General features: G+C 35.1%; 3 protein-coding genes across 5 annotated transcripts; 2 read left to right on the top strand and 1 right to left on the bottom strand.

The window, feature by feature from the left end:
• Positions 1-313: 313 nt before the first annotated feature.
• nfkbie (nuclear factor of kappa light polypeptide gene enhancer in B-cells inhibitor, epsilon) lies at positions 314-38,173 on the top strand. Of its 3 annotated transcripts, XR_009267570.1 has the most exons (7): positions 314-656; positions 882-1,060; positions 2,276-2,844; positions 3,493-3,942; positions 8,853-8,940; positions 30,799-30,901; positions 34,361-34,497. XR_009267570.1 is itself a non-coding variant. In XM_058755719.1 (6 exons), the coding sequence occupies exons 1-6, from the start codon at positions 26,507-26,509 to the stop codon at positions 37,285-37,287; spliced, it is 1,029 nt and encodes a 342-aa protein (XP_058611702.1). In that variant the 5' UTR covers positions 26,217-26,506; the 3' UTR covers positions 37,288-38,173. The 3 variants fall into 3 exon arrangements, 1 of the variants encoding a protein (XP_058611702.1); XR_009267571.1 differs by lacking the exon at positions 314-656 and having other exon boundaries at positions 663-1,060; XM_058755719.1 differs by lacking the exons at positions 314-656; positions 882-1,060; positions 2,276-2,844; positions 3,493-3,942; positions 8,853-8,940 and adding exons at positions 26,217-26,817; positions 35,823-35,911; positions 35,992-36,240; positions 37,222-38,173 and having other exon boundaries at positions 34,361-34,571.
• Positions 8,947-22,557, bottom strand: tmem151ba (transmembrane protein 151Ba). The gene is made up of 2 exons (XM_058755718.1): positions 22,191-22,557; positions 8,947-16,652 (listed from the first exon to the last, which is right to left on the bottom strand). Exons 1-2 carry the CDS (start codon positions 22,266-22,268, stop codon positions 15,180-15,182), a joined length of 1,551 nt encoding a protein of 516 aa, XP_058611701.1. The 5' UTR covers positions 22,269-22,557; the 3' UTR covers positions 8,947-15,179.
• Positions 38,174-39,399: 1,226 nt separating the features above from the next.
• On the top strand, positions 39,400-52,146 carry slc35b2 (solute carrier family 35 member B2). Its single transcript, XM_058756183.1, has 5 exons — positions 39,400-39,801; positions 40,980-41,170; positions 42,128-42,288; positions 43,276-43,554; positions 47,110-52,146. The coding sequence occupies exons 1-5, from the start codon at positions 39,782-39,784 to the stop codon at positions 47,764-47,766; spliced, it is 1,308 nt and encodes a 435-aa protein (XP_058612166.1). The 5' UTR covers positions 39,400-39,781; the 3' UTR covers positions 47,767-52,146.
• The last annotated feature ends 317 nt before the right edge of the window (positions 52,147-52,463 follow it).

Here is a 52,463-nt window from a genome sequence, read left to right as displayed (position 1 = left end):
TTGTCTTTCTTATATATGCAATGGTGCCCTTCTGCTATTCACACAGTCACTCAAATCATATTAATGAAATAAATATATATATATATTTTTGACAAATATTTTGGTTTGCATGACCTGCCCCAGATATGCATTACACAAGGGAAATCCTCAGCTGGTTCTGAGGTGATGCCCTCATTCACAGTGATTTGCATGTGATTGAAGTGAATTCATGGGTTTGTGTGCAATGCAAAACACGTGTGAAATATTATTTAGTGTGAGACGTGATGCAGAAATGAATTAACGCACGTGCATCGTCACATTATTAATGTCGTTTGTCACATTAATGACATTTTAAACAAAATATTTATTACTTATTTTTTTTTATTTCATGTCAAAACACGAAACCTGAATCATATTTTATGAAATATAAGTAAATCCCAAACTTTCACCGAAGTTTTGCCTTTATTTTATATCTGTTTTCAGCCTGACGTTCTTCATTCTTTTCATTTTCTTCTGTGCATTTGCATAGTGTGATGGTGTTAATTATGGTTTATTTTAATCATGGGTGAGGCTGTTTCACACATTCAGCGTACAGTACAGGCGCGTGATCAGCAGCGAGTGACGCACTGCACGTCTCTGTTACCATGACAACAACAAACTTTACGGAGAAACGGAAAGTGAGTAGCTAGCTAACGTCTGTTTTAATCTGTTTAACTAGCTAATGAATGAGCTTAATGTGTTTTAACTCAAATTCGTTATTTAAAGGTTATAATATGCTGAAAACGAGTCTTTTTAACGGAAATTCAAGATTACGTCCGTCAAGAAAAGAAAGTTCTTGACCTCCTCTAGCAGTAATGACTGAGTTATAGCTATCTCTTGTTGCTGATTCGTGTTTTTGCCAGTTTTAGCTGCATGTCTCGGAGTCGGTCTTCACGGAGAACCGGGAGCATGAGGCCGGTAAACGCCGCCGCTGACGGGCGGAAAATGCGCAGCATCATCGCGGAGGATCCCGAGTGGTCGCTGGAGCTGGTTCCTCTGCTAACAACACTCTGTCTACAACATATTATAAAACATTTTAGAGGTAAACAATGTAATTTAAGTATATCTCACAGTTTTTTCATTCACAACCACCACAGGCGGCTTCATATCGAAATTATGAAGATGATATTTAGGCAAGACAGCACAGATTAATAGGGTAAAATATTAATAGGTATCAGCAAACTTCCCTATAGTTGACAGATTAATTTACACTAATAAGAATCGCAAAAAGTTTTTGTATTACAGGTTTTCAAAATGTATATGCAACTGAGGCATTATCTAATTAATATTATATATTTTCTTTCAGGTTCAAAATTTTGTTTCATTTTGTTGACATTAGAGTAAAAGGTTTAGAGGGGATTTTAGATTGATTTCTGATTTTATCACTCCATAAATAATAAAAAGAAAAATACATTTGACCATGTTTTAGGAATAAGATGTTATATCAGGCAAACTTGATATGAACAATATTCCTCTATAAAAACCTTCAGAATGTAGATGGCAATAAATCTGTAAAAATCTGAGGTATGTAAGTGGAGAAAAAAATAATTTTGAGAAAACTGTCTTTATTGAAATCTACACAAATGAATAAAGTGCAAAATCAGGCGAATGACATATGTGACCCTGGACCACAAAACCAGTCATAAGTGTCATAAGTGCTGAATAAATGATCTTTCCATTGATGTATGGTTTGTTAGGATCTGACAATATTTGGCTGAGATACAACTATTTGAAAATCTGGAATCTGAGGGTGCAAAAAAATCAAAATATTGAGAAAATCACCTTTAAAGTTGTCCAAATGAAGTTCTTAGCTATTCATATTACTGATCAGAAATTAAGTTTTGATATTTTTACAGTAGGAAATTCACTAAATATCTTTACTTAATATCCTAATTATTTTTGGCATAAAATAAAAATGGATAATTTTGACCCATACAATGTATTTTTGGCTATTGCTACAAATATACCCCAGCGACTTAAGACTGGTTTTGTGCTCCAGGCTCACATATGAACAAATCCCTTCAGAATATAGGTATAATTGTAAAATTTGGTTCATGTAAGTGTTGCTGCAGTTCAGGCTTTAACAGATAAAGTGCAATAAAATAAAGACTTGTTGATGTATTTTGGATGTTTTCTTTCCACCGGTCTGAAACCTGTTATGAAAAAATTTTGCCCCAATGTTTTTGCCTGTAGTGTCTTGCTTTAATGAAAAGATGTTCTCAGTTTGCATGAAAGCCTGTATTAAACTATTTTGCAGAGAAATCCATTCTGGATGAACTTAAGCCCAACTACAAAACGTATGTCCTCCAGCGACTACCAACGTCTCTTCCCTTGACGGTCACTGCAAACCTCATCAGTGATGAGAGCTACTGGAAACGCTGCTGTGAAGGTCGCTGGGCTGTCGGTGACGTCTCCACATACGACAACAGCTGGAAACGCATGTTCTTCGAGCGTCACCTAGAGAACATCCTTCAATTCTTCATCCCGGATGCAACCGACACAAAGACAGTCCTGGATGCGGTGCCACTGTGTCGAAACTACGTAAAGCGACTCAAAGTCTCTCAGCTGCTGCCGCCCATCAAAGAGTCACCCAGGTGTGACGAGGACGACCGTTCGGATTGTGCCAGCGATACGGGCAGCGAAGGAGCCTCCATGGATCACCTCGATTTCCGCATTCTTCTCGACAAACTGCCGCACCTGGAAGAGCTCAGCGTGGCGTATGGAGTGAAAGGATGCGGCATGAACTTTGAGTGGAATTTGTTTGAGTTCACCTTCAGAGACTGCGAATCCCTGGCAAAAGCCCTACATTCCTGCAAGACTTTACAGGTTCAGTTATTGCTATTATTAGTAGTATTCAGTATTTTCAGTGAACATTTTATAAATGTACGATTACGTTTTTCTCTGAAACACAAAAGGAGATATTTAGCAGAATGTTCACACTGTTTTCTTCGTACAAAGAAAGCATGCAGTGTGTGCATAATTATTACTTTTTTTTTTTTTTTAAAGCACATTTTACCAATTCCAAACCACATCAATCTTAATAACTGCTATTAATTTTGTATTGTATAAGTGATTTGTAATTGTCCATGAAGGCTGGAAGCGATGCATAATTGGCATTTTATTGAATGCACTTTATTGAAAGTGTGCTTAATTATTAGGTATCAGATAATGCTTTAAAAAATGATTTAATTAGTTCATTTCCTATCCTGAAAAGTCTGTCTTGCAAAGATGGACTAAAAACGAACTCCCAAAACTTTCGGTCTCATGACTTTCTTCAGGTATATTCTCCTATAATATACCTGAATATACCTGATGATGGTCATGAGAACGAAGCGTTGTTAATAAAAATTTTTTATACTTTTTGCAAAGCTCAGGAGTGTGCGGTATTTGCTTTATCTTTTAATTTAATTATTTTAAATGATTTTGTTTTTAATTTATTTCATTTAGTTGTTAAATTCCCACTTTTTGCACCAGGTCTTCAGGATTCATCGCAGTAAGGTGGATGATGAGAAGTGTTGTCTGCTCGTGAGCCAACTGCTGGATCACCCGTCCCTGCAGGAGCTCGACTTTTCACATAATCACATCGGCGACCGCGGAGCCCGAGCCATCGGAAAACTCCTGAACCGCAGTCAGCTGAAGAGGCTGGTCGTCTGCAACAACCAGATCAGAGGTCCAGGAGCTCAGGCACTGGCTCATGCTGTGTCCAAAAACACCACCCTGGTGTCCCTCAACCTGAGGCTCAACCGCATCGGGGATGAAGGGGGTCAAGCTCTGGCTCAGGCTCTGGCGAAGAACAAGACCTTGGTGAACCTTCATCTGGGGGGAAATAACATGAGCGAACCCATGGCCGTGGCGCTGTCTCAGGCCCTGGTGGAGAACTGTACCCTCAAGAACCTAAACCTGTCCAACAACAGACTGGGAGTTGTGAGTAAACCTCAGAATATTATGTTTCAAATGCATTTTCTTCTCCTTTTTTTTTCTCAATGTGGTTTTGGTACATGTGCATAAAAGTTTCAACAACATTTCGACTGTTACAATATAAATATAAAATAAATATTTAATAAAAAAATTGATCAATATTAAACAAGAACAAGCAAAAATTAAACTATCTATTTTTTTTATTTTTTTTGGCAGATAAGTTTCTCATTTTCAGCATAAACTTCACTTAATTTTGATAATTTTACTGAAAACAGGATTTAACATCTTTCACCTGAGATGCAGAATCACATAAGAATGTGAGTCTTGTTTTCTGTAAAAAAAAATCAAAATTAAGTAGTTGTTTACTCTTTGTAGTAATTTAATTTTTCTTAGCCCATTGGCAAATATATATTTAAATTTTTTTAGTGCAAACTTCAATTCATTTTGATATTTCTTTTGGAAAATAATATCTTTTACTTGAGATGCAAAATAACAAAATATTCTGAAAATATTGAGAAAAATATCTGCACATGAGGTAGGAAAAATAAGCTTGTTTTCGCTTTGCATTAATTTAATTTTTCTTATTTTTAGTGTAAACTTGGGATTTTAGCATCTCTCTCTCTCTCTCTCTCTATATATATATATATATACTGTATATATATACAGTGGGGCAAAAAAGTATTTATTCAGCCACCAATTGTGCAAGTTCTCCCACTTAAAAAGATGAGAGAGGCCTGTAATTTTCATCATAGGTATACCTCAACTATGAGAGACAAAATGAGAAAAAAAATCCAGAAAATCACATTGTAGGATTTTTAAAGAATTTATTGGTAAATTCCTTGGTAAAATAAGTATTTGGTCACCTACAAACAAGCAAGATTTCTGGCTCTCACAGACCTGTAACTTCTTCTTTAAGAGGCTCCTCTGTCCTCCACTGAATGACCTGCAGAGAGCTGGGACCAAAGTAACAAAGGCTACCATCAGTAACACACTGCGCCGCCAGGGACTCAAATCCTGCAGTGCCAGACGTGTCCCCCTGCTTAAGCCAGTACATGTCCGGCCCGTCTGAAGTTTGCTAGAGAGCATTTGGATGATCCAGAAGAGGATTGGGAGAATGTCATATGGTCAGATGAAACCAAAATAGAACTCTTTGGTAAAAACTCAACTTGTCGTGTTTGGAGGAGAAAGAATGCTGAGTTGCATCCAAAGAACACCATACCTACTGTGAAGCACGGGGTGGAAACATCATGCTTTGGGGCTGTTTTTCTGCAAAGGGACCAGGACGACTGATCCGTAAACGAAAGAATGAATGGGGCCATGTATCGTGAGATTCTGAGTGAAAACCTCCTTCCATCAGCAAGGGCATTGAAGATGAAACGTGGCTGGGTCTTTCAGCATGACAATGATCCCAAACACACCGCCCGGGCAACGAAGGAGTGGCTTTGTAAGAAGCATTTCAAGGTCCTGGAGTGGCCTAGCCAGTCTCCAGATCTCAACCCCATCGAAAATCTTTGGAGTCCGTGTTGCCCAGCGACAGCCCCAAAACATTACTGCTCTAGAGGAGATCTGCATGGAGGAATGGGCCAAAATACCAGCAACAGTGTGTGAAGACTTACAGAAAACGTTTGACCTCTGTCATTGCCAACAAAGGGTATATAACCAAGTATTGAGATGAAATTTTGTTATTGACCAAATACTTATTTTCCACCATAATTTGCAAATAAATTCTTTAAACATCCTACAATGTGATTTTCTGGATTTTTTTTCCCTCATTTTGTCTCTCATAGTTGAGGTATACCTATGATGAAAATTACAGGCCTCTCTCATCTTTTTAAGTGGGAGAACTTGCACAATTGGTGGCTGACTAAATACTTTTTTGTATGTATATACAGTGGGTACGGAAAGTATTCAGACCCCCTTAAATTTTTCACTCTTTGTTATATTGCAGCCATTTGCTAAAATCATTTTTTTCCTCATTAATGTACACACTGCACCCCATATTGACAGAAAAACACAGAATTGTTGACATTTTTGCAGATTTATTAAAAAAGAAAAACTGAAATATCACATGGTCCTAAGTATTCAGACCCTTTGCTCAGTATTTAGTAGAAGCACCCTTTTGATCTAATACAGCCATGAGTCTTTTTGGGAAAGATGCAACAAGTTTTTCACACCTGGATTTGGGGATCCTCTGCCATTCCTCCTTGCAGATCCTCTCCAGTTCTGTCAGATTGGATGGTAAACGTTGGTGGACAGCCATTTTTAGGTCTCTCCAGAGATGCTCAATTGGGTTTAAGTCAGGGCTCTGGCTGGGCCATTCAAGAACAGTCACGGAGTTGTTGTGAAGCCACTCCTTCGTTATTTTAGCTGTGTGCTTAGGGCCATTGTCTTGTTGGAAGGTAAACCTTCGGCCCAGTCTGAGGTCCTGAGCACTCTGGAGAAGGTTTTCGTCCAGGATATCCCTGTACTTGGCCGCATTCATCTTTCCCTCGGTTGCAACCAGTCGTCCTGTCCCTGCAGCTGAAAAACACCCCCACAGCATGATGCTGCCACCACCATGCTTCACTGTTGGGACTGTATTGGACAGGTGATGAGCAGTGCCTGGTTTTCTCCACACATACCGCTTAGAATTAAGCCCAAAAAGTTCTTTCTTGGTCTCATCAGACCAGAGAATCTTATTCAGGTGTTTTTTAGCAAACTCCATGCGGGCTTTCATGTGTCTTGCACTAAGGAGAGGCTTCCGTCGGGCCACTCTGCCATAAAGCCCCGACTGGTGGAGGGCTGCAGTGATGGTTGACTTTCTACAACTTTCTCCCATCTCCCGACTGCATCTCTGGAGCTCAGCTACAGTGATCTTTGGGTTCTTCTTTACCTCTCTCACCAAGGCTCTTCTCCCCCGATAGCTCAGTTTGGCCGGACGGCCAGCTCTAGGAAGGGTTCTGGTCGTCCCAAACGTCTTCCATTTAAGGATTATGGAGGCCACTGTGCTCTTAGCAAATGTTTTTGTAACCTTGGCCAGATCTGTGCCTTGCCACAATTCTGTCTCTGAGCTCTTCAAGCAGTTCCTTTGACCTCATGATTCTCATTTGCTCTGACCTGCACTGTGAGCTGTAAGGTCTTATATACACAGGTGTGTGGCTTTCCTAATCAAGTCCAATCAGTATAATCAGTATAATCAAACACAGCTGGACTCAAATGAAGGTGTAGAACCATCTCAAGGATGATCAGAAGAAATGGACAGCACCTGAGTTAAATATATGAGTGTCACAGCAAAGGGTCTGAATACTTAGGACCATGTGATATTTCAGTTTTTCTTTTTTATTAATCTGCAAAAATGTCAACAATTGTGTTTTTCTGTCAATATGGGGTGCTGTGTGTACATTGAGGGGAAAAAATGAACTTAAATGATTTTAGCAAATGGCTGCAATATAATAAAGAGTGAAAAATTTAAGGGGGTCTGAATACTTTCCGTACTCACTGTGTGTGTGTGTGTGTGTGTATATATATATATATGTATATATGTATGTATGTGTGTGTGTGTGTGTATATGTATGTATGTGTTTTTTGTTTGTTTGTTTGTTTGCTTTTTTTACATAAAACGACTTACTTTCGTATGTTAATTTGCATCTCAAGTAAATGTAGCTTGATTTAAGAATGTCTAGATTTTTGTACTGGGATATGACACAAACATGCCAAGTAAAAAAAAACTTTTTGCATTGAATTATGAAATTTTTTTAAGACCTGTAATTTTCACCTTTTGGATGTTAAAATAAGTGGAAATAAATCACATATAGTGACAAAACACTTTAGCAACAACACCCTAACATCATATTGCAATTTTGCTTTATTTTTACTATTACTGTTTAACATGTTTTCAATGAGAAACAAAGGACTTTGTAAAGCGTTTAATTGTGTGTAAAGAGATGAATATGAAATGATGCAGCCCTGTGGTTCATGTTGAATTATTCATGGCGGCCGGATAGATGCGCGCTAACAGACATGTGGGATGTGGATTACCTCTCTCCTGAGACGGATGGTCCAAATGGTTCCTGCATTTACCCGCTCCTCCCATTTCCGTTTCAAGGCAAATCATATTTCAAACAATCACCTCTCATTCAGGAAAGAGCTCTGACGCTTCTCACCAGAAACATTAGTCTGCACACTCAGAATGAAAGCGTCTCAGTGCAGCAGAGCTCCAAAATGTGATATGCTTTGTCATCAGAGTACTTCGGTCTTGAGATGCATAAAGTGCAATGCCTTTTACAGTAGTGAGATTTGGCTCTACCCATAAAATCTGATACTAGGTCACATACAGAATTATTTTATTCTATTTAAAGATGGTATGAATTCATCAAAAACATTGCACTTTCAGTGTCAACAGGAAACAAATTTGACTCTTTCTGTGTTTCTGCTCTTACTGTGAATTATTCATCAGCGCATCTTTCATAATTTTTTAAGCACGTAAATGTGGGCTATTAGTTAATGTTAAAATATCTAGTCATTGTTTTAGGCTACTGTAGGTAATGAATAATTTAATGCAACAAAGTTTAGCAATAATACCAAATAGTGTCAAAATGTAATTTGGATACTTCTTTCAGTGTCATTATATGGGATTTATTTTATATTTACACACATACACAATGTAAAAATTATATAATACTGCCGTTTACAGTCAGTAAGATTTTTTTTTGAAAGACATTAATATTTCCATTCAGCAAGGATGCATTAAAAAAAATCCTGCTTTGATCAAAGCAATAAATTACATTTTAAAATCTATAGAAATAGAAAACAGTTATTTTAAATGTAAAAAATATTTCACAATTTTAATGTATTTGTGATCAAATAAATACAGCCTTGGTGAACAGAAGAGACTTTGATTCAAATGAGACGTCACATCCCCTGTGTGTCTCCTGCAGGACGGCGGTAAGGTTCTGGAGGAAGGGATGTCCCACAACAGCAGTCTGGTGGAGTGTGACATTCGGCTGACCGATGTGGCTCAGGACAGTGAGTACTGCATCACTCAGGCTCTACGCACCAATCAGAGCCAAGCTGCACGCAAAAATCAAGCACACGTATGATCCCAGTGCCAAAGACTGAGCCGGACATGCTGTGCTTGTCAGAGAATAATTACTGGCTAATGAGAAACATGGTAAACAAATAAAAAATGACCAAAATCCCTCTTACTATATCTGTTATTCTTGAAGCAAAGACATTACAGGTGAAAATAAAACATTTTAACTAAAAGATATCAATATGCTTTGCATAGTTCATATTTCACCCTAAAATTAAAATAATTATTTAAATTTACTTTGCATAAAATGAATCCTAGCAATTTTTGTGTTTTATTATTTTCAGTAGAATATTTTAATTATTATTATAAATCATCTGTCATATATAATGTCAGTGCAAAAAAACCCTGATGGCTTTATTTTATATATGCAGAATATAATTTCCTATTTTTTTCCTTTTGATTTTGTGTGAAATATGACCCAGATGTGATAGAATATCATAACTGAAAATCTAAAAGGTGTGCCAAATTAAATCCTAAATACGAGGAAATTATTAAAAATGAATTTAAAAAGGTTTACATGGTAAATATTTTTATTACTTCATATTTTAGTAAGTTGATTAATCACAGTACATTAAGACAATTGTATTACAAATTAGAAATGTTTTATTTGAATATGCAAATGACGCATTATCTAATTAAATATGCACTAATTTGCATACATTTATGTAAAACTTGGTGCACGTAAGTGCTGCTGAAGTGGAGAAACAAACTCATTTTGCTAAATTTACTTTTAAAAGAAATGTATTTGAAATATACAAACTCAAATAGTTAAAGTTTAATAAACACTTAAATGTGTATTTTTTCTTTTCTTTTTTTGTTGTTGCACTTTTTAGTTTCTAGTTTTATGGAAATCTTGTTATGGAAGCAAAATAACACATAAAATGCATAAAAACAATGGTTTTACCTGTAGTGTCTTGCCTTAAACAATGAAATTAAATACAGACAATTTTCACAACATGTCAACAGAAATATACCATCATTCACAACCACACAGATGAACTAAACGGATGTTAAGAGCAGCATGTTTGGCTCAAATGTTGACGTGTATGTGTGGCTGTGTGTGACAGACTGACGGTGATTGTGGGTTTGTTGGTGCTGATAGAGTGTTTGACTCCCACAGGGTGAATTAGCTCGTAATTAGTGAGCGTTTATTAAGTGGCAAAGGTCACTGACGGTGAACGTGTTGAAGCTGGAGAATCAGAGCCAGCAGACCAGCTATAGTCACACTCAATCAATCACTGTTAGTTGTATTTTGAAGACACTGTTCATTTCATTGAGCACGTACGCACTAAAGTATCTCATTTTAAACTTATTTTACTTATGCAACAAGAAAAAAAGAGGTTTTATCCCAGAATTAATTATTTTATCCTTTTGAAATTGTTTGGATGGTGAAAAGTGGACGTTACATATGCTATTGTTCAAACGTTTGGAGTCAGTCATTTTTTATTTATTTTTTTTAATTAGAATTTTTGTTCAGCAAGGATGCATAAAATTGATGAAAAGTGGCAGCAAAGACACGTATATTGTTACAAAACATTTCTATACATTTTAAATAAATGCTGTTCTTTTGATCTTTCTACTCATTAAAGAATCCTGAAAATAATGTATCGTGGTTTCCAAAAAATAAATTCATCAGCACAACTGTTAATAACATTGATAATAATCAGAAATGATTCTTGCGCAGCAAATCAGCATATTAGAATGATTTCTGAAGGATCATGTGACACTGAAGACTGGAGTAATGATGCTGAAAATTCAACTTTGACCACAGGAATAAATGACATTTGAACAGATATTCACATAGAAAACAGCTGTTTTAAATTGTAAAAATATTTCACAATTTTTACTGTATTTTTGATCAAATAAATGCAGCCTTGGTGAGCAGAAGAGATTTCTTTCAAAAACATTACCCAAACAATTGAATGCTACTGTAACTGGAACAAGACCTGAATGAGAATTAAAACAATGCCTACATAACTTATTGCCAATTGTTAACATTTCTAATAGTCTACACAGCCTCAGACGTTATCTGAGAAGAACTGATTAGAGTGAAGTAAGAACAACTTGCATATTATTCACTATAAGACCAGCAGTGTGTGTAAAGAAAGTAAACAGGGTGATTTTTTTTTATTTCATGCTGACTTTAATGTCATCCTGATTCAAATTAAAACACATATTCAACTTGAACACACATATTTGGCCTCCAACCTGAGATATGCCACAAACTGTATAGGCAACATAGTGTTACAGACTCTGTGTGATGTGACATTGATTATTGTGTAAGCACTGTTTGCACTGAAATGGCCTTTAGCAGCGTAAAAACATCGTGCATGGCATCAAAAGGGCAGGGAACTACAATTATCATCCATGCTTATAAAGTGATAATTTGGTCAGTGGTATATTGTATGAATGACAGACTGTCCACCCAATGCTATGAAACATTCATTTTTTGTCATTTAGAATTTGTTTCTGCATTATGATACTGTACATCACATGGGACGTGATTATTGACACTCACACAATGTTATTCAATACAAAACCGTTATATCAGTAGCCATACTGACGTTTACTGTATGCACACATGTAATGGTCAAATAAACAATCATGACAGCTTCTGTGCACATAAACATTTCTTTTTTTATATACAAAATGTTTTGTATTACATTTTGTCAAGACATGAAACATTTTCTTTCCAAAATTACAACATGTGGCCACCTGCAAAAAAAATAAAATAAATAATAATTGTCTTTTGCATAATAGGATGAACCTCTTGAAATATGTCCTGGTCATATTTTACCCTAAAATTAAAATAATATATTATTTAAATTCATTTAGCATAAAATGAATCCTAGCATTTCATTTTTTGTATTATATTATTTTTATATTTTTATAATAATACTAATAATAATTGTTACTACTATAATTTCACATTATAGTAATCATCATTTGAAAAGGGGAATGTCCTTATTGGTCATGAAATAATGTCAATGCAAAAAACCTTAATGCAAAATATAATTTCCTATTTTGTCCTTTTGATTGTGTGTGTGTGTGATATGACCCAGATGTGATAGAATATCATAACTGAAAATCTAAAAGGTTTAACAAATTAAATTCTTAATGAGAGGAAATTATTAAAAACTAATTTTTGCAAAGTTTAAATGAGAAACAAATGGTAAAAATTATTATTACTTCATATTTTCGTAATCAATATTTGAATGGGAAATGTGCTGACTAGTCAGGACAATATCACAATAAAAATATGTCACAAACATAATTTCATTTTCTACATTCTACAGTTTTTTTACTTGATTTAGGGTGAAATGTGACCCGGACATATTTGAATATCATAACTGAAAACCTGAAAGGTTTACCAAATTAAATATCTAATAAGGGGACATTTTTATTATTAAATTAAGTTTAAGGAAATGAGAAACAAATGGTGAACCTTATGATTTTATGAAATGATTTTAAACTTACTCTGGAATGTTTTAAACTACAGGATGAAGTGATTCGGAAACGAGTTTGACTGTGTTTGAGTCTGTTCTGTGCTTCAGTCGCTGGCCTTTAAATCACTCTGATATTTACAGTATGTTCATATGTCAGAGCTCATGCAGAGGTTCACTGTACTGTCATATATTCATATATACTGTCAGTTTGGGCTTTTATGGATTATTTTGCCAATGCTTTATACAGATGAGTTCAGATTCTCTTAAAACAAAGTATCAAAGTTTTGGTGCTGATGTAAGTGAAGACCGTTCCCAACAAAGATATCAATACACTGCAGAAAATATTTTCCCTTCTCTTGGTAGATTATAATGGTAAATTGTGTATTTGAAGGAACAGGAACATCTATATTTATATTTATATTTTTAAGATTCATTTTGAGCATCATTTGAGTGTCAACTGTTATTTTTAGTCCTGCTTTTCTCTGTTTTTGGCAAGGACGGATCTTAATGCACAAAATGTTTATGACTTTTCTTTTCACAGCAACATATAAATGCGATGTCAACACCAAAGCTTTTAAATAATTAAACACAAACACTAAAATAACAGTCTGAGGCACTTACATTCCTGTAAAAAGAAGAGGTAGTTGCAGAAAATTAAAAAAACAAATGCTTTAGTCGATCCTACCTTAATGTTTATTAAATATCCAGCAGGATTTTCAAAGAAGATGTATTTTTTTGAGGTTCTCATGTCCTTTAGGCGCATGTATTAAATTATTCACTGACACCGTTGCCATAAATAGATCAGAAGAAAAAGGTGTTTATGAATAGTTTTTTAACTCAATAATTTCTGTTCTGTATCATGCCTTATTTTAATAAGTGATTTTATGCTCATAATAGTTTTATTATTTATTTTAAAATGTATTAATATTTTTATGTCTTTGACAGGACAGCTCTATAAATGATAATTATTTCATGTCTGAGCTGTTGATTTGTGTTTGTGGTAAACGGTCAGTATCCTGGGATCCAACAGTGTTATTTTTCGTGTTGTTTAACATTAAGGAAGTATGTTGCTTTGTTTTTGTTGAAGCTTATATATGTGTGTGTGTGTGTGTGTGTGTGTGTGTTTATATATACATTGCAAGTAGAACTGAAAGTGTTTTGTAACATTCCGATTGAATCATCAAAGAGGAAATGATAGAAATGTCCATTTCACATTTGGTGTTTCCATTTGAAGTCAACATGAACTCAAATAAACCCTGTTTACTTTGTTAATATGTTTTCATGTGAACGATTTTTCAATGCATGTTATTGCAAAGTAATAATGGCACGACTTGCTCCATCTCTGAAATGACTTTTCTTTTTGGATGATGTTTTGGGTTATTTTTCAACCCTTATCCTCCAATCACCTTACATGAAGTTTTACATTTGTCTTTTTACTTATTAATATGGTGTTATAATGAAAAAATATGACACATTATGAAAGTAAACTGGGTTGTAAATGCCATTTCTTGTTGACTTCACATGCAAAGTGAGAAGTAGTTTGCCAGATTTTGCCATCATTGAAGAAGCTGAAAAAGTGTTGATATATTAATAAACGCCAGCCTGCATTTGTTATGAACAAATGTAATTATGAGCCATTCAGCTTTGTCTAAAGTTGTTTTTGTACATTGTTTTCTATTGCACATTTAAGTGGAAAAAGTAAACAATCTTACATTTGGCATACTGAAACAAACATTTCTGAAACACCAAAGAGAAAAAGAAATTAATAAATGGGATCTGTTTTCAATTTAATAAAAAAAAAGGAAAAATGCTATTTGAAATGTGCAATTTGAATTTGAAGTCAACATGAACTCAAATTAACCCTGTTTACTTTTTGTGTTAATGTGTTTTAATATGAACGATTTGTAAATGCATGTTATTGCAAAGGAGAAAACTATATAAAATGTTAATGTCGTGCTGACGTTTTGGATTTTACCTTATTTTTCAACCTTTAAGGCCCGTTCACACCAAGAACGATAACTGTAGCATCCACACCAGTGGACAATATCATCTGTTTATTGTAAGCGCACGTTCATCTGCCACTTTAAATTCTCGAGCTCATTATAGCAGGATTGATTCTGATTGGCTGTCAATGTTTTTATCGTTCACCAGCTGGAAAAAATCGTTATGAAAGTTATTACAACGATATCTTTATCGTTATACCTGTGGTGTGGACTCTGCTAGTCTTTAATATATTCAGAACTATTTTTAGAACTATATTTTTATCGTTATCTTTATAGTTATCGTGCTTGGTGTGAACATGCCTTTAATGTCCAACCATTTTTCATGATCCAGTCAATTCTCCATGGATAAACTTTTACATTTTACAAGGATCATTTTACATTTCTCATTTATTTTCTTGGAATGTGTTGTTTTACCTGAAAATATGTAATATTATGCAAGTAAAACGGGTTTGAAATGCCATTTCATATTGATTACAAATGCAAAGTGAGAGATTGGCAAGATGTTGCCATTGTTGAAGAAGCTGAATATGGTGCGTCACAAGTGTATAAATATATCAATAAAAGCCAGACTGCATTTGTTATGAAGAAATGCAATCATGTGCCATTCGAAGTTTTGTGCTAATGCACATTTAGAGGGAAAGGTATTCATACAAACATTTCTGTACCAGTCTGTTCATTTTACAAATGCAACACCATGTTTGTGTTCTCGTCCTTTTGCTAACGCTATAACGAAGTCTCCACGCAGGATGCATTACGGTGCAGCGAATGGTGGTCGTGACCGGCACAGCCCTCGTTGCGGTGAATAATCAGTACGGGAAAATATAGTGCGTCCTGATAGGCCGGCGGAGAAGGTGGGCTCTCCTCATTGGCCGATTGATCGGCCAGGCATCGCGTGCTTTCCGTCGGACAGCTGGGATCGTTCAGGCTACTGCTGCGACTTCGCCAGAGACAGCTGCGACGCGAGCCATACAAACGGCCTAGAGAGAACCGGCTTCCGCTGAAAGGCAAACGCGGACTGCTGCTGTTGCAGATGCTCAACGCGCTGCGCGAGAAAATCGACGAGCTGCTTATGGACCGATGGCAGCGTTCGCAGTTCTGCCGATATCCTCCGAAGCCATTTCCTCCGGCTGCGCCAATGCCACGCGGCGAGAACGTATTGCAACTGGACTGCTGCGCCAGATCCATAAGCACAGCTTCAGAGTAACTGGGAACGAGCTGTTGGTTGGAGCGAATGTGCCACTCGAGCTCTGTGCTGTCGATGGTGTTGACCCGTGGGATGTGGCGGCAAAACGGACGCTCATCCAGTGGTGTAACAGCGACGTAGTCGAATCCGAAAAGCTTCTCCACGTGATAGTGAACGTACGCCGTGCGGTATTCCGTCAAGACCCGCAATGGCCAGGATAAAGTCAACGCCGCCGCCAACCAGAAGCTGCACTGCGACGCATACCACGGCAAGCGATCCGGATCCGCAAAAGCAAGCATGTATTCCTTAAACTCGACGTTTTTTAGATGCATCCCTTCACGCGCTTCCATATAATCATCCAGTCCTTCGTTCTCGGTGAAGAACCGTGCTCTTTGCGTCAAATAGGAGTTCTCGGACTCGACATTGGCGAAACTAAAGCACTTAGTGAAGCGCAGCTTGGTCACCGGAAAGCCTTCCAGTCCTGTGAGGTGTTTCGAAATGTCTTTAACCCCACAGTTCCCGTAATCGAACTCGGCCTCCGCGACGTGCGTGTTGACGCGCTCGTGGTAAACCTGCGTGGTCGTGTAGGCGTCGCCGTTGCGATACCGCGTCACTTGTCTCGTCCGGCGTATGTAATGGTAGCTTATAGCCTTCCACCAGATGCACGGCGTGGCTTGTTGCATGCGTTGCACGCGCTCGCCGACGCTCTCCAGGTCTACTTTAAACTGGAGTTCTTTGCGCGAGTAGCAGTGCCAACACTCCACCAGGTAAACCACGTAGAGCATGACGAGGAAGGCCACCGGGATGTAGATGTAGCCGTTGGAACAGGGACTGTCGTGGTACAGCATGGACTTGCCCTTGAAAGCGCTGTCGAAGGTGAGGCGCGTGACCTTTGTGACCTGGCACCAGGTCATCGCGATCATGCAGCAGTACATCAGCAGTGAGAGTAGAAGGCATTTCCAGTGCGAGTCGCGGCACAGGGACTTGCTCAAAGACTGCTTTACGGGTCGTTGCTGTAAGATATGAACAATAAAGAAAAAAAGAGAGGTGAAAAAAACGCCATTGGTTCCATTTCACAAATGGTTCTCTAGTGGAGAAAGGTTCTTTAGATGTTCTTCACACTAAGAGAAAATGGTTCTTTCAAGCAGCTGGTTTGGGGAACCAAAAATGGTTCTTCTATACTCTTATATGATTTGAGGTGAAACATGAGTGTACTTCTGCACTCTTAAAAATAAAGGTTCTGTATTGGCATTGATGATTCCATGAAGAACCTTTATATATATTCAATTTACATAGTTCTTTTAATAACTGTTCACTGAGAGGGGCTTTGGGGAACCAAAAATGGTTCTTCTGTGGTTCTTCAGAAAAAAAATGGAACCATTATTTTAAAGATTTTTAACATTCTTCCAAACTTCTTAGACTTAATTTTACAATCTTTTTTTTTTTTAAGAAGATTTCTGTGAATCCAGCCCCAGGACTGTAAACATTGGAAGAAAACGCATTTGATTGATTGGAAGGATCTGAGGCTATCTTTTTCCAAACATTTAACATCAAACTAGGGAATACAAAATAATTCTTAATAATGTTCTTTTTTTTTTTTTTACTCAAGAGTTCTAAAGACAAAACCTACTTATTTCTAAAAACATTGTAGTAAGAACATATAAGGTAGCCAAAGTGTTTAAAACATACGAGCACAGTTCTGAATGATAAAGTTTACTCTCTTTAACTTTATGCTGTTTTGTGTTCATCTGCTTCTCAAATTTGCTCTTTTTACATTGACTGTCACTCTGTATAGACTAATACAATCAGAGACAACAATCATTTCTCAAATATTTATTACAGTATAGACTGATGAATATTCACTTCGATGGTATGTGATGACTGAATGCTTTCAACTGATTTCCTATTGAACTGAATTGCAGTGCTCAAACTATTTCAAAAATAGTGAATTATGCAAACTCGATCATAATGCACAATGTTTCCATCTAACATGTATTTTGAGCTGCAGCTCGTCATATTAATGGAGTGTTTTACCAGTTAGCAGTAAACCGGTTACCTCACCTGAATATGTTCGTAGATTTGTGTTGTTTTCTTTGGAAATATGGATATTTTATTTATAAACATTTATTTCAGTTAATCTCATAAAACTAGCTAGCAAAGCCAGTAGTAGTGCTGACAGTGTCGTGTAAACATGCTGAAGACGTGAAAAGCGGAGGAACAGACAAACCATATCAATTGAGTTGAGTCATTTATGCTGGAAGCGCTCCGGGGTGCGTTTCCCAAAAGCATCGTTAGCTAGCTATGGTGGAAAGTCCCATTGAACTCTATTGGTAACGACGGTACTTGCGACCATAGTTGCTTTTAGGAAACGCACCCCCGATTGATTCAATCATTTAGTCCAAGCAAAAACTAGATCAAAAGAGCAAGTCATTTTTGAATTTCGACATCGCTTGTAAAGATTTTAAAGCTGCAGTCTGTAACTTTTATTGGATTAAAAATGATCTGAAATAAATATTTGAGCAAGTATATAACCAGCCAGTGTTCAAAACTATCGCCTTACTTTAGCCCGATTCACAACGGTTAGCTTATAATAATGTTTTCTAATTTGAGTGGTACTGGAAGGATTTCACAAGAAATTTGAGCACTGCGTCATTACGTCACGTCTGTAAACATAAAGAAGGAGTCCCGGCTACTAGGCTCTCCTGTAAGTGGCTGATCGTTTATAGCCTTTTCTTACCGCAGCTTTTAATAATTAAATTCTGTAATCCACAAAGTATTGTGCATTTATGAAACACATGTGACTGAAATTAAATTATATTCCAGTTTTAAATGTGCATCTGATTACCTGGGATTACACAAGATTTGTATTTTAAAGAGAACCAGTTCGAAGGAAGAATAATTAGCTTTTTTGGTTTAAAAGAATTTCTTTATATGAAATTCGAATGGTATGACAATTAGAGATTAGACTGTACAGAAATTGAAATCTACACGTTAATACACACTATACTCATAGTCACACAATGCTGATGTTGTTAAAATTAACAATTTGAGAACAAAGTATAACAATGGTAATAATTTGCACGGTTTGATGTGATATGAGCTAACCAATCGTTAGATTTAATCACCATTGGTAGCGTGATTTATTGTAATGCTTTTTTCCTCAGTTGGTCAGAACAAACGTGGCAGACTTGTTATTTGTTCAGATGACAGTATATGGTGAAAATTCTCATACTTCCAAGACATAGGCTAGAATCTGTGATTCCTAAATACAGTATCCACACCGGTGCGATGACTGACTGCCACACATTCACCTCAAATCATTAGATTCATCCGCTGGAGCTGTGTAATACTCCAATAATCTTTGTTTAATATTCAGAAAATATTTTTTAAAGAGTACAAATGAGAAAGTTTATAATATTGTAGATAGTTCTCATTGACCTCATTGATTCTGCTTTAAGAGTATTTGTTGATGGTTCTGGAAAAGCCTTAGTTTGAGAGAACAAGTGGACGAAATACAAATATCATATTCATGCTGAACAAACTTCTGAGGCTTTTATTTTGCTGTTTCTGGAGTATGTGATTGCATGGCTGTCTTATGCCCTTAACATGGCAGCTGGTATTAAATAATTGATGATGTTCTTCCATAATTATCCGCTCTACCTTTTACCGTGGCCCTCACGACCAGAGCTCTCAGCGGGAACCGCAGCACTTATGACAAGTAGCCCTTATGAAGTATTTCTCAGCCATTAATATACAATGCATTATACTCTCATTTGTTTAGTTTTTTTCGTATTTGAGTCTCCTCACTCGCGTTCTTCTGAGTGGGATCCCATAAATTCATTGCAAGGTAAAAGATTTAAAAAAGGACTTGACTTTCTTCAAAAATAAAATGGCCTTCTTGGGTTTTGCCGAAAAATATAGAAATTGAATCAATAACCTGGAGTCATTAGGGGACAGTGAGTTTGAGGTTTTACAGAAAAATGGCTCATGAAACATGATGATATTGACCAAACATCAAGGAATGACTGAACAAGCATCAGAGAGTCGCTGAAGTGTATTTAAAAGTTGAAAGAGACCATTAAAGCATGTCTTTCTTGAAATAATAATTAATACAATTTATTTTGCATGATTAGATTAAACCAAAATGCACCCTAACCAGGGTTATTGTCATTAACTAAAACTAATTATAGTTTTTATTAGTATTTTGAATTAGGTTTAGTTTTTATATTTTTCGGTTTACATTTTAATTTTAGTTAATTTTAGTAATTTTGTGTGTGTGGGTGGGTCTTTGTGTGTGTGTTTTTGTCTACGTGATTTTTACTCATTTTTATTTATCATTTTAGTACATCGTTTTTTTTTTTTTTTTGTTTTTCAAGTAATGAAAGGTTATTTTATGGATTAACAAATTTTAATTTAACTATAAGAACCATGGCTGCCAAAACATTTAGCATTTTTGTTTAATTTAACTTTAAATTTGTAAAAATAAATCTAAATAAATTTAAACTAGACCAAAACTTTAAAAAAACTACAGATATATTTAATAAAAAAAATAAAATAAAAAAAAACTAATAAAAATGACAAAAACAAAAGAAATATTTTACTAAAATTAAAATATAAAAATAACATCTAATTCAAACTAAACTAAACTAAAACTGACCCTAACCACAATAGGGTAATCCACAGCTAGCTGATAGGCCTAAGTGTGTTTGTGATTAATGCCAAAACATGTTCAACTAGTTACTATCACATAAGCAAACTCATTTACTGATGTGAATGACCTTCATAAGTTGAGCTAATATAATCTTTCATCTTTCATTCATCTTGAATATATGAATTAGATGCTGCTAATTTTGTAAACAGATTACAGTTAAATCACTTTTCATTGACTTAAAGTGTTCGTGCACATCATTTCTAGGCACTAATTATTGAACCGAGAGCTTTCAGCGCATGAGCAGAGGGGCATTTTACATTTAAACACTTCTGAGGAAATTATGATCAAACCAGTTAATCACATGAAGTGTAGAGCATGAGACGAGAAAACACATTTCCTCACACTCTTAGGTTAACTGTGTAAGCACTAGGGACGAATCTGTTCTCTAAAGCACTTCATCAGTGAAACAAAGCCTCTGTATTGTGCTAAAGGCCGAGGCCCGAGGCTCTGTCAGACGGTCCCAGTGAAAACTCATGCTGTGATAGTGAGAACTCTCTGCTGCTGTCGCTCTGTATATTTTGGGAGGTGCAAGCGAGGTGTCCCACTTTCCTTCGGACTATTTTAGCGCTCTGGTGTTTAGTAACATGACATAACAGAGGTTGACCTCACTATCAATTCATGAGGTTTAGATCATCAGGGAGGCCCTAAACTGTTGGCAACATGTAAGTTAGAATTTCATAAGCAAACAAAGTTTTATGAATTTTATCTAAAATATATATCATAATTACAAACAACTTAAATGTCACTGGGTGATTTTCACAAAATGCAGGTCACATTTCACACCAAAATGTAAAGAATGGAAAAAAAACTGTAATAAATAAATAAATAAATAAATAAAGACATAAAATTACATTATAATTTATATAAATAAATCATAAAATAATTTAAGTAATTTTAATAAAATGATTTTAAAATAACAACATTTTCTTGAATATTTTTGTACATTAATTTCATAACAAAAGTATACTCTTAAAGGAAAAATAATAAATATATTAATAATAATAAATTATACAGAATTATTTTAATAAAATATTTTTTCATTATTTTAATAACAATCAAGCATACTGTTACATTTAAATTATACTATAAATTATATAATAATAAAATAGTATTCTAAAAACATTGACATTATTTTCATAACAATGAAGTTTGAATTACACTCTAAATTATATTTAAAAATATTTTTAATTACAATAATGAGAAGGGTGTTAGTCAAAAATGCTAAGTATATTCATAATAATGATAAAGTTATAATATAATAGTAGTATTTTTAACAAAATATAATTTCAAAATAAATTATAAAAGTATTTTAAATAAATGCCAAAAAAAAAATATTTAAATGTTTTTTAACATTATTTTCATAACATTCAGGGATACCATGTTATGTACATATAAAATAATAGAAATGTGAATAATATTTTATTACAATAATGGGGGCGTTATAGTCATAAAACATGTAAAACTGTAAGCAATGTTTTATAGCGGTATTTTATATAATTTTACTTATGCACTTATTTATTTTTTTATTTTTATTTTTTAAAACTTTTTTATTTGGTGGTGAAATATGACCATGACATGAAGTTCCCTGAGATTCACTCCGTCACTGGATTGAACGTGTAATTGGTTTATACAGTGTATTATTACAGATATGAATCTTTGTGTTTATCTCTTTCACTCACGCGCGCACACACACACACACACACACACACACACAGTCCTCCTCATGTTTGAGTCAATTAAACATAAATCGCACTGCATTAATTAGCCTTTCTGAAACACAGAGAATACAGCGACTATCCGCTCTCTTCCGTCGCGGTTTGTAACAAAGGTTTTCTCTCACCGCTTCCCGCGGCGCGTCCGTCTGCTCGCGGAGGACATCAACGGCGCTGCTGTCCGTTACCGGAGCCGCTGGAGACATGATGGAGAAGATGATCCTGGAGCATCACAGCCATGTGTCATGCATCATCGCGGTCCATCACGGATCCTCAGCGAGGCAGCATCCTTACGAGTCCGACTCCGCAGAGACACAGATACTGGAGGGATCGCGCGCTGTCCGGGCAACCGCGATCATTTCCCTCGGGATTTGTGTTTTGGAAACAAAAGAGCTAATCTGAGCCACGGAGAGACGCAGAGACGCATCCACATCCACGAGAGCGCGTGAACGCCGAGTGAATGACAATGAGACGCGAGACCAATCCACAGCTCAGATCCAGGTAACGAGAGAGAGGGAGAGAGCTTTATTACAAACCGAGGGAGGGAGAGAGAGAGAGATGGAGAGAGGGAGGGAGGTGTTGTTTATCTGTCCCAGTCTTCTCTGCTGAGGATCGCATGCGTGACCTTGACTTCATGCAGTTTCACATTTCTCATATAAACGTGTTTTAGTTCTCCCACCATGACTAACTATAGTGTAATTAACATGATACTCAATTTAATTAACTATTACATTTTATTTTATTATTTATTTATATAATATGATGTATAGGTTCTATAATTATCTTTTCTATTAATATTATCAAAATAAAATTATTTTATCCAGTTAAAATAAGAATTTATCAAAAGCATACATTATTTGTATTTTTTAGCACAATATTAGCCTATCAACAATAGCCAGTTTCATGTTCCTGTTCATCATACAATAAAAAAGAATGAATAAATAAATTCTGCACAATTTTATTTTATAATTTATTCATATAATTTATACATTTTATAATTTATTTTATTCTATTTATTTTATAAAAATAAAATTATTTTATCCAGTTAAAATAAAAATGTATCAAAAGCATACATTTTGTTTGTATTTTTCAGCACAATATTTTGCATGTTCCTGTTTATCACAATAATAATTAGGCTATACATAGAATTAAAAAAAAAACTGCACATGCTTATTTTAAAATGTATTCATATAATTTATACATTTTATAACTTATTTTATTCTATTTATTTTATCAAAATAAAATTACATTTATTTGTATTTTCAGCAGAATATCAGCCTATTAATAATACCCAATTTGCATGTTCCCATTCATCACATAAATAGAATAAAAAAGTCTCATTCTGTAGATTTAATTTTATATTTATATAAAATAATATATATTTAACGTATTTTATTCTGTTTGTTAAAATGAAATTGTTTTATTAAAATAAAATAACACTTTATCAAAAACACATTTAATTTTTCAGCAGAATATTATCCTCTTAATAATAGCCAATTTGTATGTTCCCTTTCATCAACATTGGATGGGTTACATGAAATAACAAATTAAATTCTATTAATATAATTAATGCATTTTATGATTTAAAAAAAAATATTTGATCAAAATACAATAACATTTTATCAAAAACTATTTGATTTGTATTTTTCAGCAGAATATTAACCTAGGCTATTAATTTAACTTTGCATTTTCTCTTTCACCACACCATAATGGGTTGCATGTTATTTGTCCATTTGTCCACACAGACTTATGTGAGGATCCTGTTTGTGGACTTCAGCTCAGCTTTTAACACTATCATCCCAAACCTCCTTCTGTCCAAACTAACTCAGCTCTCCGTGCCAACCAGACAGGCAGCAGCTATAGTGAGGCTGGGAAAATACACATCCAGCACACGTACGATCAGCACTGGTGCCCCTCAGGGCTCTGTTCTCTCCCGCTGCTCTTCTCCCTCTACACCAACGACTGCACATCTAAAGACCCCTCTGTCAAGCTCCTGAAGTTTGCAGACCACACCACACTTATCGGCCTCGTTCAGGACGGTGACGAGTCTGCTTACAGACAGGAGGTTAAGGAGCTGGCTGTCTGATGCAGTCTTAACAACCTGGAGCTCAACACGCTCAAAACAATGGAGGTGATCGTGGACTTCAGGAGAAACCCCCCTGCTCTCCCCCCACTCACCATCATTAACAGCACTGTAATTGCAGTGGAGTCATTCAGGTTCCTGTGCACCACCATCTCTCAGGACCTGAAGTGGGACATTCACTCCATTGTTAAAAAGGCCCAGCAGAGGTTGTACTTCCTTCACCAGCTGAGGAAGTTCAACCTGCCACAGGAGCTGCTGAAACAGTTCTACTCCGCCATCATTGAATCTGTCCTCTGCACGTCAATAACTGTCTGGTTCAGCTCAGCTACCAAATCTGACCTCAGAAGACTACAGAGGGTAGTCCAGACTGCTGAGTGAATCATTGGTACAACCCTCCCCAGTCTCCAAGAACTGTACTCATCCAGAGTGAGCAAAAGGGCTGGCAAAATCACTCTGGACCCCTCACATCCAGCACACTCCCTCTTTGAACTGCTGCCGTCTGGTCGACGCTACAGAGCTCTGAGCACCAGAACGACCGGCACAGGAACGGTTTCTTCCCTCAGGCAATCCATCTCATGAACACCTGACAATAAATGTGGAACACACACTATTTATACACTTATTTATCTAACACACATACTTAGTCTACATTTCAAATTTGCACATAATATACGTGTACATACAATTGTCAATTTGTATATTGTTATTCCCTATTTACTTGTTCTATTTTTATTCTTTTATTATCTGTGTTTTTGTTCTGTCGCTGTCATTCTGTTGCACTGTGGAAGCTTCTGTCACGAAAACAAATTCCTCGTATGTGTAAACATACCTGGCAATAAAGCTCATTCTGATTCTGATTTACAAAGTGTATCTCTTACAGTCGTATCTTTACTGTTCAGCACAAATACTGACTGTAAAGAATGTACGATCTTATTTTCAAAACGTGATTGTTGTCTCTACCGAAAGTCATATGACCTGTTCATTTTAGATGACATAAGCCTATAATGAAAAGATTTGTGACAAACGTTATGGAGTTATTTGACCTTTCAAATGTGAATGTACTTCAACCTTCAGCAGAAGTTTTGTCCAGTACTATATTATATAATTTCGTCGATATCTGTCAGATAATTTGTGCTATAATGACTCCATCAATGAACCAATCAATCAATAGGCTACCACTCATGATACAAAATTTAAAAATGGACTACAGCGCCACCTTTTGTCATTTGTTGGTAACGACAGCATTGAAGATAAAATGTGTATCTGTGTATTTATGTGCATGTGTAATGAATGCTTGTACTTCGTTTAGACATTCAGAACAAGGTGTTAGTAGTAGTCTATCTAATATGCAAAACATGGTGGTAAGTAACACCAACAATAAGAAAACCTATAGTTTCACTGAAAAAAAAAAAAAAAAAATTAAGGTAAGTTGTCGCAAACAATTTATTTTAGCTACATTTAATTTAAAAAAAAGATATGTTGAAAGTTAGTCAACTAAATGTGTTTATTTAAAATGCAACTAAAATAAATTGATTGCAACCACTTACCTTAAAAAAAATTGAGTACATTCAATGAATCATTTTTTTTCAGTGTGCCTACTATTGTTTTATTTTTCTCAGACAGAAAAAACGTCAGGCAATGCATCATTATATGCACCAAAAAAGTTTTTTTTTTTGGCATTTTTATTTGATAAAACTCAATTAGCCTATCTAGCCACATTGAGAAATGTGGATGGTTAGTTGAATATAGGCTATCCAACGCATATTTATTATGTTTTCCACAATCACTCTAAATTTGATGAATTTCATGTGATTCTGTCGACATGTGCAATCTTGGGAAACCCATAAATGTCCAGACTGAAGTTGTGTTGCAATTTGGGGTATAAATGAAGGACATTATAAAGTATGTCGGGTCAATCACAGGTGGTTTTAGGACGTTGTTTTGAGTCCAAAATAAGGAACAGGTCTGTAGTTGAGGTCTTTTAGGAGATTCCATGGGGTTGTCAGGCTGTGTTTGGATTGGATCGGTAATGATATGGGTTTGCCACTCCCTGCGGGGAATTCCCACTGTAGCCGGATTGACTCCGCCTACGGTGCGCTTCACATTACCGCCAGCACGCTTCACAGCAGTTTCATTAACTTACAGAATTTGGCTCGCACGCTTTAATTTAACCTGACATTAAAAAGCCATCGCGAAGCCTTTTGCGTCTGGAGTAAGTTAGCCTATCTGAGGCGGACAGCGGAGTCATCGGTGGTGGGATGAGAAATAAAAGCGAATGTCTCTGGTGTCATAATGTCACGGTGATTTTGCGTTTTTACATCGCTACACTTCTATACTGACGATACGCATCAAAGCTTCGAAATGGAGCGAAGTGGCGGCGAGAAACAAGGCAAACTCGATTTCGACGAAAGTCGGATTGACTCCGGAATCGACTCGTACAAATCAATATCCAGAGAACAGGACGGGAGTTCAGACAGCTCTGAGGATAAAGATAAAAGCTGTGCTACAGACGAGAGACTGGACTCTGCTTACGTCTCTTCATCGTTAACTGTGGACAGTTTGGGGGATTTTATCGAGAAATGCAGCGTTTCTGAATGTGAAAGCGCGACGGACTGTGAATACACTGAAGAGGAAGTCAATTTCTTAACCACTGTTACAGAAGATGGAGACACGTACGTTTATAAAACTCCCCTTCATTGATAAGTTCCCATGCATCACTTGAGTGCAGTTCAAATGTGTTTTGATGTCTAAATATTGGCTATTTGTGAGTTTAATTAACGCGCTTTAAGCAATAAGGTCCCGACTCGAGGGTGTTCATAGACACGCGCGCCGCGGAGTAATATTATACAACACGTTCTACATGCATTATTCGAAAACGGTTTATACATGATGGAAAAAAAATAGAATTTTAAATTCTAAAATACTAAAGAAACAAGTTCTCATTAACTTTTTGAAAGCTATTGTTATGTGTCATCTTCCCCTGTGATGTGTGTAGGCGCTGCACAGTGATTCGGTAACAGGTGTTTTGTTAATTAGTGCTAAAATCGTTATTAAGTGAAATGGTTATTAAGCTAAATACATGTTCACCATTTTACTGTAGCCCCCATTTGATCAATATTTTGATTGCATTGCAACATTCCGTTATGCCGGGGACTATATTTTCTAGCGGAAGAATGGAACTTTGAACTGAAAACTAGTGTGTTTTTAGTATTAAAAAAATGCATTCTTTTTATAAAAGCGATAATGCACTTTAACAAGTGTATTGTGAACACAATCAAGCTTAAAAGGATTGCAGATAGGTCTATATTTGTATGGTTGCTTAATTTTATTCCAAAACAATGCAATGATTTAGGTGCCATAGCCAAAATGGCTAAAAGCAGACAAAGAAAGAAGGTCTGCATTCTAAAAAAATGTCTAAATGTGATGTATGTTAAGTCATAACGGGATAAAATAAGTTAACTTTTTTTTTTCCAGCTAACAGCCTTCTTTAGTGTCATTTTTTTTAATGTGCTTAAATTCATATTCAAAACAAAATGGACTCTTTGCAGCTTAAAATGCTAGGCTGATGGATAGATAGATGGCATGGAGATGAATGGTGTTCAGAAAGTGTGCAGGATGTTGCTTCAACCCTTTGCTCACATTTAATGGCCTAGATTTTGTTTTGCAAGGCATTAAATGTTCATTCACCACATGTTATGTTGTCAAACAGAGAGGACAGGAAGTCTTTGGGAATCTGGCACTCAGTGTTAAAATGAGTATGAGTTTTCATAGTGGACTTCATAAATAAGGCCCATATAACTGGCAGTAAAGATGGCTTTGAATAATAACTTACAATGCACTTCATTCATTTTGAAGTGCAAGTGCAAACAAATGAAGCAGCTCAATTTTAAATGCAAATTAATTTTAGCGAATAAATGCATTTGTTTGAATTGGAGACAAAATTAAAATGGATTATTTTTTTCAAAAAAGTTGATTAATTTTACAGCCTGTTTTAGTTTGCCAAGTGACACATTCTCATGTGACCGATGAAGTTTTGATTACAGTAGCAGGCTTTTCGGCTTAAACACTACAGTCAGTTAATAGACGTCTAGAAACTGGATCTGCCGTTTATGGCGCATGAGAAGAAGAAAGCAGAAGTATGCAGACAAGCAGTGGAATTCCCCTCGTTGGGTCAGAAAGCACGTTGTGATGGCAGCGTTATGGAAAGTGCAAAGCTTTTGTTATAAACACACATTTGTGTGCTTTTAATGCTTATTTACCCCAAAAGCACGTCACAAACATGTTTATGCAAGCAGTGACCTTTACACCAGATCGTGGTTCAACCTGTAACGTATATGTTCAAAAACTTACGCAAACATTCACCGCGCAAGTGGGCACGCACACACAGCCTGGTTAATGTCAGCCTGTTTTCAATTCTGCATTGGTTATTTTCACAGTGACGAACCAGGATGTAAATACGGTTTTTATTTTGAGAACTCGCATTTTGATTCATCTTGAATCATAGTGGCCTGCCAAGGTTTACCTTTGGCCTGCTTTTGTTGCTGTTGCAAGAAAAAAAACTCCTTTGTCTTTTCCCTGAATGTCATCAGATGCTTATAAAGAAATGCCAATGGCCGTAAGAAATCCCCAGGCACTCCGGAAAAGCAAATATACTAAGGAACTTTTTGAGTAGTTAACCAAAAAATGAACCATTTACAATAAATTCCAAGAGTTTTTAATCATAATAACTAAATTCTTCGAAGTGCATGTTTTCATGGTGGACTCTCATAAATAAGGCCCATATAAATGGAACTAAAATGATGTTTTTGAGTAATATCTGAACTATTTGAATAATAATTAACCTGTTTCTTAATTCCTGTTGCAGTACAAGCAGTGCTGGGTAGATTGCTTAGAAATTGTAGATTAGAAATTACATGATGAAAATGAACACAATCTGGATTACACATTAATGTAGTCTGATTACTTTTAGATTACTAATGCATTTATCACATAGACTTGAATGTGATTGTGTACTATTGATTTAAAAAAAGAAAAAAAAAGAAGAGAAAATATATTTCATTCTTTATCAATATCATGAAATGCATTAAATGTTACATTACAGCAGGGTTTATGAAGAAAGTGTAGGGTGTTCATGAAAAGCTAATAATTAATGAAATCATAAAAATCCATGTATTACATCTTCCAGGTGTGAAATATTTTTGTTCAGACTTCTAGTATTAATAATTAGTGAAGACGTAGTGTTACACAGCTATGCAATGGCAGTGTTTAGTAACTTGCATAATTATTAGTCTCATGTATTTTAAGTGGTAGGTTAATTTAGAAAGGAAAATTTAAAAGCAAAAAAAAAAAAACTGTATAAATAAATTATAATTAATTTACTGCCGTTGTGCATAATATGCAATCCATAAAGTAACCGTAATCTGATTATCAGCATTTTAAAATGTAAAATAATCTAATTATGATTACATAATCCAGATTACATGTAAACAGTTACTACCCAGCACAGTACAAGTGCAAGCAAATGAAGGAGCTTAATTTTAAATGCACATTCATTATATTGGGAATTTGCTATGGCAGTTTGCTTGGCTATCAGAAGGCTTGAAATATTGTGCACAAGTCATATGGACTTTGTCATATGCACTATACAGTACAGCCCCAGTCACCATCCACTTTCACTATGTGGGAAAAGAGCAGCGTGAACACACATCAAAATCTCTCCTTCTAAGCGAACTGAACCTGATAATTTCATATGCAGCGAAACGATATGATTCATGATCAATTTACCACAATCAGATTGATGACACTGACATTGTTCTCACATTATTTACATGCTGAAACCACTCGCTTCTACCTGCTTCCTTCTGGCTTACTGTAAAAGCAAAGACTAGGTTATTGCATGTGGGGAAAGTAGCTGAGAAATCACACACCTGCGAGGAAATACGGCAACCAGAGGATGGGAAAAAAGATAATGAGTGTGCATTAATTTATGTTCCTGTATGCATCATTTACTGGTTCTGTTTGTGACTCATCTGAGAGCGAATGGATTTGTTTCATGCAACCATGCAGCCAAAAACATGTCTAGGTCATATTTTAGCCCAAAAGAAAAAAAAAGTGAAAGGATATTTTGCATAAAGAAAATAAAGTCTATTTTTAGGACACTTGTTTGTGTTAATAAAAAACTTCCTTATTTTCCTTATGCAAAATGCAATCTTTTTTGTAGGATGAAATGCGACCCGGACTTGTTTTCTTGAGATCCACCCAACTGCAAATCCCTCACTTCGATTTTTATGTCTTCACTTCTCATCTGTGTTTTAAATCAGCTGCGCCGTCATTTTTGTAGGCTTTTAGTAACCAAAGCAGCTCCTTCTGAAGGGTTTTTATCATTCGATAGCAAGACGATCGCTGATACGATTGCTCTTATAATGCACAAAAGTTCCAGAGTTGCGCAATGGCTGAATGCGTCTGTCAGCGACATACACTTTTGTGTGGCATATTTCTCAGTATCGTTTGCCCTATTTTTTTTCCATCACACATTGTGAAATGTGCTGCTTTTAGACTGCGGTTTGCTTGATAGTTCCTTCCCCTAACTGTTGGCTCTGCTTCAGCCTTTAACCAGAGTTTAACTGGCGTTTGTTTGCGTGTCTGTTTTCTAGGATTCTCCATTTGGCCATAATCCACGAAGAGGAATGTTTTGCACGTCAATTGATGGAACTGTTTCCTCCAGATCTGATGGATATTCAGAACAACTTGTATCAGGTATCACATTAATATCTCAATTGCATAACACATTTTGGTGCATTCAATGGATTAATAAGCGATTTCTACAGAAACCTGTTCTGCTCGTGTTTCATGAATAAGACCCTGAAGGAACAGAAAAGCTGTTGAGGGTAATCTTATACGAATGTTGTAATAAGTTTGGTTATTTTTATTTCCCCTTTGAGGGAAACTCCCTGAGCACGTATCAAAGAATGATGGGGGTTTGTTACACTCGTTTGACAGCCTCGGTTTCAATTGTTATTTTGAAATTTGGGGTTTATCCGGTGACAACAGACGAGGGGCTTTCTGAAGAAACCCCCTACGCAGACTAGAAGCATGATTGTTATAGTTAGAAGAGCGAAATGAACCATTTATTGACTTTTTGTTGGCATTTTGCTAGAAGGAAGCTGTGGCCAAGTCAACAGACTGATTGATATTCACAGTCATGGAAACCTGGAAATATCAATGAATTACCCTCTATAGCTGTGTTAACCATTCAGGGTGTGATGTAACGTCTAAAATAACCACAGGTGATTATTGTGATTACTCACAAATTCACCATGGAAAGTGGTGATGCACCTCTGGAATATCTGTAGCTGGACGCATGGACTGATGCCTAACTTTCACATTATAATGCATCATTTTTGGGGAAAGAACATGATTGTCTTCTTGCTTTGAAGAAAAAATAAACATTAAGGGGATTTTTCTTTCTTAAAAATGCACGCATCAGAGGATTCAAACTGTGATTTCCAGCCTTGGAAATGATTAAAATCTCATTAGAGTGGGAACAAATGTTTCTGGTTTGTCTTTGCTTTAAAATATTTATCAGAAATCCTCGTATGACATTTAAAATTGTGATTTCCAGCTATGGAAATAATTAAAATCTCACTGGAATAGGAATATGTCAAAAGGCTGGGATCACTAGACATTGTGGATCTTATCTAAAAATGTGACCTTTTTTTGTTCAGAATATTCTAGTAGTTAATATTAACATTGATTCATTTGTCTAGTTTTAGATTACAGTCAATTTGAAATCAAAATCAGCCCCGCTTATCGTCAGTGATTCACCAGTACGTGTTATTCAGAGAAAGAAAATGTTGTAATCCTTGTAATCAAATGTAATAACTTGCTCCACCTAAAGCAAGTGGGAAAACCCCCACATCCAATCGATTCCTGACGGCTCAAAATCACACCATCTTTTCCTACATTAAATATCCTGGTTAGGCCCATTATTGAAGTAATATGGGTTGCAAACACTGTTTTGATGCTGGTTTATTAGATGAGAGTATGTCAGATTTGGGTCAGATGGTCAGGGTGTGAGTCTAAAGGAAACGCAGCACAAATCTGATCGTCAGCACTTAAAGCTGTGAGTAATACTGGTGCGGCTGCGCTTTTACCAAAAGCCACGTAATCAACTAAGACCAGGCCATTGGACATATTACTCACATGTTTCCTTTTGACACAGTCCATGTGTAACTCCCAGATTGAGTAAACCTGTGCATGGTCCCTCTTCTTAGGAACAAGTGAACCCCGGTTCAAAAGGGTCTGATGATTAATGTTATTCTACTATGCTCTTGCATACTATGCTGCAATGCATTTGAGACACGGGGACCGTCCCCAGACTGAACGTAATCCAACATATCCGGTTGCATTAAAAAATGAAACCATACTTTGGTTCACGTGAACCCTTTTCGCACATTGGGTTTATAATTAATTTTTTTTAATAAAAAAATAATACAATCAATATTTAATAATAAATAAAATTGTGTATACACACACACACACACACACACACACACACGTATATTATCATTTATTTTTTAAATCGTATTTTGATTATTAAAATATAAATATATTATACTAATTAGTGCTGTCAAACGATTAATCGCATACAAAATAAAAGTTTTTATTTGCATAATGTGTGTACTGTATATTTAAATACACACACACACTAGTGTTGTCACGGTACCAAAATTTCAGTATTCGGTACCGATACCATTGAAAATCCACGGTTCTCGGTACCAATTTTGGTACCACATGCTAATTTAAAAAAACACACTATTTTTAATAATAAAGTCAAACAAAAATAAAATGTATGAAAATTGTGTTTCAAGTTTTTCCGCAAGTAATAAAAGTATGAAAAACAGTAAACAAGTTTCACCCAAATTTGATTTGTTTTTTAATTAATTAAATTTAAACACATTTTATTTTTTGGGTAAATAAAGGGGATTTACTATTAAAATTAAAATATGGAAGAAATATTGTGTGATTTCTTTAAAAATAAATTTATAAAAAAAATTTCAACAGTAGTAATAGTATCACATACATTCTACTAAATAATAGTAATATATTTTTTCTGGCACAATGTCTTTAAGATAAACGTTTATTTTGACGGGTTGCCGTGAATACCTTTAAATTTCTGTGTGTAGCTATATGATATGACGCTGGTTTTACTCAATGAAACGGTAAAATGCTCGTGAAGTGACTCTTAGAGCAGTTCTGTAGATGTTGTTTATGTATTTATGTCCTCACTGAGACGGCAGATGCTGAAATCACCGCGAGCGTCGCGCACTTCAGTGTATGTATTTAAAAAAAACGCTGCCTCTGCCTTTCATTCACTCACAGAGACGCGCAGGATTCATATTTGAACCGACTTTTGCGGCTTAATATTTACAGATACTAGTCCGTGTCGCGATTTGATTTAAGTGTAATGACCTACTTTTGATCAATTCATCCAAACTTTGACAAATTCCGTGACATTTTGTGCTAAACTGTAAATTCCGTTTTTATAACTGGATTCCGAGATTCCGTCCGCGTTTTCTGCATCGCGGAAATCATAGGGCCGTACGCGTCAAGAACCGGGCTGACTGGCTACTCGGTACCACCGGTACTTAAAAAAACCTGGTACCGTGACGTTTTCATTTTTTTAGTACCGACTTGGTACCGAAGTACCGGGTCTTTTGACAACACTAACACACACACACACGCATGTATATATTTCAGAAAAATTTTGTTTATGTATTAAATATATTTATTTATAATATAAATTATATGAATATAAATATAGACTAAATATATTTAATGATGTAAATATTTTCAAAATATATACTGTATGTGTATCTATATAGACATAATAAATATACACAGAACACGCACATTATGCAAACAAAAACTTTTATTTGGTATGTAAAAAATTTTTTTTTTTAAATATAAAATTAAAATGTATTTAAAAAAAAAAAAAAACACATGCAATTTATTTAAATTATGCATTTAAAAAATAAAAAATATATATTTTTTTAAATGCATCAATAGCTGTTACTATTTCGTCATTACAGAAAAACACTATAATGTCCAGGATCAGATCTGTTTTCATGTGGCCGTGCTTTGTTTTGTCATTAGCCAGGATGCTCCTACATAACAGCGTTTTATCTGATGCTAACTTAATTCTGCTGTCCGTAGACGCCGTTGCATCTGGCCACATACTTGAACCAGCCCACCGTAGTGAAGGGTCTTGTAGAGAAGAGGGTCTCACTGGAGCTCCAGGACCAGGAGGGAAACACCTCTCTCCATGTGGCGTGTGAGCACGGATTCTGGGATTGTGCCAATGAGATGATCCACAACGCCTCGCCCAGCAAACTCGCCAACGTGCTGGAAGCACAGAACTGGAGAGGTGAGAGTCATCACATTCGGTAGTGAACTGAACAAACCTTTACTGGGCTTCGCTGAGTGTGTAAATTGAGAAGAGTCATCTTGAAAACTGCAGTCACACTTCTGTGACGTCGGTTCCTTCGCTTGTGTTGATTCTGACTGGATCACGAGGTTTTTAGTGAACAGAAACAGTCGTGTCAGAACAAGGAAGTTGGCAGCAAAAAGTGCTCTGGAGTTTTTCCATGTTGTCATGAACTTCCAGTATCAGCGTTTCATAATGTCGTCATCATCATTCAGTTTTCTCTTCATGTCAGCTGTGGTCTCATTTTAGGAAATGTGTTCTGACTACTTCTTTTATCAAACTGACTGTATTGATAAAAATAGCAAAGAGAAGAAATATATTACAGTTTTGGGTATCAACATCATAAAGCGCATTAAAAATGACACAAACTGGGCTTAATAAGAGCTGCAGTGGGTTTGCGAGTTGATAAAAAGCTAATAATTCATTAAATCATAAAATATGAATAATTTAAACATTTGAACACTACAAATAGAAATATTTTTGAAATATTAAGTTCCTCAGAGATATTTCAAGTAAATATTTAACTTAAGTGTTTTGGCTGAAAAAAAACAAAAAAAAAAAACTTTTGCATTATATGAACAAACATTAATAAACATGCAAAAAAAAAAGTCTTCCAGGTTTGAAATATTTCTGTCCAGACTTCCAGAATCAATCACAGCTATACATCAGCAGTGTTTAGTGACTTGCATAATTATCGTTTAATAGCTTGAGAGGTGCTTTTCACCCTCAAAATCAGAGTCTTTCAGAAATCAGAATCAGGCTCGCAAAGTTATTTACATGACATTTGTGAATATAGTCCAAGCTAGACTGTACGACACAGGATTTTAAGAAGGGAAAATTAAGAGAAAAAATTTAATCAGTTACTCCCCAGCATTTGTATATTTATGTAGCGTTTGTTTCTGCCTATAAAATATTGAGGAAATGGCCTTTAAAGTTGTCCAAATGAAGTTCTTAGCAATGCATATTACTAATCATAAATTAAGTTTTGATATATTTACAGTAGGAAATTTACAAAATATCTTCATGGAACATGATTTTTACTTAATATCCTAATGATTTTTGGCATTAAAGAAAAATGGATAATTTGACCCATGCAATGTATCATTGGCTATTGCTACAAATATACCCCAGCGACTTAAGACTGGGTCCAGGGTCACGTATTAATGGAGGTATATAATATTCCCTCTGCAGGTCTGACGTGTCTCCACGTGGCCACGCTGCACAAGCATCATCGTCTCCTGCGGCTGCTGATGAAGAGCGGCGTGGATCTGAACATCCAGGTGAGCTGCTGCAGCCGATCTGTCGTGTGAAGTGAAAGCCTTCAGTCTCGTGACTGAACGTGTGTCTGGTTTCTCCTCAGGAGGGGACGAGCGGGAAGACGGCGTTACACATGGCGGTGGAGCTGCACGACTTGACGGCGGTGAACCTGCTGCTCAACAAAGGGGTCAACGTAGACGCCGCCATGTTCAACGGCTGCACCGCGCTGCATCTGGCCGTGGGCCGGCAGGACGCCGCCATCGCCAACCTCCTGTGCCAGGCTGGAGCCGACAAGATGATCAGAAACATGGAGGACGAGACGGCCCTGGATCTAGCCGACGGCAACGATGATGTAAGGAGACCCAAATTACATTATTATCTAACAAAAAAGCTTAAAAGTTTAACAAAATCTTCAAGAAATTGTGCCTTTCAGTCTCAACCAACTCTATATCAGTGTTGTTGTTGTTAATAAGATGAAGTACCAAAGTGTTCACTATAGCTAAAAACTAAAGTTAATTTTATTTATTTTTATATATATATTTTTTTATTTTTATATATATGAGAAAAATAGCACATTTTAAAAATGTAAACTTAGTTTTCCAATGTCTAAGCTTTTATTTTTAACATTTGGTTTGTTTGATAATATAATAAGTGTTATTTAAAATGAACAATAATAATTTCCTTTAAAAAGTAAAGTAAGTTATAATACAATGTGCATTTTATAGCGTTTTATAAAAATATTTTTTAAATTAACCTAACCAAATTAAAGTTTAAGTGCCAAAGTACTCAATATAACTAAAATTACTAAATAGTACTAAATTTAATTAAAATTATTCATATTTTATAAATCTATAGAGAGATGTTTAATAAAGATGACAAAAGCACATAACACAACTAAAAATACTGCATAACATGTTCAAAAAGACTCTAGAAACTAATTGAAATAAAAGTTGAAATACTAAAACGACTAAATGTGAAATAAAAATTAATTAAAGCTAAATAAAATGACAAAGCACAAAACAAAATTACTAAAATTAAAACTGAAAATATAAGTTAAGAATAAAAGAAATAAAACAAGCAAAATATTAATAAATTCTGTAAAAGTGTATAAATAGTACTAATGTTGTTTATGCATAATGAGTGATAGATTGTGTTGATTATTAGTGTGCATGATGTGCAACCAATACATTACAACCGATTTTCTTATTGAATTCAGGGTTTTAAAGTGCACTGTCATTGTTTTTCTGTGCAGCAGCGTACAGTAAATGCACTTGTTCTGTAAGCTTTGCATTATGGGATGATGTGGTCACCGTTTCTCCTTTTGCTTTTGCAGATTTTGGCCTTGTTCCCCTTCGATGACATTCAGATCATGGGCAGGACTGTCATGAACTTCTCCTGAACATGCCAGCCGCATGTTCTTCATTTTTGAAAAACTGATCTGAAGTGGCAGGACTTTGGTTTTAATGATGTACAGCTTTTGGAAACGTCTGCGTGTAGTCTCATCTATTTATATCTAGTGGAGATCGGGCCGGCATGGAGTCATTCCTGATGTGGTCGGGACATGTGGATGTAACTCATATTGTATGTAGTCTGTTGAAAAACCTTCAGGTCAAACAACACGAATGCATTCTGGTCTATAATTAGCATTATTTGATGTTTTGTAGCCATACAGTGCTGGTGTAAACGAGATGAGCAAATGAAACACCGCTTTGCAAACGTGTTTTCCAAAAAAAACAGGTCATAGTTCCAATAAAAGTAGTTTTAATATTTACGTGCAGCGTATTCTTTCTACTAAGAATGCAAGTGCTTTTTACGAGACCTTTTTTTAATTATCTGGGTACCATTAACACCTGCCAGCAACTATGATGTTTACTTCACAACCATATTATTTACATTTTGATTTTCAATGTTAAATGCTGCGTACAATGCAAACCAAACAGACGCTGGTGACTGATTCATACTTTGGAGTTTTTAAGAGGAAAAATGTGCTGCAGTTCTCATAAGTATTGATGCTGGGAAAACAACGATGGGCAGAACCTACAGGAAAAGCCACAAAAACAAGTTCCTGGTACATTTGTAAAAAGAACAGCATGGAGTGAAGCCGTGTGTGTTTGTGTGTGTTTGTGTGTGTGTTTGTGTGTTTCCAATCATGTGCCACATCATTCTTCCTCATAACTTGCCAATAATGTGTCCCATTCATGTAAACTCAAGACAGGTTAAAACACGTTTCCACTTCATGTGAAACAAGTATATGTTTTCTTGTAAATAAATATTCATTTTCTTTCTTTCCTGTACAGCATATGATTGCCATCATTAGTGACTAAATATAGCATTAAATGCTGACTTTTAGAATAAAAAATTAATTTAAAGTAATATTTTTAGCAAAATATATATATTTTTTTACAATATTTGATACTTATGTTACTTTTCTAATATAGAAATATGATTTTTGAGAAAAATACTAGTAAATTTACAATCTACAATTCTAATGTTTAAGATTGTATTTTTAACATTTGTTATGCCCGGTACTAAATATTATAAACATTAACAAAGTATTAATTTATTTTCATTAATAAATTATAATAAATGTTAGTTTATTTTGTAATTAATAATGATCATAATATTAAAATCCATTAAGAGGTACAGTAACTTACAATGAATGTGCACTATTTTGCAACATTTTTCAAATATATTTAAAAAATATTTAATATTTTGGAATTACATGAGTGTTGAGGAAACAATTTAATAATAGGAATTTGGATCTTGTTTAAAAAAAGAGAATTTCAAGAGAATATAATTATAATATCTGTATCTTGAGCTCTAATATATTCATTAAAATATGAATACAAAATTTGTTATATTTTTAGGCAAAATTGTATAAATATATATTTTACAATATTTGATGCTTCTAAATATTTTTGTTACATTCATTTTTTTCTAATATGACACTATCTGATTATTGAGAAAATGGCTTACAAATAATAAATTAATAAAATAATGAGAAAAGCAGTAGTTAAAACTAAATGTATATCCTAGTAAATTTACAGTCCTCTAATATTTTTAAACATGCATTTATGCATTCAAGCGTTACAATAAAATATGCAATATTGCAACTTTCATACAATTTTATGAATATATATTTGAACAATATTAAAATTAAAACACAATATAGAAACAACTAAATGCTAAAAGTAAATGTGTATCCTAGTAAATTTACAATGTTTTAAAATTGTATTTTTAATATTTGGGGACAAAATAGGCTACATACTTTCTATTAAAACGTTTTAGCTTCACAATAAAATGTGCAAAAGTTTATAAATATTTTAGCAATATTTTTAAAAAAATCACAGAGAAGCAGATATTATTATAATATATGTATTTCCAAAAATATATATTCCTGACAACAGAGGGGCGCTACACATTCCAGCGCATTGAGAATCAGCGCCGAGTAAATTTCAAATTAAAAGTCCCTCACGAAGCATAATGAACCCCCCCGCCCACAAGCCAAGGGCATTTTACTTTCTGAAGTGTGTCAACACGACTGTTAGACAATAAAACCTTCAAATATTTACCGAGGCCTCGTAATACTAAATCCAAGGGGAAACTATACGGATACTTGAAGGTGTGTCTCCTTTCACAACCGGAAGCGCTGCAGCGTGTGAGTGTGTGAGTGTGTGTTAACACGTCAGTCCAGATGAACTCATGAATGAAGCAGGCCGAGAAGTTTTAGCTCAGAAACACTCGGGATTTGTCCGGATCCTGGATGTCGATGGTTTAATTTCTGTCCGAAGGCTTCAGCGATACATGTTCGGCGCCGGAGCCCGTCTGGAGAAGTCTCTCAGCGGCTGTTTTAAGGAGTTTTGAAGCGAAGCGGCGGCTTCTGCTGCTGGAAAATGCCTCTGTTTCCATGGAGGTACTGAAATATGATGCTCAAACATCACAATAACACTTAAATATAACAAGTCGCCTTTAAAGCAACATTTCAGACAAGACTTTAACACTGACGTGAAGCATTTCACAATTAGAATCTTTTGAGTTAAAAAAACAAAACATCTTCTGCCTGCTTTTATGTATAATTACTTACGTATCAATAATTACATACTGCTTTTATATACATGCTGTTCATTTGAACTTCCTGTTCATCAAAAACAACCATTAATAATAATAATTTAGAATGAAAAATAATTTTGCAGCAAATCAGCATATTAGAATGATTTCTGAAGGATCATGTGACACTGAAGACTGGAGTTATGATGCTGAAAATTCAGCTTTGATCACAGAAATAAATTACATTTTATAATATATTCATGAAGACAAGAGGTGTTTTAAATTGTAAAAAATATTTCACATTTTTACAGTATTTTTGATCAAATGAATGCAGCCTCGGTGAGCAGAAGAGACTTCTTTCAGCACATTAGAGAGATATATATTTTAATCTTTTATCGCCCCCTATTTATGTCCACTGTATTTTTTTTTTTAACTATGTATTTTTTTACCACCACATATGTAGTTGAGCTCCAGTTTTAAGTGATTTAACCTGCTAGAAACTGTTTTTTTAAAGTGAAAAAGTGAAGTATTCAGTAAGCTGGGAGAGTCGTGGAAATTCACTGGTCAGAAGGTGTGGGGACTCTGTTTGCTGAATGAAGTCTTTCAGAGACGCTTGGCAAACACCTTTATGAAGTCTATTAATTGCAAAGCTTTGAATTTGCATTGTGACGCATTCCTGGTTTAATGAAGCGCTCAAATCGTCCTGATAGTGCTGGTCTAATGGGAGGTGTCAGGTAACGCAGGTGGAATAGGGGTTAGTTTGTGGCGTCCCGAGCTCTGAACACAAAGCCGTTCTGTTGGAATGGGATCAGACCTGCTGGATTCCAGGAATGCCGAATTCACACGACACACAGGAACGTTTCTGTGACCGGAGCGCTGAATTATGCAGTTACACCTGAATTCTTTTCTAAAGACTGCTGTGTTGCATTTCGAGCAGGTTTGCAGATGTGTGGCAGTTTTTGATTTCCTCCTTTGTTTTGGTTCAGTAAGGATAAGTGGACGTGTGTACTGTAGTGAGAGTAATGCATGATGTTTTCTCCTCAGTTCGTGTTGGTGTGCAGCGCTGTGCGTTCTGCCGTCTGTGTTTGCTGACGCTGGAGACGCTTCACTGCTGGGCGGCTGGCAGGACGTGTGGCTCTTCCGCTTGTTCCTCAATGTTTTGGGCTATGCCACCATCATCATCCCTGGATATTTTCTCATCAGCTACTTCAAACGAATCAACTATCTTGAAACAGGTTTGTTGAAGTAACCCAACCCTGAAGTTTCCAGTCAAAAGTTTATTTTTCCCTCTTATGTCCGCTATGATTTTTTCATACTCAAGTACACTTTTTTTACTTTTTTTTTCATAATTATGTCCACTATAATTATTTTACCACTTATATATAATTTTTGACATAAGTAGGAAAAAAATATGTGGGGGAAATTCTTTTAAAAAATTGTAATGAACATAAGTAGGAAAAAATCAGTGGAAATAATATATGTCTATATAGTGGACATAACTTGGAAAAAAAGATGTAGTAAAAAAATGTGAAAAATAACTGGTAAAAATATATTTTTTTAAAATGTAGGATTAAATAAGTGGGGGGGGAAATTACTGGGGACATAAATAGAAAAAAGAGGGAAAAAATTAATTATGGCAGACATAAGTTACAAAAATAACGGGTAAAAAAATATATATAATTTTTGACATTAGTAGGAAAAAATTTTTTTACCCGTTATTTTTGTAACTTATGTCTGCCATAATTAATTTTTTCCCTCTTTTTTCTATTTATGTAAATATATTTTTACCAGCTATTTTTCACATTTTTTTTACTACATCTTTTTTTCCAAGTTATGTCCACTATATAGACATATATTATTTCCACTGATTTTTTCCTACTTATGTTCATTACAATTTTTTAAAAGAATTTCCCCCACATATTTTTTTCCTACTTATGTACACTGTAATTTATTTTTTCACACTTATTTTTTCTTACTTATGTCCACTATAATTTTATACAAGGTTGCTTGCATCAAAACGGTCATAATTTTGATTTTCATTACCTTTTTCCATTCTCTCTCAGTTAAGCAATGAGTTTGTATTTCGACCTGAACATAGTTTAAAGTCATCAACACAATATTTAATGTATGCATTGTTGTAGCAGCAGCTCACGTGTTCAGAAACTGACAGTTTACAGAAACCGTTTCTGTAGGTCGTGGGCTTTGCTTTCCTGTCATAAAGACGTGTGTGTTTGGGAATGAATCTAAGACTGGACTGCTGGATGATGCTTCACCTGCGGCCAGAAACGAGTCTGAATCCAGTTCATCTACTCGACAGGCCGTCAAACTCATCTTCTGTGCTGCTGGACTCCAGGTTATACATTCATTTGACACCACACTGTATCATTTAATTATATGCACAATTTAATAGTCTAAACAATAATATTTACATTATCTATATTTTTTTCACTTTTTAAATGGTTTTTCATTTAGCTATATGCACAAGTATATATATATGTAATTTATATATATATATATATATATATATGTGTATGTGTGTGTGTGTGTGTGTATATATATATATGTATATGTGTGTGTGTTTAATTTAATATTTTTAATTTTTAATTAAAAGTAATATATCATTTTTGCATTTCAGTAATGAAAGTAAATCTTTATAGTATGCATTACGATATTTTTTGATTGGTTTTTTTTTTTTTAATATAAATAGTATTTTTGCATGAAGTTATTTTATTATTTTTAATGTGTGCACAAGTTAATAGTCTTTATGTGTTCAATAATATCTATGATATGTTTTATCTATATATTTTTTTTTTTCATCTAACTATTTGCACAAGTTAACAGTCTTCATGTGTTCACAATATCTACAATTATCTATTTTTTAAATTATTTTGTTTAATTAAAATCACAATGAAGGCAGTGTGACACATTCTGTCTATTTTTTTTCATTTTAAAATTTTGTTATTTAATTAAAATAACCATGAAGCCAATACAACATATTTTACTAATGATGATAAAAAATACTTTTTGAAAAATACAATTTTACAATATATCTTTTTTGCATTTCAGTGATAAATTTATTTATTTTTTGTGTGTGTAGTTTTTGTAATTCCCATTTTTTTTCAGTATTAATTCTCATTAGATTCTCACTACTATAATTGCAGTTTTTTAAAAATGTAAATAATATTAAGAAGTTATATTATTTTTAATACGGTGGTGTGCACAATTTAAGAATGTTTCATTGTTTTTCATTTGCTTCATTGAACTCTTTGCACAAATGAATAGTCTTTAATAGTCATGTGTTCGCAATAATATCTTCATATATGTTTTTGCTCTCGTGCAGGTGTCGTACCTGACGTGGGGTGTTCTTCAGGAGCGGGTGATGACGCGCTCGTACGGTGCGACCGAGGTGGAAGGCAGCGGCGAGCGCTTCAAAGACTCTCAGTTTCTGGTGTTCATGAACCGGATCCTGGCGCTGACGGTGTCCGGTCTGTGGTGCGTCCTGTTCAAACAGCCCCGTCACGGTGCGCCCATGTACAAATACTCCTTCGCTTCACTGTCCAACATCCTCAGCAGCTGGTGCCAGTATGAAGCGCTCAAATACATCAGCTTTCCCACACAGGTACAGCACTGCATTCTGGGTAAATCAGCTGGATGGTAAAGCAGGTTTATTTTATATAGCACACACTATCATCATCATCATCATAGACGATGTTAATTCAAAGTTCTTTACATAAAAAGATATTGTTATTTTGACAATATTATCCTCACACACTCACCCAAATTCTCATTTCCATAATGAATTTATGCATTTTACTTTTTAGAGGTTTTCCCTATCACTATGGAGGGAGTACAGCAAATATTACCAACGACACGTTTTTTTTAAGTACATAATTTGTATTTTCATTTAATTCATTTAAATTTCATTGAGGTTTCAAGCATGCTTAATGGTTATCCATGGTTTATAGGTTGAATATATTATAATATTTTGATTCCTGGTTTCACTTGTACCAAACATTAAAATTCTGCATTGAAATTTAAATAAATAAATAAAATTAAAATAAAATCAATAATATTAATCTTTTCATTTGTTTATCATTTAAACTGTGTGCACAAGTTAATAGCCTTAATGTTTTCACAATATCAATTTTTTAATCTCTTTTTTTTTTTAGATATTTTACAATTATCTACTTTTTAATGCTTTAACTTATTTTATTTAATTAAAATCATCATGAAGGAAGTACAGCATATTTTATTTATGTATTCATTCATTAGTTTTTTTAATGATTTTACTTTAATTAAAATCACCATCACCATGGCAGTATGATATATTTTACAAAATATAAAAATAAAATAAATTAATTTTAATAAATAAAAACGAATAAATATGAAAAATGTCTTTCAAATTAAGCATTATAAATCTATAATTTCCATCATGGTGATTATTGGTCATGTGCATCCCATATATCAGTCTGTGATGTCTAGTTTCTGGACATTTGTACGGTGTCCGAGAGATCTCAACGTGCTGCAACTTCAGAAAACACATGCAAATAGAAAAAGCACCAGCAAACTAAGACAGTTCAGTTTAACAGCAAATGCTCACAACACAAACAAACAAAGATGCATGCAAGTAGCACAGACCACAATAAAATTACCCCAATAAAACAAAAATTAACCATGCCGTATGTTTTTTGCCGTATTGATCACCATTTGTATAACCACAGTTGTCAAATACCATGGTTAAACTATGGTTAGTGTAGTAAATCCATGATTAATTTGTGCATGGTTACCATGGTTTAACTATAGTAACCATTTTTTGTTTTTATTTATTTTTTTATATAGTCAATGTATTTATTAACTTTAATAGTAAAACCATAGGCTATGGTTAATTTTGTAAGGAAAGTTGTACGTGTTATCCAGCTTACATACCCTTTCATAGTTACAGTAATTGTGTATTTCACCAGCTTATTTAGGTTTATTATTATAATAATAATATATATATATATATATATGTATGTATGTATGTGTCATGGCCAAAAATATCGGCACCCTTGGTAAATATGATCAAAGAAGGCTGTGAAAACTAATCTGCATTGTTAATCCTTTTGATCTTTTATTAAAAAAATTCACAAAAATCTAACCTTTCATTGGGGAATAAGAATTTAAAATGGGGGGAAATATCATTATGAAATAAATATTTTTTGGCCAGCAGAAGCTTGGTTTTGTGCTCAGTGACCCATTTTTGTGTTGTTTTTGAGGTTTGTGTTTGGATTATTGTATGGTTGGAAGATCCAAACATGGCCCATTATAAGATTTCTAACAGAGTCAGTCACTTATTGATTTTTTTTATCTGTTGGTATTTGATAGAAACCATGATGCCATGCGTCTAAACAAGATGTCCAGGACCTCCAGCAGAAATATAGGCCCACAACATCAAAAATACAGCAGTATATTTCATTGTACACATGGGGTACTTTTTATCCCTGTGTTAAACCCATCTTGAGTGTTTGCTGCTAAAAAGCTCATTTTTAAGTTTCATCTGAGCATAGAAGCCAGTCCCATTTGAAGTTCCAGTCGTGTCTGATAACTGAATATGCTGGAGTTTGTTTTTGGATGAGCGAGGACAATTTTTCTTGAAACCCTCCCGAACAACATGTGGTGATGTAGCTGCTGTTTGACAATATTTAAAAAGGTTTTCTGACCCAGAGACTCAACTATTTTCTGCAATTCTCCAGCTGTGGTCCTTGGAGAGTCTTTAGCCGCTCAAACTCTCCTTCTCACCGTGCATTAGGACGATATAGACACACGTCCTCTTCCAGGCAGTTTCCTAACATTTTATGTTGATTGGAAATTCTTAATTATTGCCCTGATGGTGGAAATGGGAATTTTCACTGCTCTAGCTCTTTTCTTAAAGCCACTTCACTAATTTGTGAAGCTCAATTATCTTTTGCTGCACATCAGAACTATATTCTTTGGTTTTTCTTATTGTGATGGATGATTAAGGGAATTTGGGCTTTGTTTTTCCTCCTATTTATATTTCTGTGAAACAGGAAGCCATGGCTGGATAATTTCATGTTCATAATCACCCTGGAGTGCTCAAAATTGTGAATATGAATGGGAATATACTTCAGAGATATTTTACTCATAAGAATTTCTAGGGGTGCCAATAATTGTGTCCAAAGTGTATTTGAGAAAAACATTTATTTCATAATGATATTTCCCCCCATTTTAAATTCTTATTATCCAATGAAAGGTTAGATTTTTGTGAATGGTTTTTAATAAAAGATCAAAAGGATTAACAATGCAGATTAATTTTCACAGCCTTCTTTGATCATATTTACCAAGGGTGCTGAAATTTTTGGCCATGACTATGTGTGTGTGTATATATATATATATATATATATATATATATAAGGAATTGTATGATCAGGATGTTAAAATTAACAAAAATCTTACCTTTCAGAGCAAACATTGATAAATGTGTACCAGCCATGTTCGTCACTTTGCGGTTCCCTTAAGCATTTCCGAGGTGGTCTGTGCATATTTGCTGTGCGTTTCTTTATTTGGTTGTGTCGTGAGCATTTGCAGCGCGTGTGTTGTCAAATTGATGAAGATGTTTTCTTAATTTGCAGTTGTTTTTTCATTTGCAGCGCTTCGAGCTCTCTTGGCCACCGTACATTTGAAGACATCTAGATATTTGTGACCCTGGAGCACAAAACCAGTCGCTGGGGTATATTTGTAGCAATAGCCAAAAATACATTGTATGGGTAAAAATTATAAATTTTTCTTTTATGCCAAAAATCATTAGGATATTAAGTAAGATCATGTTCCATGAAGAACAACTAAGAACTTAATTTGGAGAACTTTTAAAGGTGATTTTCTCAATATTTTGATTTTTTTTTGCACCCTCAGATTCCAGATTTTCAAATAGTTGTGTATCAGCCAAATATTGTCCGATCCTAACAAACCATACATCAGCTTTCAGATGATGTATAAATCTTAATTTAAAAAAAATGTATCCTTATGACTGGTTTTGTGCTCCAGGGTCACGTTTTCTTTGAGTCTGATGTATTTTTGTCACATCGCTGCACAAGATTGAGCATGTTCTCGCAGCAGTGATTGACAAGTCAGCTTGTGTTGCTGTCAAGATCCGACACCCATTGTGTTTCCGTCGCAGGTTCTGGCCAAGGCCTCTAAGGTGATCCCCGTGATGCTGATGGGCAAGATCGTGTCGCACAAGAGCTACGAGTACTGGGAGTACTTAACGGCCATCCTGATCTCGCTGGGCGTCAGCATGTTCCTGCTCTCCAGCTCCACCAGCAAACACCCGTCCACAGTCACCACCTTCTCCGGCGTCGTCATCCTTGGCGGATACATCGTCTTCGACAGCTTCACCTCCAACTGGCAAGACAACCTGTTCAAGTACAAGATGTCGTCGGTGCAGATGATGTTCGGCGTCAATCTCTTCTCGTGTCTCTTCACGGTGGGCTCTCTGCTGGAACAGGGTGCCTTCTTCGACTCGCTGGCCTTCATGATGCGGTACTCGGAGTTTGCGATGCACGCCGTGCTTCTGTCGGTTTGCTCCGCCTTCGGTCAGCTCTTCATCTTCTACACCATCTCACAGTTCGGGGCGGCCGTCTTCACCATCATCATGACTCTGCGGCAGGCCATCGCCATCCTCTTGTCTTGCTTCCTCTATGGTCACGCCGTCACCCTGGTGGGCGGCTTGGGCGTAGCCGTGGTCTTCCTCGCCCTCTTCCTGCGCATCTACGCCCGCAGCCGCGTGAAGAAGAGCAGCAAGCGGGCCGTGCAGACGCCCGTTCAGAAGGTTTAATCGAGCGCTCGTTCGTATGTGTACAGAAGCCACATTTTCGTGGTTTGTTCGTCTTTTTTTGTTTGCTGCAAAACTGTGGGTTTGTATTCCGTAGGGTCGGACGGTACAAAAAGGGATTATTCTTTATCTTACAGGTTTAGTTCAACCAAAAATGAAAATTGTGTCATTAATTACTCACCCTCGTGTCGTTCCAAACCCGTAAGACCTTCGTTCATCTTCGGAGCGCAAATTAAGATATTTGTGATGAAATCCGAGAGCTTTCTGACCCTCCATAGACAGCAATGCAACTGCAATAAACCCAATCCCAGAAATCGGTAAAACCGTCACATTAGTGGCTCAAAAGCTACGAGAATACTTTTTGCATGCAAAGAATACAAAAATAACAAGTCATTCAACAATTCTTCTGCCATTTTTGGCATTGCAGTTGTGTTGCTGTCTATGGAGGGTCAGAAAGCTCTCGGATTTCATCAAAAATATCTTCATTTGTGCTCCGAAGATGAACGAAGGTCTTACGGGTTTGGAACGACATGAGGGTGAGTAATTAATGACAGAATTTTCACTTTGGGGTGAACGAACCCTTTGCCTGCGCGTTGTGATTTTAATTTTTTTGTGTGTGTGAGAAATGACTTGACGAGCCATCGAGTGAACACAGACTTTGATAGCCTTTGATATCTTTGCAATTTGGTACTGAAATACGTTCAGTTTTTCTATTTGAAGTTTGCTGAGAGGAAAACGAAATGTTGAAGTGGAGAAGCCTTAGGAGTGTTAGTTTACCCATCATTCTGTTGGCATCATATCTGGGTCATATTTCACTCCAAAATATAAAGGAAAATATGAAATTAATAATAAAACACACAATAAGAAATAGAAAAGACCACGTGGCCTATTTTTAAGAACCATTACTTTTTTTTTCATTTTTTTTTTTCAAAATTGAACACATTGAACAGAGTTTTATTACTACAATACAATAATAAAATTCAATCAAATTATTTCAAATTAATAATAAAACATTTTTTATATATATAAGCATAATGGCATTATTTTCATCAAAAGTAAGCATGTTTTCTGCCCAAATCCACTGTTAGTATAATTATTACTATACAATAATAAAATATTAAATAATAATAAAATGTAATAGTGATATTATTTTCATGAAATCCAAGCAAATTTTCTGCCCTAATAATTATTATTATTATTATTAGATTTTAATATTTTATTATAGTCATTACAATAAAATACTACTACTAATAAAAATAAATGTAAGCTTTAAAAACATTACATTTTCATTATTTTAATGAAAACTAAGAATATTTTATTACATACAACATATTACAGTACAATAATTAAATATTAATAATAAAACATGAGAAATAAGATGATGAAACCTTTTTTAGGAATCCTTGAAATCTTTTGTATAATGACTTTTTTGTTCTGAAAAATAAGCAAATTTTGAGCTCAAATAACACCCTTTATTATTATTTTTTTTTTTTTTTTTTTTTTTAGTAATCATAGTACAATAAAGTAATACAGCTTTATTCATTGTATTACCATTAATAGAAACACTCTAACACACTATTTTAGGATTTTGTATGAAATATGACCTAGACTTCTTGACTTGGTTTTGTGAGATCCACGTGTCATAAGCTGAGATCACAAACACGAAATGAAATGAACGTCCTCATTGATGCCAGTAACTAATCTGGCAGGTAAACGAAGGTATTGTTTTGAACCCCGTTCTCCCTGTTCTCACATATTTCTGCGTTCCGCTGTGTGGTTGTGTTTCTGCCATATCAACCCATAAACCTCCAGTGCCTGTTTGCTTCATCTGAGGAATCGGCATGTACGAGCATTAATAGTGTTTGATATATGACAAACGAACTGATTACTCTGTTTAAAATACTGAATTCACCTCAGTCCTCATGTAAGTGAATCTCATAAAGAAATACCTGGGTCAAAGAAAAATGTTGCATAAAGAAATAAGACCTGTTTTTCATCATTTATTGCTCAGTTTCTCTTGAAATAGTTGCTTGCTTCACAAATGTAATTAACAATTTCAATAATATATTATTTATGTTTTGCACTGCGGTCTTACGAAAAATAGGCTTTATTGTCTTTTCTGCAAAATATAGTTTTTTTTCTATTTTTCCTTTTGACTTTGAGGTGAAACATAATCTGTTTTTGACCGGTTTTGCGAGATTCACTCTGAAAGAAAACCCTGACCTTTTTCAGGTAGTATTTTTACCTCCAAGCGTCAGGACAGACCGTGTCAGGTGTGTTTCTCGTGCATTTTCATAACACACAACCCTTATTATGACATTATGTTAAAGGCAAATTAAAAATGTCGTCATTTACTCTCCCTCATGTCATTCCAAACCTGCATTACTTTCTTAAAAAGAGCGCAGAATATTCATGCATCATACCATCATCATTTATGGACGTTTTTTATGGTGTTTTGGTGTGGAGCTTGACCTCCTCATTACGTGCTTTCATTTGTATTGAAATAAAGCATGAATATTTTGTCTAATTCTCCCTTTTTTATGTTCCACAGAAGAGATATGTGGAATCTCAAGTCATACGGGTTTGGAATGACTGGAGTGTGAATAATGCTGAGGGTATTTTGGTGAACTTTCGTGGTTTGGGTTTGTATTTGGGAGCTGATCGGTCGCTGTTTTTCCGGTCCGATGAGGGAGGCACTGAAAAACGTCACAGGTTTTGTAAGAGCCTGAAAGGGAAGTTCCACGTTATGAGTCTATTTATATTTCTATAAATTATCTACCAGAAAAAAAGAGTTTGAAGAAAAGCCAACAATCCAGTTTTACAGTTCAATTGTGTTTTGTAGAACAAGATTTTTACTGATTTGCTCTCGAGCTTCAGTTCATTTATATAATACTAATCACATCTATTTTTAATGTATATTATTAGAACAAATATAGTTTTTTTTCCTTCATTATATTGAAGGCTCTTAGGGAAACTGAAATAACTTTTTTTTTTATGATCTGATAATCATTTTGTCTTTTTAGTAGGTCAAACTTTTCTTTTATTTGTATGTTTTGATTTGCATGTGCAATAATAATCTGCCTTCTCTTACAGTTTTGAGAATAGATTTGATTTTTATGGTGTTAAAAGCAGCAGGATGGATTGATGTCTCGTGTTCATAGTGATGGCGGCTCATATGCGGCACAATTAAACGTGAGACGGGATGCCTGAATATTGGGAGTTTTGCGGTTGGACCTCTTTGAGGTAGACGTGCTTGTTTACCAAAATATTTAGGTGAAATCTCTCTTTCGTCCAGCAGTTACGTCCTTTTGCAGGTGGCAGAATTATTTTTGAACTCTAATCAGTGCTAATACGTTCACTACAGGCTGTAGTTTTATTTTTATTTTTTAATTAGCAATACAAATCATCAGTGGTGGTAAGTTTATATGATTAGTGAAGCATTACCAGATGAATCTCATGAAGACAGTTACCATTAAATGGCCGTAAAAAAATATATTATACAAAATGATGCTTATTTTAGGCCTATTACAATTTCTTTTCCATATTTTATTTTAATTAATTTATTCTTTTTCTTTTTTTTTTTTTGCATTGTGACATTTTCATGGCAGTTACATCGGCAAAAAAATAAAACATTATTATTATTACTATTATTATTGCATTGTGAAACCTTAATATGTCTGGATCTGTTTTGATTTTATTTGTTTCCTCCTCAAATGTGATTTTCATAAATGTGTAACAGAAAAGTTTAAATCAGCAAAATTGAAAGCATTGAGTGCATTAATAAAAATTAAACAGTTAATATAGTAAAGTATCCCTTTTTCTCCATTAGTGAAGAGTTTTTTTATTGGCATGAAAATAATATCATAATTCAAAACTCTACCTTTAGGGAAAATGTTTTTCTTTTTCCTTTTTGATTTTGGTGTGAAATATGACCTGGACATAGTTGAGAGATTCCCCTCACCACCAGTGTACATGAGGTTTTGTTTTTTGTATGTAATATTAATTTCTGGTAAATGCCCATTCATTTCTGGAGGTCAAAAAGAATCTGTCACCCTGGTAACTCAGATAATGAGTGACGTCATTTCTTTCATTTTAAGTGTTGGCGGTCTTCTGGGAATGTGAAGGACTTGTGTGGTTGGCATCAGGAAATGCTACCTAACTAATGTAGTCTTATTAACTTTTTTAGGGTTCATTGTTTATATATATATATATATAATATACACATTAGATTACATTTATTTGATCAAGTGACCAAACTTTCTCAGATTTGTGTTCATCTTCTCTCTTCATATATGCTTTTTATTCTGTTCTGATTTTTTGGAGTTGATGAACTGTCTGTTAATGTCATCAGCACTGCTAAATACAGTTAGATGTTATTTTTCACATCTTGAAGAGCCTCTTGTGTTTGTCTGTTGTGATCATAAGGTCTCCAATAAAGAACTGCAAGATTTTCAACAGCAAAATCCATCTAAAAGCTTAAAAAAAGTCAGGATTCAAATATAATAAGAAAGATAATCCACTTTATTTTGCAAAGCGGAAGTTCGTTTTTTTTTCTTCACGCTGTCGGTAACTGGAAGAAAAACAGAAAAGCGCAGTAAACGGTAAAACTATTTCCACTACAAACCAGTGTGTTTATGATTTCGATAATGGATTAAAATAACATAACCAAATACCACAGTTTGCGATATGAAGCCTCATAA

This window comes from Onychostoma macrolepis, chromosome 20 (genome assembly GCF_012432095.1).
Source record: "Onychostoma macrolepis isolate SWU-2019 chromosome 20, ASM1243209v1, whole genome shotgun sequence".
NCBI lineage: Eukaryota > Metazoa > Chordata > Actinopteri > Cypriniformes > Cyprinidae > Onychostoma > Onychostoma macrolepis.
This window is presented reverse-complemented; position numbering and strand designations above follow the sequence as displayed.

What these genes read in the sequence shown, in the direction of transcription:
- slc35b2 (XM_058756183.1), top strand. Translation starts at nt 39,782, where the DNA reads ATGCCTCTGTTTCCATGGAG. An exon ending in ATGCCTCTGTTTCCATGGAG is followed by an intron (nt 39,802 to 40,979) that starts GTACTGAAATAT and finishes TTTTCTCCTCAG; the next exon opens with TTCGTGTTGGTGTGCAGCGC. An exon ending in ACATCAGCTTTCCCACACAG is followed by an intron (nt 43,555 to 47,109) that starts GTACAGCACTGC and finishes TTTCCGTCGCAG; the next exon opens with GTTCTGGCCAAGGCCTCTAA.
- tmem151ba (XM_058755718.1), bottom strand. Translation starts at nt 22,268, where the DNA reads ATGTCTCCAGCGGCTCCGGTAACGGACAGCAGCGCCGTTGATGTCCTC. An exon ending in CGGACGCGCCGCGGGAAGCG is followed by an intron (nt 16,653 to 22,190) that starts GTGAGAGAAAAC and finishes CATATCTTACAG; the next exon opens with CAACGACCCGTAAAGCAGTC.
- nfkbie (XM_058755719.1), top strand. Translation starts at nt 26,507, where the DNA reads ATGGAGCGAAGTGGCGGCGAGAAACAAGGCAAACTCGATTTCGACGAA. An exon ending in GGAAGCACAGAACTGGAGAG is followed by an intron (nt 34,572 to 35,822) that starts GTGAGAGTCATC and finishes TTCCCTCTGCAG; the next exon opens with GTCTGACGTGTCTCCACGTG. An exon ending in GCGTGGATCTGAACATCCAG is followed by an intron (nt 35,912 to 35,991) that starts GTGAGCTGCTGC and finishes GTTTCTCCTCAG; the next exon opens with GAGGGGACGAGCGGGAAGAC.